Source organism: Saimiri boliviensis, chromosome 17, assembly GCF_048565385.1.
Source record: "Saimiri boliviensis isolate mSaiBol1 chromosome 17, mSaiBol1.pri, whole genome shotgun sequence".
Taxonomy (NCBI): domain Eukaryota; kingdom Metazoa; phylum Chordata; class Mammalia; order Primates; family Cebidae; genus Saimiri; species Saimiri boliviensis.
Genome location: NC_133465.1, coordinates 50,881,660 through 50,936,905, shown reverse-complemented (window position 1 = coordinate 50,936,905; position 55,246 = coordinate 50,881,660). Strand labels below are relative to the sequence as shown.

General features: G+C 43.1%; 1 protein-coding gene and 1 pseudogene across 1 annotated transcript; one reads left to right on the top strand and one right to left on the bottom strand.

Moving 5' to 3' along the window:
• The first annotated feature begins 640 nt into the window (after positions 1-640).
• LOC141581878 (leucine-rich repeat-containing protein 37A3-like) lies at positions 641-48,616 on the top strand. The gene is given in 14 exon segments (XM_074388783.1): positions 641-685; positions 687-4,534; positions 6,429-6,500; positions 12,011-12,082; positions 15,023-15,094; positions 16,052-16,132; positions 32,177-32,248; positions 32,845-32,919; positions 40,433-42,344; positions 42,873-42,980; positions 46,163-46,212; positions 48,071-48,125; positions 48,207-48,346; positions 48,452-48,616. Coding segments are annotated over 14 exon segments (6,708 nt in total). The 3' UTR covers positions 48,558-48,616.
• LOC101038757 (non-histone chromosomal protein HMG-17 pseudogene) lies at positions 28,619-28,891 on the bottom strand (annotated as a pseudogene).
• Positions 48,617-55,246: the final 6,630 nt, after the last annotated feature.

Sequence of the window (55,246 nt, the reverse complement as noted above, 5' to 3'; positions counted from 1 at the left end):
CCCCTACCCAATAGGGTCGTGAATCAATGATCAAACATGCAACAAAAGATATAGAAAGTTTAGCGAAAATGGCAACATTTTGGAATAAATGACTGTAATGTGCGTTCTGCCTGCCACCCTAACTGGCACACATTTTGCAGGTCAGTTTGCTCTCCCTGGAAGGAGGAGTATTCTCAGATTTCACCTTGGCGGAGGAAGAGTTCAGGCTGCCAGAACTGGGCTAGCACTTCTGAATATCCTGAGGCAAGGTCCTGTGACTTCCCTGGGAAGCTCTGCCGTGCCCCCACCCCACTCCACCCCACCCCACCCCACCCCACCCCACCCCACCAGGCTGCTGGAGTCCTGGGACCCACCCGGGTCTGCGGCCCAAATCCTTCCTAACTAAGGGGAGTGGAGGGGGTGTTCCAGCGTGGCGGGGTGGGAAGGGGGACTTGGGTGGGATTGTGACATAAGATCGCCCTGGTGACATGGAGCAGATCTAGACCCGAGCCTAATAAAGGTAGTGTAAATAAAGATGTCATAAAGGACGGGGCGGGGCGCGTGCTTGTCAGGGACGCCAGCCTCTAGGGGCTGCCAGAATGGTTCCCGCTCCATGCGCGGCGCCAGCGCTTATCATGTCCCGCTTATCTCTATGGGCCCTATGGCCCCTCCTCACGTGGCAACTATTGTGGCTACTAATCCAGGAGGCTCAGCCTCTGGAGAGGGTCAAGGACCCGCTCCAGCTGACCTCTAACCCCCTGGGGCCGACTGAGCCCCGGTCTTCCCGCTCCTCCGATCTCCCATGGAAATCTCTCCATGCGCGTACTCCCTCGGCAGACCCGGGGGGCTTTGATTACCTGGGGTCCTCTGCTTCCTCCCAGAGGTCAGCCCCGCCCCAGGAATCGACTGAGAATTTGGTTCCATTTCTGGACACAGATTCAGCTGGAGAGCTGCCCGCGGGGCCCGAGCACTTCCCGTCTGCACACCCGGATCTGAATGACAAGCTGACTCGGCAAGAAAGGTTCCCACAGGTGGGTCCAATGCCCGGCTGGGATCAGAAGCAGACCCTAGTTCAGCCTCGTTACCACGAAAGTAAGGTTCAAACTGCAGAGCTAGATCAGGCTGCAGATCATCAGGCAGATGAAATACTTGTTCCACCTCTAGACAGTCAGGATTCAAAAGCAACGGAGTTTATCGTTTCTCCCAAGGACCTGAAAAAAGATCCAGCTCAGCATTGGAGCCTTGCTAAGATTGTGGGAATTCCACATCGATTTGTATCAAAACCTCAGCATCAGAAACAAACATTGCAGGATGAGTATTTAGATTCAAGTATGGATATACTGTATCCCGGCAGCCTGCCGCCAGAACTCCAGGTGAACTCAGATGAGCCTCCAGGGCCCCCTGAGCAAGTTGGACTGTCTCAATTCCATCTAGAGCCTGAATCTCAAAATCCAGAGACCCTTGAAGAGATCCAGTCCTCTTCACGCCAGCAAGAAGCCTCAGCGCAGCTTCCACAGCTCCCTGAGGAGGTAGAACCTTCTTCAACCCAGCAGGAGCCCCCAACCCAGCCTCTAGAGGAGGTAGAACCTTCTGCAACCCAACAGGAGGCCCCAACTGAGCCTCCAGGTCTTCCTATGGAGCCTGAACTTTCCCTCAGTGAGCAGGAGCAGCCAGCTCAGCCTTCTGAATCTTATGGGGAGCTTGAACCTTCTCAGACCCAGGAGGAGACCCCAGCTCTGCCTCCAGAAGAGATGGAACCTGTAATCCAAGAGGAGACCCCAACTGAGCCTCCAGGTCCCCCTATGGAGCCTGAACTTTCCCCCAGTGAGCAGGAGCAGCCAGCTCAGCCTTCTGAGTCTTCTGGGGAGCTTGAATCTTCTCCAACCCAGCAGGAGACCCCAGCTCAGCCTCCAAAACATCACGAAGTAACAGTTTTACCTGCAGGTCACCATCAAGCTCAGCATTCAGATTTTCCCAGTGTCACTGTTAAGCCTCCAGACATGCAGCTTACCATAGCAACAGAGCCTACTGCAGAGATGGGAACTTCTCCAATCCACCAGGAGGCTATGGCTCAGCTCTCAGGGTCAGCTAAGGATGTAGAATCTTCTGCCACCCAGCACGGGACCCCACCTCTGCTTCCAGAGTCATTGGAAGAAGTTGGACCTTTACCAATTCAACAGGAGACCTCAGTTCAGTCTCCAGAACCTATTAAGGATGAGAACCCCTCTCCAACCCAGGAGGAGGCTGCAGCTGAGCATCCACAGACCCCTGAGGAGGTTGAGTCTCCTCTCATCCAGCACGAGGCCCCAGCTCAGACTCCACAGCTCCCTAATGAAGTTGTAGCTCAACCTCCAGAGCATCATGAGGTAGCAGTTTCTCCTCTAAGTCATGACCAAGTTCAGCCTCCAACATTGCACAATGTCACTGTTAAACCTGTGCATCACATGGTTACAGTGACTCCAGATCTCACTAATCACGTTGAAATTTTAACCCAACAGGGGACCCCAGCTCAGTCCTTAATGTCCCCTAAGCAGTTTCAACGTTTGAAAGATCAGCAAGAGATTATCATTCAGCAACTAAATACCCCTGGAAATGATGAACTTCCTCCAGTCCATCAAGAGCCCACAACTCAGCCTCCAACTCAGCTCAGTCCATTGAGTAATGAGATGGCATTTTCACCTCTAGATCTGTCTCCAGTAGTCAGAAGTAATTCACCTTTGCCTAATACCACAGTTAAAAATGTGGATCTGGAGCTTCCCATACCTACAGCAGTCACTGTAGATATAGAGATAAAACCAATTCCAGTCCAGCAGGACAACCTTCCTATTCCCACTGAGCAGGCAGACTTTTCTTTAGTCCAGCCTGATCTCCGTTCCTCACCTCTGCATTCTCCTGAAAAGATTGAATCTCCAGTCCAGCAGGAGGCCACAGCTCAGACTCCAGATTCCCCTAAGGAGATAGAACCTTCTGCAGTCTGGCAAGAGTTCCCAGCTGAGCCACCATTGCCCCTTAAGGAGGTTGAACCATCTGCAACCCAGCAGGAAGCCTCAGGTTATCCTCCGAAGTCCACGGAAGAGATCACTCCTCCTCCACGACAGGAGATACCAGCTCAGCCATCAGAGCCACCTGGGAAGGTTGAACCATATTCTGTCCTACAGCAGGCCCCAACTCAGCTTTTGGAGCCACCTAAAGAGGTAGGATCCTCTCCAGTCCAGCAAGCAGTCCCTGCTCAGTCTTCAGAGCCCCCTATGATTATAGAACCTTCTCTGACCCAGCAGATGGCCCCATCTTTGCCTCCAGAGTTCCCTCAAGAGGTGAAACCATCTCTAACTCAGCAGGATGTTCCAGCTCAGATTCCAGAGCCCCCTCTGAAGACAGAACCTTCTCCAATCCAGCAGGAAGCCACAGTTCAGGCTCTAGAGCCCCCTAAGGAGGTAGAACCTTCAAGCCAGCAGATGGTCCCAGCTCAGCTTCCAGAGCCATCTAAGGAGGTTGCAGCTCAACCTCCAGCTCATTATGAGGTGACATTTACACCAGGTCAGGATCAAAGTCAGCATTCAACATTGCCTAGTGTCACAGTTCAACCTTTGGACCTGGGGCTTACCATCACTCCAGAATCCACGACAGAGATTGAACTTTTTCCAACCATGCAGGAGACCACAACTCAGCCTCCTAAGAAAGTTGTACCCCAGCTTCCAGTGTATCAAGAGGTAACAGTTCCATCACCAGATCAGGATCAAGCTCAGCATTCAATGTCATCCAGTGTTACAGTTCAACCATTGGACCTGGGACTTACCCTAACTCCAGAACCCAGTACGGAAGTTGAACATTCTACACCCCTGAAGAAGACTATAGTTCCTTCAAAGCACCCTAAGGTGACACGTCCACATCCAGACCGTGTTCAGACTCAGCATTCAAACCTGACTCAAGCCACAGTTCAACATTTGGATCCGGGGCTTACCATCACTCCTGAATCCACTACAGAGGTTGAACCATCCACAGCCCTGACTACTACGGCTTCTCCTCCAAAACACCCTGAGGTAACACTTCCACCTTCAGACAAGGGTCAGACTCAGCATGCAAACCTGACTCAAGTCATAGTTCAGTCTCTGGACCTGGAGTTTACCATCATGACAGAACCTACTACAGAGGTAAAACTGTCTCCAACCATGGAGGAGACCTCAACTCAGCCTCCAGATCTGAGGCTTGCCATAACTCTAGAATCCACGACAGAGACTGGACATTCTGCAGCCCTGGAGAAGACTACAGCTCCTCGTCCAGACCAGGTTCAGACTCAGCGTCAAAACCTGACTGAAGTCACAGGTCCACCTACTGATCTAGAACCTACTCAGGATTCACTGGTGCAGTCTGAAACTTACGCCCAAAATAAGGCTTTAACTGCACCAGAAGAACAGGCCTCCGCAAGCACCAACATGTGTGACCTCTGTACCTGCAGAGATGAGACGCTGTCGTGTATTGATCTCAGCCCAAAGCAGAAGCTCCGCCACGTGCCTGTGCCAGAGCCGAACACCTACAACGGCACCTTTACTGTCTTGTAAGAATCACCTTTCCTCCATTGTCCTCTGTGTCCTGCCTGATGTGGCAGCCTTTTCCTGGAGGCCTTCCTGGGCCTTCTTTATCTCCCCAAGCCATACTGACAGCTGACTTTCTGCTTTCACCTTTGCTTGTCCACTCTTCCTTCTCCTCATTCTCCTTTACTGTTAGGCCCCTTCTCCAGTCTTTTACTTTTACTCTAGTCTTTTACCCTTACTCGTTTTCTTATGCATTTTTATTTAGCCTCATCACATCATTGCTTAACCGCTGCTCTCCTCCCATTTTCACTTCACCCTCTTTACAGGAGCCTGCCCCTCTCCCCATCTCGGTGATGATGCTCTAAGTGATTAAGAGTTGATTCTGGAGTCAGGCTGCCTGGATTTGAACCCAGGCCTGTCATTTATTAGCTTGGTGACCCAGAACAAGTTATTCTGTTCTGTGATTCAGTTTCCTCAACTTTATTTTTTTTTAATTTATTTTTTATTTTAAAGCCAGTGTTTCACCGTGTTGGTCAGACCCGTCTTGAACTCCCGACCTCAGGTGATCCGCCCCCCTTGGCCTCAGTGCTTGGATTACAGGCATGAGCCTGGCCCTTCCTCATCTTTAAACTGGAGATTATGCTAGTTACCATTTCACAGGATTGTTGTGAAATTTAGGTGAGGAATACATGAAATACTTGCATCGGTGCCTAGCATATGTAGGAGTGTGGGTTGTTAACATGATTACTCAGTCCTTTAGTTTTGTCCGGAACTCATCTTTGTCCCTGGTTTTCTATATGTAGCACTCGTTTTGTGTCCAGCCCAGGGCCAAGTATGCTACCATCTCCAGAACATGAAAGTGATAGGAAGGAAGAGAGAGAATAGGCATAAAAAGGGAAGTATATATAATTAAGTACTGAAAGATAATGCAGAACATCAGTGCTAGAATTTACCGGAATCTGTGATCCTTGAGGTGTGGAGGTCAGGGAAAGCTACATGGATAAGCTAAAACTTTACTTGGGTCTTAAAGAGTAGCTATAATTTGTTAAATAGAAAAAAAAAAAAATGGGAGTATAGTCTAGGCAAAGGCGTGGCTACAGGTATGGTTGAAATTCAGACCAATCTCGCTGCACAGAATCACATGAGGGAACAATGAAGATATGATTATGTAAAACCTTGATTATCAGCTACAGGAATTTGAAAGTTACACAGTGAGATATGGAGAGCCATTGAAAGTTTTCAAGCAAGAGAGATGAAATGATTAAAACAGGAAGATTATTTTATTTTGTTTTTTGCTTTATGTTCAAGTATAGACATGCAAAAGATTATTTTAGAATCCATATGTAGAGTGCCCTAGAGGAGAAACCTTAATTCAGGAAGACAAATAGAAAGGTCTAGCAAAACCTAGGAGTAAAGTGTGAAGGGGCTAAATCAGATCGGTTGTAATAGAAGTGGAAAGAAAAATCCTAGGATGTTTCGGCAGAGGACACTGGGCCAAAGCTTTGGTGTTACCTGGCATAGGGTTTCTTTCTTCTTCTTTGTTGATAATGATAGACTTTTGCCCATTTTCTGTTGAATTATTTACCATTTTTGTATTGATTTGTAGAAGGAGTTGTTTAGAACTTAAGTGCTTTTGGATAAAATACTTACATTCAAAGTAATTAACTGGCATCATCTGTCTAAGAGATTGGACGGATAGGAAGTTAAGCTTCAGGAGACACCTCATCATTTGTGCCAGTGGCCCTGCATTATTTCTTGATTAATTGTGCAAACTGGGAAGCTGATAGCTCTGGAAATTAGAAGGCAGGTGTTATTTTCTGTAACTGAATATCCCTGACAAGGTTGCCATGATTCTTTTTCTTATCCTGTTCATTCTTTTCCTACCTATTCAAGGATATAAACTGTGTTTCTTTACAGAAATTTCCAAGGAAACTATATTTCTTCCATTAATGGAAAGGTATGGAAGGCATACCATTGGACTGAGAAACTGTGAGTATATTCTCTCCAAAAATGACAAAAAAAAAAAAAAAAAAAAAAAAACTAACTGCATTGTAAGATCCTTCTTGGTCCAGAATTTTGAGGTCTGTACTTCTGAGAAAATGTATTTCCCCTCCATACCCCAAATCAACCTCTGTTGATTGCAATCCTATGGTTATTTTAGAATTAAATTTGGTGAACTCTCTTTAAAGTAAGAAGCAATTTAAATTTATTTTTTATCACACAAATAATACATGGTTATATTCCCTTTTTTTCCTGTCTCTCTCTCTCTCTTTTTTTTTTTTTTCCCCCAGAGACAGGGTCTTACTTTGTTCCCCAGGCTGGAATGCAGTGGCACAATCATGGCTCACTGCAGCCTGCACATCCCAGGTTCCAGAGATCCCCCACCTCAGCCTCCAAAGTATCTGGGACCACAGGTTCATCCTAGCACGCCCACCTAATTTTGTATTTTTTGTAGAGACAGGGTCTCCCTATGCTGCTTAGGCTGGTCTCGAACTCCTGGGCTCAAGTGATCCTCCCACCTTGGCCTCCCAAAGTGCTGGTATTACAGGCATGAGCCACCACCCCCAGCCCATGATTTTATTTCTAATGTATAAAAATGAAATATGCCGGGCGCGGTGGCTCAAACCTGTAATCCCAGCACTTTGGGAGGCCGGGGCGGGTGGATCACGAGGTCGAGAGATCGAGACCAACCTGGTCAACATGGTGAAACCCCGTCTCTACTAAAAATACAAAAAATTAGCTGGGCATGGGGGCGCGTGCCTGTAATCCCAGCTACTCAGGAGGCTGAGGCAGGAGAATTGCCTGAACCCAGGAGGCGGAGGTTGCGGTGAGCCGAGATCGTGCCATTGCACTCCAGCCTGGGTAACAAGAGCGAAACTCCGTCTCAAAAAAATAAAATAAATAAAATAAAAATAAAAATAAATAAAAAATAAAACTGAAATAACAGATATAACAAAAACCCTCCTTGTGCCCTACTCCCTCATCCCTGAGGTAATGCTACCCTGCATTTAGTATATATTCCTCGAGACTTTTTCCCATTGCCTACATACATATTTACATAAAGCAAAATAGATTTGTTGTGTGGTTTTTAAAATCTTTTTCTTTACATAGATGGTAACATCTTGTAACTTGATTCTTGCACTTCATGATATGCCTTAGATTTCTTTCCTTCCCAGTACTTAAAGGGTCACCCCATTCATTTAAACTCCTGCATAGTCCATAGTATGGATACGTCATAGTTTATTTAATAATTACCCCATTGATGAATGTTTAGATTACGTTTAGTTTTCTTGTTATGTGCATAGCTTCAATGAAATCCCTGCACATGCTTCTTGGTGAACATAGGAAATTATTCCTGTAGAATAAATATCTAGAAATGGAATTGTTGGGGTATGGGGTATTTATGACTATGTAGACATAAAATTGTAATTGCCCTCAAAAATGTTGGCCAACTTACTCTGTTGTCAATAGAATATGACAGCATTCATTTCCCTACACTTTTTCACCACTGGGTATTCTCCAACTTTCTGTTGATGTTGTAGGTGAATAAAAGGGATTCCATCTAAATTTGAATTTTTCTGATTACTAATGAATTTAATTAAATACCTTCATATGTTTATTGAACATTCCTGTTTCTTCTCTGAGCTTCCTGTCCTTTGTTCATTTTCCTGTTGAATTGTTTTATCATTTTTTTACTGATTTATAGAAGAAATTAGTTTAGATACATAAATGATTTTGGAAAAAATGCTTACATTAGAAGTAACTGGCATTTTTCACAAGAGTTTATGTGTCACATCATTAGTTCAACTTACGTTGAACTAATGTAATTATATTATATAGACAAGTCGTACGTGAGTTCTAAATTAAAAATAAAACACATGCTGGGCACAGTGGCTCACAACTATAATCCCAGCACCTTGGGTGGCCGAGGTGGGTGGATCACCTGAGGTCAGAAGTTTGTGACCAGCCTGGCCAATATGGTGAAACCTCATCTCTACTAAAGATACAAGAAGTAGCCAGGCATGGTGGTGGGTGCCTGTAATCCCAGATACTTGGGAAGCTGAGGCAGGAGAATCGCTTGAACCTGAGAGGTGGAGGTTGCAGTGAGCCAAGATGGCGCCACTGCACTCCAGCCTGGGCAACAGAGTAAGACTCTGTCTTAAAAACAAAACAAAACAAAAAAGGACAATCATAGTAATCTAAGAAGAGGAATTATGGTAACTTTAAAATAGTTTCCCCCACCCTTGTCTGATATCTTATTGATAGGAAAAAAAAAATGCTAGAACCAGACAATTCTGTTTTCTAGCCCTAGAGGAGAGGTGCGATTCTCTGGGGGTTGTGTTCCAGATGGAGTCTTCTGAGAATAAGGAAGGTGTGGGAGATGGCTAGTAAGGGAGTGTACACCCTTCCTCCAGGGTTCCAGGACGCTGCCCACTTTCAGACAATTGTTCCTGCCTGGAGGAAGACACTCTTTGCTGCCTGGCCCAAGGAAGAAGGATATGGGGTTGACGTGCCTCTGGCTTCTCCTACTGCCCTGTCCCAACCAATAACTGAGTATTTCTGATAAAGGAGCATTTGTAGAACTGCTTCCACATTTTGAGCTAAGGTTGTGGATTTAAAATTATTTCTGTTCTATAACTTTTAGGGATTTGGTAGCGGTTGGATGGGTACAGACCTGACATTTTCTCAATCTGCCACTTGAAATAGCACAACTTTTTAGGAAAGCAATTTTGTACCCTTATTATTACATTCTAAAGAAACTCAGGCAAAAATGTTATCAGTATACAAGTATAAGAATGTTCAAAGCAGCGTTGTTTGTAATAAGTAAAAATTAGAAAAATCTCAGCATTCATCCACAGTAGATGAATCAGTACATTGCAGTATAATGATTCAATGGAATACTCTACAGCAGCACTATTACCTAATGCAAGCCACATACATAATTTTAACTTTTCTGGTAGTCACTTAAAAAATAAAACTAAAAAGAAAACAGGTGAAACATTAATATATTTTATTTCACCCATGTATCCAAAATATTATCCTTTAAACATGTTATCATTATGCTATTAATGAGATAGTCTGTTTTCATACTAAGTCTTCAAAATATCCAAAGTACTATCATTTCTACATGTAATTAGCATAAAAATTAATTGTGGAGTTTACATTCTTTTTTCCATACTAACTTTTTTAAACCAAAGTCCAAATTTTGTTGCTAAATTTTTATCAAAAAAACTTAATCTGTTCTGCTGAGAAATCTAGGGAGAAAGTTAATAATAATAATAGTAATACTTAATCTGGCTGGATGTTAGGTAGCTCATGCCTGTAGTCCCAGCACTTTGGGAGGCTGAGGCAGTTGGATCACCTGAGGTCAGGAGTTTGAGGCCAGCCTGGCCAATATGGCAAAACCTCATCTCCTCTAAAAATACAAAAATTAACTGGGTGTGATGGCGGGCACCTCTAATCCCAGCTACTCGGGAGGTTGAGGTCTAAGAATTGCTTGAAACCAGGAGATGGAGGTTGCAATGAGCCAAGATCGCACCATTGGACTCCAGCCTGGCTGACGAAGGAAACTCCATCTCAAAAACAAAAAACACTCACACCTGTAATCCCAGCACTTTGGGAGGCTGAGGTGGGCTGATCACCTGAGGTCAGGAGCTCGAGACCAGCCTGACCAATATGGTGAAACCCCATCTTTAAAACAAAAAACAACAACAACAAAAACACCTTAATCTATATTTAGATTTCATAAAATTTGCAGTTGAAAAAGTAGCATCATATACCCAAATTGTTGCAAACATGCACTTTCTAACAACCGTATTGTCAGCTTTGAAATTTAAAAATAATTAAAATGATTGAAATTAAAGATTCAGTTCCTCAGTCGCATTAGCCACTATCACTAGCCAAATGTAGCTAGTGACTACCTTATTGGAAGCACAACACAGGTCTTGAACCAGCCTCAGCAACATACATCTTAAAAGTACAGATTATTGAGTGCAAGAAGTGATACAGAAAATAATATGTATAATATGATTTCATTTATATAATATTCAAGGGGCAAAACTAAACTATCTTGTTTATGACTGACACATAATAGGTAAAATTACATTTCATTTCATTTTATTTTATTGATTTTTGAGACAGGGTCTGCAGTGGTGCACACACGGCTCACTGCAGCCTGGACCTCCCATGCTTAAGTGATCCTCCCATCTGAACCTCTCTAGTAGCTGGGACTGCAGGTGATGCCAACTTGCCCAACTAATTTTTAAATTTTTCTAGAGAGGAGGTCCTGCTGTATTATTCAGACTTGTCTCGAACTCCTGAGCTCAAGCAATCCTCCGTTCTTGGCCTCCCAATGTGCTGGAATTACAAGTGTGAGCCACCATGCCCAGCCAGAACTACATTTTATTTCTTATTTATTTATTTATTTATTGAGATGGAATTTCATTCTTGTCACCCAGGCTGGAGTGCTATGGTGTGATCTCAGCTCACTCCAACCTCCACCTCCCAGGTTTAAGCAATTCTCCTGCCTCAGCCTCCTGGGTGGCTGGAATTACAGGTGCCCGCCACCACACCCGGCTAATTTTTGTATTTTTAGTAGAGACAGGGTTTCACCATGTTGGCCAGGCTGGTCTTGAACTCCTGACCTCAGGTGATTCACCCACCTTGACTTCCCTAAGTGCTGGAATGATAGGCGTGAGCCACCATGCTAGGCCAGAACTACATTTTAAAAGCAAGAAAATTATTACAAAAGTCAGGATAATGGTTACCTATAAGGATTAGAGAGAGGTTTATGATTGGAAAGGGGCACATTGGGGGCTTCTGGGATGCTAGTGGTGATCTAACGATGTTACATGGATATCTGCTTTATAATTATTAAACTGAATATTTGGCCAGGTAAGGTGGCTCACATCTGCAATTGCAACACTTTGGGAGGCTGAGACAGGAGGATTGCTTGAGCCAGGAGTTTGAGACTAGTCTGGGCAACAGAGTGAGACCCTGTCTCAGCAATTAAATTAAATATAAACAACATTTATATTATGTGCACTTTATGCATATTGTAGTTCTCAAATTTTTTTAATGGGGAAAAATGTTGAATGGCTTCACTTGCAGCCCTGACATAGTTCCATGTGGGGCTTTCATAATAAGGTTTGGGAAAAGAGAGGAGGAAATGGAGGTTCTGCTGATCTTGGTGTCACCCAGAGTTGGATTCTAACAGGGACTCGGTGATTTAGAGAGGAGGCACTGAATATTCAATTTGGTGGGAAGAGTGGGTAGGGTGTGCTTGTGTGTGTGTGCGTGCATGTGTGTATGTGTGGTGGTGGCGGTGGAGAGAGATGGACACAAAGATGAAAATGTAAGAAAAGAGTTTAATGAAAATAGAGCAAATACCATCTTGAAATTACCATTACCCAGCTTTCCTCCACATATAGGAGATAGTCCTGTGTAGCAAATAGTTGTAGTTTACATTTTAATCTAGAAATAACTTTTTCATTTTCCAGAATTCTCAGTGAAAATTATTTGACTGAATTACATAAGGATTCATTTGAAGGCCTGCTATCCCTCCAGTATTTGTAAGTTAGTTAGTTAATCCTATCTATGAGTTTTTAGTCATATTATCTGTAAAATGAATAAGGAGTTCAAATTAGATAATCTCTAAGATTTCTTCCAGGAATAAAATTCTTTAATTCTGTAAGTTTATATAGGGTCTTAGCGCATCTCTAGCATTAGTTACTTCCTATGCATTTTCAATTTTTAAATTATATAGACAAAATACAGACAAAAAAATTCACATGGTGAATCTGAGCAGTGATTGACACTCATATGAACCTTGTTTTATAACTGTTCACATACCATCTTCTTATATTCAGTCTACAACCAAGAGATCAAATCTAATCTAGGGTCTATTTTTAAATAGCCCATTAAGTTCATGGTTTTTGCACTTTTTTTTTTTTTTTTTTTTTTTGAGACGGAGTCCCACACTGTCGCCCAGGCTGTAGTGCAGTGGCTCGATCTCAGCTCACTGCAATCTCCACCTCCTGGTTTCAAGCAATTCTCCTGCCTCAGCCTCCCAAGTAGCTGGGACTACAGGTATGCACTGCCACGCCCAGCTAATTTTTTTGCATTTTTAGTAGAGTCCGGGTTTCACCATGTTGGCCCAGATGGTCTTGATCTCCTGACCTCATGATGATCGCCCACCTCAGCCTCCCAAAGTGCTGGGATTACAGGCGTAAGCCACTGAACCTGGCCGGTTTTTGCATTTTTAAAGGACTGTGAAAGAAACAGAAAATAAACAAAGAGAAATATGCAACAGAGATCATATGTGGCCCACAAAGCCTAAAATATTTACTACCTGACCTTTCCAAAAACAGACTTGAGAAAGTTGGTTTAGTAGAATGAAAGGAATTAAAGTTAACTTCACATTGTTGCCTGAAAGAGAAGAAAATGTAGACCACCTACATTCATTTGAACATCAATTCAGAATTTTTTGGTAATTTTATTTGAATTAAATTAACATTTAAATACTAAAAAATCAGCTTAATTATATAAATAATATTATCCAGAATATTAAGCTACCAAGAGAATAGACTGGTATTAAGGATTTCATTTTAGGAATTGTTATAATAAAACATGTTTAAAATGATGGTCAAGTGGTATAGCTACAAATGTTTACACTAAGTGAGTGTGTCAGAAATGCCCCTAAGTCTTCAATAATTACAACATAACTATCTCCTCAACCCTGTTTCCAAGGAAGGGATAACTGCACAGTATTTCTGTCTGTTTAGAGATAAGAAGATACTATGTTCATTGCTATGAAAGCTTGATTCTTATCCTCTGTCCATGGTCCAGAGGTGTGTATGTCATTAATCCTTATTAAGCTCATTAGTGATGCTCTTTTGCATCACTAATTCTTTCAAATGCAAAAGGCTTAAGGAAAGTGGGTATAAAGAACCTCAAGTGGATGCCAAAGTGCTACAGAGGCCACGAAGTAATAAAACATTTCCTTTAAAATAGTCATTTTCCTTCTACACACTACCCACTCCCCCAGGTATCCATTTATTTTGCAAATATTTGAGTTTGCTTCATTTCCATGTGTCAGTTTTAAACATGGTGGGCAATGCAGATGAGCAAGACCTAGTCCATGCTTTCAAGGAGTTTATGCCCAGAAGAAACAGGATGAAAAATAACTACATTAAAAAAGAAGAAATAAATGTGGGCACTAGGAGGGATAAATTGTTTCTGGAGCATAGACGAGGGGGAAAATGACTTCAATTTGGCCCCAGGAAGGTGTCACTAGAACAATGCCATTTGAATAGGACTTTGAAGGGACATTGTATAACATTGGACAGATATCTTGGGAAAATATTCTAAACTTGCAAAAGGAAAATGGGAGAAGGCCAAAACACAGGAGTGTTTTGAGGAATACCATGAGTACCTGTAGAATATAAGGAGGGAGAGTAGGAAATAGGAGCCAGATCTTCTAGGGCTTTGAATGCCAAGCTCAGGAGCCATCGTGGGGAACCTGTTATCACAGCAGTGCTGTAAGATAGAACTGCCTCACAATCACTGGGAGGGCATGTTAGAACTCAGTTCTGGACTCCACCCTCACAGTTACTGATTCAGTTCGTCTAGAGTGGGACCAAAAATTTGCATCTCAATAATTTCCCAGGAGATGCTGGTCTTTGCAAGCCACTTCTGGAGAGTTTATATGATGACTGTGTTTGGGTAGTTTAGGGAGGGAGAGACCAGAGATGGAGATATCAGTCAGACAACATTACACTATCCAGGTAAAGAGGGAGGGACAAGCTGACAAGTGGAATCAATAAAAATAAAAGAGCCAACTGTAGTCAAGAATGGGTGTTGACTATACCGGTTTTTATTTGAAAAGTGAAAATCCAGTTCCATGTTATTCTTGTTGCCCCATCACTATATAACTGAAGAAATTGCTTTCATGAAATATTAAAGCAATATAAAGCCAAAAATGAATTTCTATTACTATGATAGAAATTCTGTTAATATGATTTGAATTCATTCAAAGTTATGTGTTAAAGGGTTGACTTCCTTCCAAATGATGTGAAAGGATGTCTTTTATTTCTTCTGATATTGAACTGGCTTAGGAAAACAGACCTAAACTAGGAAGGTATATAAATGTGAGACTATTCCTCTTAATATTGGAAACTATATGTAGAGATAAAAACTTTGAGCTCATAATCTGGGATTTGATGAGACTACAAAAGGGCATCTAATCAAGTCTACTGCTTTCAGGAATAATAAATCCCAAAGTCTATCAAGATCTATAGTTGTATATTTTATTTTTTAAGACCATGAAGGTAAGACTCCAGGAGAGGTACAGGCAGGGTTAGGAGCTCTGGACAGTTTAAATACACGTCAAAACGTTTAGCGCTTAGATGAAAACTGTGTATTCAATACTATTCTAAACTCGTGCTGTTTATTCATACTAATTTGACATCTAATAACTAATCAAGGCAATATTTTCCTTTTACTTTTCCTAGAGATTTATCCTGCAATAAAATACAGTCTATTGAAAGATATACATTTGAATCACTACCATTTTTACAGTCTATGTAAGTAACAAATAAAACTTGATTATATTTGGAATTTTTATAAAACAATTATAAACATCTTTGCTATTCATTTTGAAATATGATTAAAATTTTACCAGTAGGAAGTTAACTAAAATTATGTAGCAAATCCTTTTTGTCTCTAGCAAAGATTAGTGTGAACATTATTACACAGATCATAGTGAATCATCAGAGAGCAGTGGTTCTCAAGTGGTGTGATTTTGAATTCAGGTGACATTTGGCAATGTCCGGAGACAGTTTTGGTTGACAAAACTGTGGTTGTGCTCCTGGCATGTGGTGGGCAGAGGCCAGAGATGCTACTAAACATCCTCCAGGGTACAAGATAAACCCCCACAGCAAAGAGCTTTGTTTTATTTTTTTTGAGACAAGAGTCTCACTTTGTCGCCCAGGCTGGAGTGCAGTGGCTCGCTCTCAGTTCACCGCAGCCTCTACCTCCCGGGTTCAAGCAATTCTCCTGCCTCAGCCTACCAAGTAGCTGGGATTACAGGTACCCACTACCATGCCCAGCTAATTTTTGTATGTTTAGTAGAAATGGAGTTTCACCATGTTGGTCAAGCTGGTCTCAAACTCCTGACCTCATGATCTGCCCGCCTTGGCCTCCCAAAGTGCTGGGATTAAGGCCTGAGCCAACGAGCCCGGTAGCAAAGAGTTATAGAGACCAAAATGTCAATGGCACTGAGGTTGTGAAATCCTGTTCTAGAGAAATAAAGATCACTAAACACAAGTATTTACTGAGCATTCACTGTTTTGTATCTAATGCACCACATGTGCAATGTTAAAGTATAAATCATAAGCTAGTATCGTCCACAGTGAGACTTCTTTAGTGCACAGAGAAAGGACTGAGGTTATTTTCCATCCCATATAAATTAGAATCATGGCAAATTATAAATGTTCTGAAATAATTTTTTTTTTCCCTTTGGCTTGTGTCTTTTTTTGTAGAAATCTTGGTTGCAATTTACTCACAGAACTGAGCTTTGGAACATTTCAGGCCTGGCATGGAATGCAGTTTTTACACAATTTGTAAGTGTAAACAACTATTTACATGTGAAAACCTCATACAATTATTGGTTAGCTGGGTATAGCCCATTACGAACTCAGAATAGTATGTCTTCAGATCCATTCATTTTTCTGAAATGGGGAAACTAAGGTACAAAGGCCAAGAGACTTACATAGCTTATATATGACTTGCTCTGCTTTTCCTACTTCTGACCTTTGACATGGGCAAGAAAAGGCATCAAACAAATGACCCTCAAATTAGCCTTGTTAACAGGCGTGGTGGTTCAGGCCTGTAATCCCTGCATTTTGGGAGGCAGAGGCAGGCAGATCACCTGAGGTCAGGAGTTCAAGACCAGCCTGGCCAACATAGTGAAACCCCATCCCTACTAAAAATACAAAAAAATCAGCTGGGCGTGGTGGTGCAGTTTTTTGCTCCTTGGAGGACTTTGTGTTAAGCTTCATTCCTTGTAGCTAAATGTTGCAGACATTTAAGCAGTTAGAAACGGTGCATATGAGCAGGAATCAAAGTTAAATCCAAAACGTAGGGCCAGGTATGGTGGCTGACACCTGCATTCCCAGCACTTTGGGAGGCCAAGGCGGCTGGATCACCTGAGGTTACAGGAGTTCAAGACCACCCTGACCAACATGGCCAAACCTGTCTCTACCAAAAATACAAAAAATTAGCAGGGTGTAGTGGCATGTTCCTGTGATCCCAGCTACTCAGGAGGCTGAGGTACGACAATGGCTTGAACCCAGGAGTCGTAAGTTGCAGTGAGCCAAGATTGTGCCACTGTCCTCCAACCTCCGCCAGGCTAGTCTTGAACTCCTGTGACCTCAGGTGATCCGCCCACCTCAGCCTCCCAAAGTGTTGGGATTACAGGTGTGAGCCACCACACCCGGCCAAGATGGTGTTTATGTTAATTTGCAGTGCAAAAAACAATATGTAAAGAAAATACAACACCATAGCTTATTTTTCCATATACTTTCCCGACAACTCTTTGACCATAAATACAAATTTTATTCCCTTGCAGCTCAAAAACTCTGTGATTTCTCTGTATAATATAACTGACAAATCAGAGTGGGTATGTTCAATGGCCTGAAGGGGGCTTTAGACTCAAGGTGAAGATTCTCCTTTACATCTGACTTTAGAAAGGACTTTCCACCTCTCTTGTATTTCAGAAATCTAGTTTCACACAGTTCATTTTGAGGTAGAGGGGGCGTTCAGGAAGTGTCTTGCCTAGAGCAGCAGTTTCTGCAGATGCTCCTCTCTGTCCTCCTGAATTTGCTGATGCCTAACTTAGGAAAAAGACACTGAGGATCTGTTTTTCTTTTGCCCTCACATCAGCGAACCGGCTCATGAGGTCCCTCCACCAAGAGGTGTAGGTAGCATTAATCAAATGTCTTAAATTCACCACCGTTACTAGGCACTTTATAACACTGAGAGTCCCTCATAAGAATCTGGTGGCTGGGAGCAGTGGCTCACGCCTGCAATCCCAGCACTTTGGTAGGCTGAGGTGGGTGGATCACCTGAGGTCAGGAGTTCAAGACCAGCCTGACCAACATGGTGAAAACCCATCTCTACTAAAAGTACAAAAATTAGGTGGGTGTGGTGGCAGGTGCCTGTAATCCCAGCTACTGAGGAAGCTGAGGCAGGAGAATGACTTGAACCCAGGAGGCAGAGGTTGCATTGAGCCGAGATCATGCCATCGAACTCCAGCCTGGGCAACAGAGTTCGACTCAGTCTCAGAAATAAATAATAATCTGGCCAGCTTCACTACAATTATGTAGGCAACACTGAGAAAACACTGGAATCACAGCTGATAAAAAGGAATGAATTCACTCAAAAACATTCACTCAGTGCCATGTCCATCTGTGCCAGGTACTGTATGAATGCTGGGGGTACAAAATCCATCTCAAAGACACACCAAGATGGGGACTTTCATACCTCAAGGAGGAAGCAGATGCTGAGGGGAAAACATAGGAGAGCCATGTTGGGATCTGTACAGCAGGGTGACAAGGGGAGGACAAAGTAGGACTGGGTGGTGGGTTAAGGAAGACTCGAGGAGACACCACCTTGCTTCTCTTGAGTTTCTGTGTTCATCTTAAACAACAGAAAAAGGCATTTGCTTCATGGTGATGAGAAAAATCAGAGCTAGCTGATATTGGAAATTAGTACTGATTTCATGTAAACAAGAGTAGAGCTGTACCCTTCAAACTAAGTCACAGTTACTTTCAAAGATTGACACAACGGTCTCAACACAGCAAGTGGATGTTGGGGGCTGGGCTCCTTTGTTTGGAGTCAAATTTTTCTAGTAAACAAAACTACATTGCAGAGACATATTTGGCATATGTGACATATAGCCCCATTGCATTTTGTTCCAAAGGCAAATTGCCAAGTAATTTTATGACCAATATGGCACCATTGTGTGGTGTTTTTAAGTTGAAAGAATGTATTTTCCTGCATTACGTAAGTTTGAAGAAAAAAAAAAGAGGCCCCAGCTGTGGGGGATTGATGGTGAATTGAAAAGAGCCTAAGCTTCAGGACTTCTCACTTGCACAGGCCCCTTCCAAGGTTCTGGGAGGGACCCTGGCAAATTTTGTATTCATGATTTTTTATGTTTTCACTAAATAAGGTTCAGACCCCACAGAATTCTGAAACTGCCCCTGGGTTCCAAAAGTTACAAGCCAGTAAATTTCTTGAATGAAGCATCTATGTTATTGACAAATACTGACTGGCCAAGTTAGTGTGGTAGGGTCAGTCTATTTTGAATCTGAAATCCATCTCAAAGGCATACCAAGAGCTTATTAGTGGACTTAACTGGGGTCTGCTGGCCCAAGCACAGTAAAGCCAAACAGCTATATCAAGGGTTTGTATTGGGGAAAGGAGGGCATTTATTTGCAAGGCATCCAAGCAAGAAGGATCAGGCAGCTATCAGAGTCCCCCTCTGAATGGTAGCAATAATCATATCTCTTACAGATGAAATCATGAATGAAATGGTTTATGGAAAACCAGCAATGGTTGATCATCCTAAATGTTAAGTGTGTTTATATTTTTTCCCTGACTTTAAAGTGCTTCTCCATTTCCATACACAGGTCTAGTCTGATGCCTTATCTTTAAAAATTCTTCATCATTTCATTGGTTCTAACAATACAAACTCAATAATTTTAGAAACTGGATGACTTTGCAATGTAGAAAGGCTATACTTTATTCAGATAGAGCACACTCACATGCTGGCTTGTCTGTGGCACATCAATATCGTGCCAAGAATGTAAGCACAAAGAGAGAATAAGAGGAAAATCCAGGCTTTATCCCACTATTAGAATATCAGTGATGTAGGTGTGGCCACACTGTGATGGCACAAACATGCCTTGCTGTTCCCCCCAGTCTGCTGACATCGGCTTCCTTTACATAGCGGTGGATGCACAAAAGTTTACACAGTTGAGGGTATTGTCATCACGTTTTGGTATGTACTGGAACAGAGAGGCATAAACATTAAAGACAAAAAGAACAACTCAGGTCTGTCCTTTGGGGTGATTTAGGGTGGCTGTTTAAATTTGTAATGGTTGAAAAGTCCTGAGATTGTCACACCTGGCAACTCTTAAACTTTTCTTCTCTCACTGCAGCTTACTCTTCTCCCCTGTATAACAAGCTGTCTTTTCCCAGAAGCTTAGCATTTCTTCCTCTGCCCCATAGCATTTTTTCAACACTTACATTTATTAGGTGCTGTTCATGTTCTAGACACCCAGGTGCTTATAGAAGTGAGATAACATGTCCGACGTTCTTAGAATAGTGCTTGGCATATGGTAAATGCTCACTACATGTTACCTCCTATGAGAGCTCATTTTCATTTTTCCAACAACTCTGTGATGTGGATATTGTCATCATTTCTATTTTGCAGATGAGGAAGTTGAAACTCAGAGATGCTGGGTAATTTACTTAGGTTTACATGGCTATTAAGTGGCAGAACCGCTTACAAGCTTTGCAAGTAATTTCCTATGCAGCCCTTAGTTCCTCTGTAATAGGAGCTGAATGATGACAATTTGGCTTTGTGTGCATCGTATCCTACTTTCTAACTTGAATAGGACCTTTAGAGCAGTGACCTCCACTTCCCTCTGAGAATCCCATGCTTCTGGAGCTGCTGACTGTACCACTTCTGGACATCCCCAGGGTTTATGCTCACTGACCAGTGCTGGTGTGACATCATGATGGCTGAGCACCATCATGTGCTGTGTCCAGCCCACTGCTAGGCGCTATACTCATTTATCCCTCAGACTGCCTTGGGCTGTAAATGCTACCCAGAAAGGTTCATGTTCGTTACTCAAGTCACTTCACCAGAAAGTGACAGAGCCAGAATTCAAACCCAGGTCTGCCTGATTCTTGGTTATTCGTCATTGCCAGGGAGTCTTCTTCAAGATTATTCTCAAGAGTTTTAAGATACAGGCTCAGGCCGGGCATGGTGGCTCACGCCTGTAATCCCAGCACTTTGGGAGGCCGAGGCGGGTGGATCATGAGGTCAAGAGATCGAGACCATCCTGGTCAACAAGGTGAAACCCCGTCTCTACTAAAAATACAAAAAGTTAGCTGGGCATGGTGGCGCGTGCCTGTAATCCCAGCTGCTCAGGAGGCTGAGGCAGGAGAATTGCCTGAACCCAGGGGGCGGAGGTTGCGATGAGCCGAGATCGCACCATTGCACTCCAGCCTCAGTAACAAGTGAAACTCCGTCTCAAAAAAAAAAAAAAAAAAGATACAGGCTCATGGCCAGGCATGGTGGCTTATCCCTGTAATCCCAATAATTTGGGAGGCTGAGGTGGGCAGATCACTCAAGCTCAGGAGTTCAAGACCAGCCTGGCCAACATGGTGAAACCCCATCTCTACTAAAAATACAAAAATTAGCGAGGTGTGGTGACAGACACCCATAATCCCCGCTACTCTGAAGGCTGAGGCAGGAGAATCACTTGAACCTGGGAGGTGGAGGTTGCCGTGAGCCAAGATCATGCCACTGCACTCCAGCCTGGGCAACAGAGTGAGTCTCCATCTCAAAAAAAAAAAAAAAAAAGGCTCACCATTTCAGATTCTCTAGACTTTGCCCCTGAAAAATGGTTTACATGATACAGTCAGAGGTCTTGTAATGAGGAGCTTGGTATGGAGAGATGTGTTTTCATGGTTCATGGACCTATGTAGATGAATAAAGGAAAGGGGTTACTTTCTCCCCAAGTACATCACACATATTGGATGAGGGTCTAGGTCATCTTATTTCTTTGACTACCTTCCTCCATGGAACCAGTTTTCCCTGACTGCCTTGGGATTCTAGCATAGATCATTTTGGAGTTTGTCATTTAAATTTATTTTCACGGCCTGCTTTGGACATTTTTTCAGCTAAAGCTGCTAGGATTTCAGTACATCTAGGACAGTGATGACATGTTCCAGTCCTTTCATCTCTGTCTCCTCAGTTAATAGAAAGGAAACATAACCCATCTGTCTGGGCCTATATAGAAGAATTTGGAGAGAAAAAAAAACAGCCAAGAAATATTCCCTTATTTTGTGAGCTACCTTTTTTTCTGTCCCATTGTCCTGTAGCAAAAGGCTGGTACAAAAATATTTGAGTTTTTCTCTTCTAATAAGGCATATTTTAAAAAATTTATTTGGAGCAATACTTCTTAAACTTTGAGACAGTCTTTGAGGCTAAAAGCTTGCCACATTTTATTCCCATAAAGATATCAAAAAGGCAGTGGACTGGGAGTCAGTGCACCTTAGTTTATGTATAAAATGAAGGACTTGAACCAGAAATGGAAATGGTCATCTACTGTGCAGGTAAAAACCCTTGAGGCCGGGCTCGGTGGCTAACGCCTATAATCCCACCACTTTAGGAGGCTGAGAGGGGTGGATCGATTGAGTTCCAGGAGTTCAAGATGAGCCTGGGTAACAAAGTGAGACCCTGATCTCTACAGAAAAACTTTTAAAAAGTAGAAACATAAATATAAATAAATAAAAACATTCGTATCATTTGGTTTGTGGAAAAGAGTTGCTATAGAGTCCTCAAAATTGAGCTGTTGAGTCAGTTCCCACCCAGTCTCTCCATGGTCCAGGCACAACCTTAGTCAAGAAAAGAATGCCCTAAAACAGAAGGAATATAGGATAATATTGTGTGACCCTATATTTTGATTTTATTGGAGACAAATGCAAAGATCTTTATGTCAGTTGGAAAAGAACTTCCTAGTTCAGAGAGAACGCTGAGCTCAAGGCTCACGGATGAGCTGTCAAGAGGGAAGGCAGGTTGGAGAGTGAGATAATTTTAGAGGAAAGATAACAAACTTTGCTAAGTTGATTTGGTTACATATTGCTATACAGTCATATTATTATTATTATTATTTTAAATAGAAACAAGGTATCACTATGTTACCCAGGCTGGTCTCAAACTCCTAGGCTCAGGCTATCCTTCTGCTTAGGCCTCCCAAACTGCTGAGATTATAGGCATAAGCTGCTGTGCCCAGCCTGTAGTCATTTTTAATAGCTGGCAGAAAAGTGGGCAGGGGAAGATATAGAAGCAGGGGGTAGCCTGCTTGCACAGAGCCCACCAATGATCTTACAGGTTTGTTTTTTTTTTTTTTTGAGATGGAGTTTCACTCTTGTTACCCAGGCTGGAGTGCAATGGCACGATCTCGGCTCACCGCAACCTCCACCTCCTGGGCTCAGGCAATTCTCCTGCCTCAGCTTCCTAAGTAGCTGGGATTACAGGCATGCGCCACCACGCCCAGCTAGTTTTTTGTATTTTTAGTAGAGACGGGGTTTCACCATGTTGACCAGGATGGTCTCGATCTCTTGACCTCGTGATCCACCCGCCTCGGCCTCCCAAAGTGCTGGGATTACAGGCTTGAGCCACCGCGCCCGGCCTAATCTTACAGGTTTTAATGACAAAAAAAGCACAAAGGATATTTAAAGCCCTAGTTCGAGAAACCATGCTTAACCAGTCATGTGGCACTCACATTCTTTCATTCTCTGTGTTGCATTATCTTGTTGAATATAAGTGTTACAAAACAGGTTAATGGCACTGAAAAACCATCTGGAATAGGAAGAAGAGGTTGATCACAAGGCAGGACAAGCTGTGTGGCTCCCAGCCTCGCCACTGACTCACTCTGACCTTGGTCAAGGGAGAGTGAATCTTCACTCCTCTTTTTTCCATCTGCCAGCATGTTTGGTCTTCACACCTGGTGTTTCGTTTAGTACACCATGCTTATTTATGTTAAATTGAGATATAATCCACATACCATACAATGCGGTATTATAATGGATACAATTTAGTAGTGATTAGTATATTCACAGGGTTACATAGCAAACAATCACCATTATCTAACCCCAGAACGTTTTCATCACCCCAAAGAGAAACATGGTACCCATTAGCCATCACTCTCCATTGCTGTCTCCCCTCAGGCCCAGATAACTACTAATCTATTTTGAGTCCCTATGGATTTGCCTACTCCAGATCTTTCATATAAACGAATCATACAGTATGTGGTCTTTTGTTTCTGGTTTCTTTTCACAAAGCATGTTGTTTTTAAGGTCCACACATGCTGTAGCATGTATCATTCCTTCGCAAGGCTGAGTGATATTCCATTGTATGGAGACTTCACTATGTCAGTTCATCTATTCATCACTTAGTGGACATTTGGGTTGTTTCCACTTTATTTTGGCTTTTATGACTAATGTTTCTATGGACATGCATGTACTAGTTCTTGTGTGGACATGTTTTTAATTCTAGGGTGCATCCCTAGCAGTAGAATTGCTAGATCATATGGCATCTCTTATATTTAACTTTCTGAGGAACTGTCAAACTGTTTTCCACAGTGGCTGCACCATTATACTCTTCCACCAGCAATGTATGAGGGTTCCAATTTCTCCGTGTCTTTGTCAGCACTGTCATTGTCTTTCTTCTCATTACAGCCGTCCCAGTGAGTGTGAGTAGTATCTCACTGTGGTTTTTGATGGACATTTCCCTAATGAGTTAAGACATTGAGCATTTTATATGTGCATATGGGCCATTTATATATCTTACTTGAAGAAATGTTTTTTTTCAAATCCTCTCCCCATTTAAAACATTGAGTTGTCTTTTTATTGAATTTTAAGAATTCTGTGTATCTTCTGGATACTCTGCATATTAGACCTAATCAGATAATTCACCAATATTTTCTCTTATCCAGTGACTTTTGTGATTTTCATGAGAGTATTCTTTGATGTGCAAAAGTTTTTAATTTTGATTAAAATCTAATTATTTTTCCTTTGGTTGTTTGTACTTTTGGTGTCATTTTTGTGTATAAAATGTTTTATTCTTCTTTAAAAGGGTTCAGGGTTTGGTTTTAAATCAGGCTGCATACATCTCATCAGTCTGACATTCCTTTCACCATGTCAGCCTGGCTTCAGCTAGCAATACTTCATTAAGTTCAAAAGAAAAAATTGTTTTAAAAGAAAAAAAAATCCAGTTTGGAGAAGAAAAAACTGTTGCCTGAGTTAAGGTCATGAGATTTACTCCCATGTTTTCTTCTAAGAATCTTATCATTTTGGCTCTTATATTTAAGTATTTGACATATTTTGCATTAATTTTTATAATGGTATGAGGTATGGGGGTCTACCTTCTTTATTTTGCATATAGATGTCCAGTTGTTCCAGCACCATTAAAAAAAAAAAACAACATTATTTCCACATTGAATTGTTTTAGCACCCCTGTCAAAAACCAATTTGCTATAAATATGAGGGTTTATTTCTGGGTTGTCTATTCTATTGATTTATCAGTCTGTCTGCATTCTGGTATCACACTGTTACTGCTGTAGATTTGATTTGGGTTTTGAAATTGGAACATTTGAGTCATACTACTTTGTAATTTTTTAAGATTATTTTTGCTATTTTGGGTGCCTCAAATTGCCGTATAATTTTAGAATTAGCTTGTCACTTTCTGGAAAGAAGGTAGCTTGGATTTTTATAAGAATTGTGCTGACAATAGCAAGGACATGAAAAATGCCCATAGCTGGTAGACTGGATAAAGACAATGTGCTACATATACACCATGGAATTCCATGGAGCCACAAAAAAACAAAAAAGGAGATCATGTTTTTTGCAGCAACGCAGATGCAGCTAGAGGCCATTATCCTAAGCAAACTATCACAGGAACAGAAAACCAAATACTGCATGTTCTCACTTATAAGTAGAAGCTAAACATTCAGTACATGTGGACCAAAAAAAGAACAACAGACACCGGGGCCTACTAGAGGGTGAAGGGTGGGAGGAGGGTGAGGATCAAAAACTACCTATTGTGTACTGTGCTTATTACCTGGGTGACAAAATAATCTGTACACCAAACCCCCTGGCATACAATTTACCTATATGACAAACCTGCACATGTACCCCTAAACCTAAAATAAAAGTTAAAAAATAGATGGAGGCTGGGTGCGGTGGTTCACACCTGTAATCCCAGCACTTTGGGAAGCCAAGGTGGATGGATCACATGAGGTCAGGTGTTCGAGACCTGCCTGACCAACATGGTGAAACCCCATCTCTACTAAAAATACAAAAATTAGCCGGGCATGGTGGCAGGCGCCTCTAATCCCAGCTACTTGGGGGGCTGAGGCAGGATAATCACTTGAACCTGGGAGGTGAAGATTGCAGTGAGCCTAGGTCACACCATTGCACTCAATCCTGGGTGACAGAACAAGACTCCAAAGGAGATGGGGTTTCACCACATTGGTCAGGCTGGTTTTGAACTCCTGACCTCAGATGATCTGCCCACCTCGGCCTCCCAAAGTGCTGGGATTACAGGTGTGAGCCACCACACCCATCCAATAAATGGGAACTTTAACTAAAAAAAAAAAAATTGTGGTAAAAGAATTGGTGTTAATTCTTCTTTAAATATTTGGTAGATTCACTAGTGAATCTGTCTGGTCTTCAGCTTTGCTTTGAGGGAAGTTTTTTGATTACTACCTCAATCTCTTTACTTGACATAGGTCTATTCAGATTTTCTGTTTTTTTCTCAAGTCAGTTTCAGCAGTTTGTATATTTCTGGTAATGTGTCTATTTCATCCAGGTTACCTAATTATTAGCATATATTTTAATCCTTTTATTAATATTATAATCCTTTTTATGTCTGTAAGAACAGTAGTAGTGTCTCCTCTTTCATTCCTAATTTTAATAATTTGGTCTTCTCAGCCTGGGCAACATACTGAGACCTCATCCCTACAAAAAAATTTAAAAATTAGCTGAATGTGGTGGCACACGCCTATAGTCAGTTACTCAGGTGGCTAAGGCAGGATGATCACTTGAGCCTGGGAGGTTGAGGCTGCAGTAAGCCATGATTGTGCCACTGCACTCCAGTCTGGGAAACAGTGAAACCCTGTCTCAAAAAATGAAAACTAAAAAAACAAAATATTTGTGGCTAGTTGCAGTGGTGTGTACCTATAATCCCAGCACTTTGGGAGGCTAAGGCTGAGGCCAGGAGTTCAAGACCAGCTTGGGCAACTTAGCAAGAACCCACCTCTACCAAAAAAAAAAAAAATATATATATATATATATATATATATATATTTGTCTAGTAAGTCTAACATCTGGGCTTCCTCAGGGACAATTTCTGTTTCTTTCTTTTTTTTTCTCCCTGTATATGGACCATACTTTGTTTCCTTGTATCTTTCATAAATTTTTTTTGAAAATTGAATATTTTAAATAATATAATGTAGCAATTCTGAAAATCAGATCCATGCTCCCAGGATTTGGTGTTACTGCTGCTCGTTAGAGTAGTTGCTATTTATTATTTAGTGCCTTTTTTAAACTTATTCTGTAAAGTCTTACATTATTTGTCATGTGTGCTCACTGAAGTCTCTCCTTGGTTAGCTTACTGATCAGCTAATGATTAAATGGAGATTTACTTAAATTCTTGGAACTGATAAGTCTCTCCTAGTTTTTGCCAAGGGGCTCTGTGTACATGTTGGGGCATACCTTCAGCACTCAGCCAAACAGTTAACAGCTATACCTTACCTTTCACTTCTTGCTAGTGCAGAAGCTCAAGATCAGCCAGGTGTGAGAGTTTCTGGACTTTGCAGGTCTTTTGTGACCGTGCTCACAGCCTGACCTATGCATGTGCATGACATTCCAGATTCCCAGGAATATGTCTTATGGTCTTCTAGTTTCCCAGGGATATATCAGAGTGTTTCAGAATTCCTGCGGACATGTCATTCCTCAGCATTTCCTGTTAAGCTTTTTGATTAGGATTTTTCCCCCCAACTATTATCCATTGCCTCGTACAGTTACCATGTTAAAACACTTGTCCGTAATTGTTTTCCAAAAACACTCTCTGTGGAGAGGCTTTGCACTATACAGTTTTCAGTCTGGTCAAATAAAGACAAACCTTTCTAATGAGGTCTTCTAATGAACCACCAGACAGATGACATAATGACAGTTCACTGAGAGTAAGGCTTTGAAGGAGCTCCAGCTCCGTTCTGCTTTCCCTGGTTGGGGATGGGGGCTATTTTTCAAGGCAACTACTGAGCTAGAGAGTGAGGAATGGTCTAAGGAAAGTTAACACAAATCTTGCTGTTCTTACAGAAATTATTCTTGAATAAATGCTCCTTGAGTTGCTGCAAGACTTTGGTTACATTTCTAGAGTTCTGAGAAAGTTCATTCTGGTCCTTTTTTTTTTTTTTTTTGCCATTTTTTTTCCAAGCCAAACTGTATCCAGCTTTATTAAAGATACTTTCCATAAACAATCATGTTATTTCAGGCAGGACATGGGAAGACAATCATTAACAGTATACAATAATTTTCAAACTCCCTTCTTTGATGGACCACCAAAAATCAGAAAGCCACTATAAAACTCAATGAAGTCTTCATCTGATGCTGCGAACAGGGAAAGTTTAGAGTGAGGATTGACATTTCACATTTAGCATGTTGTTTAACAACTTTTCAGAAGCCGACCCTGCCTTTCAGGAAGTGAAATGAAAATGGCAGAATTTATCTGAAGATCCACAATCTAGAAATGGAACCACTGCTCTTTTGACAGCTGCCATCTCAGTGGCATCACTGGCAAGTCCAGATTGCCTGACACACTGGTAACCAATGGCTGGGGGTCAGGTCCCAACAGATGTCTGGGCTTAAGGGAGTTAAGTCTGTGCTGAAAGACGGAAAGGGAGAAGTGGACGTAAAAATGAATTTGTTTTTCTATACCACAGGCTTTTGTGTGCCAAGGGGTCCATGCGTGTCAAAGTCAGGGAATCCCTCCTCCTGGGAGCTAAGAGGAAGTCTCTCAAAACTAGGAGGGAAAGGTGTTTTCCCCACATCGATCCAGCTTTGGAGACATTCTATTAATGACATATGCCCCTTCCCCCAAAACAACAATGAAGTGTTCTGTGTGCTAACAACATAGCTTAAAAAAAAAAAGTAAAACAAAATTCTGCATTTTCATAAGACCTGATAAAAAGTAGTGTTTCAAATTGTGCAGTCAACAGAAGTACACAGTTATCAAAAATGCCCACACTTCACTTGGCATCTCTAGCACCTTTGGCTTTCTGTGCCCGGTCTGTTTTGGCATCTCCATTTTCTGCAAGGTTATTCCCTTCCTTGCCAGCATCAGCTTTTCCCTTTTTCCCTTTGGGTACCTTCTTTCCCTTTTTTGCAGGGGCCTTTTTAGGCTTGGGCTCTGGCTTTGGAAGAGCAGGTTTAGCAGACAACCTCGCGGATCTTCTCTGTGGTTCGTCCTTCACCTTGGCTTTATCTCCTTTAGCATCCCCTTCAGACTGTCTCTTGGGCATGGTGGAGACAGACTGTCTCTTGGGCATGGTAGGCCCTGGGCGCGGGATGCAGCGGCGCATGGGCTTTGGCCGGTCCAGGGGTCGCTCTCGCCTATTCTTCTTCGCACTGCTCCTTTATAGCCATTTTTTGGGTTGTTGTTGCTTTCATGAAGGGATGAATTTTCGAGTGTCTTTATTCTACCATTTTCACGGATGTCACCTACAACACGGTTTTTAATTTCTAAAGTCTCACCGGCCACAAGTCTGTAGCCCCAGATACTTGAGAGGCAAAGGAAGAGGGATCCCTTGAGTCCAGGAGTTCTGGGCTGTAGTGTGCTATGCTGATTGGGTGTCTGCACTAAGTTCAGCATCAGTATGGTGACCTCCTGGAAACAGGAGACCGCCAGGTTGCCTAAGAAGGGATGTCGCAGTCCAGTTCAGAAATGGAGCAGGTCAGAACTCCCATGCTGATCAGTATCGGGCTTGTGAATAGCCACTGCTCGCCAGCCTGGGCAACATAGTGAGTGAGAACGTGTTTCTTAAAAAAAAAAGTCTCAATGACCGTAGACTAATTAAATATTTAATCATGGGAAATGATTAGGGAAAATAAATAAAAAGTGAAACTAAAATTTTTTTTTTTTTTTTTTTTTGGGGGGCTCTGTCGCCCAGGCTGGAGTATGGAGTACAGTGGATCAATCTGGGCTCACTGCAACCTCTGCCTCCGGGTTAAGCAATTCTCCTGCCTCAGCCTCCTGAATAGCTAGGACTACAGTCACGCACCACCACACCCTGCTAGTGAGAAACTGTAATTCTCACAGAGGCCTTCCCAGAGTGGATGAAGATTTAAAGGCATTTCTGTATTTAGTCTTCTCAAAATTGAGGCTGGGCCCCGTGGCTCACACCAGCGCTTTAGGAGGCCAAGGCAGGCAGATCACCTGATATCAGGAGTTCAAGATCAGCCTGGCCAACATGATAAAACTCCCATCTCTACTAAAAATGTAAAAATAAGCCAGGTGTGGTGATATGTACCCCTAGTCCCAGCTACTTGGGAGACAGAGGAAGGAGGATTACCTGAGCTTGGGAGGTAGAGGTTGTAGTGAGCCAAGATCACACCACTCCAGCCTGGGCAGCAGAGCAAGACCCTGTTAGAAAGAGGAGAGGGAGAGGGGAATGGGCGAGGGAGATGGAGGGGAGGGAGGGAGGAAGGGAAAGGGGGAGGGGAGAGAAAGGAAGGGAGGGAAGAAGGGGAGAGAAAAGAGAGAAAGAGAAGAAAAGGGGAGGGAAGGAAAGAAGGGAAGAAGGGAAAGGAAAGAAAAAAGAAACAGGGAGGGAGAGAAGGAAGGAAGGAAAGAGAAAGAAGAAAGGAAGAAAGAAAGGAAAGGAAAGAAGAGAAAAGGAGGAAGGGGAGGAAGGAAGGAAAGGAAAGGAGGGAGGGAGAGAAGAAGGGAGGGGAGAGAAGGAGAGAAGGAAGAATGAAAAGAAAGAAGGAGGGAGGGAAATGAAAGAAGGAAGGAAAGAAAGAAAAAAGGGAAGGAAGGAGGGAGGGAAATGAAGAAAAGAAAGAGGAAGAAAAAAAGAAGGGGGAGAGGGAAGAAAGAAGGGAGGGAGGAAAGGAGGGAAGGAAGAAAGGGAAAGGAGGAAGGGAAATGAAGGAAAGAAGGAACAAAGAAGGAAAGAAAGAAGAAATAAAAGGAGGGATGGAAGGAAGAAAGTGAAAGAAGGAGGGTGGGGAATGAAGGGAAGAAAGAAATAATGAAAGAGAAAGAAAAAGAAAGAGAGGGAGGGAGGGAAGGAAGAAAGGGAAAGAAGGAGGAGGGCGGATGAGAAATGAAGAAAGAAGAAAGAATTAAAAAACCCATAAGGTTAAAGTAAACTCTTTTTCTTCATACAGACTAAACACATGAGTTCAAATTACAGCTTTGCTTCTTAATAGCTTGGTAACCTGGGACAAATTATGCAATCTCTCTGTTCCTCAGTTTCCTCATTTATAAAATAGGGCAATAGTAATATCTACCACATAAGGTTATTGTGAGGATTAAATGTGAAGTGCCGATCACAAATACCTGGCAGCCCAATAGATACTCCCTGTAATAATTATTATTTTTATAATTTCTGCAAAAGTATGGTGATGATTCCTGGGTTAAACTAAAGGCAGATTTACTTTTATTTCTTCCTGTTTCTTTTCTTTTTTTCATTCGCTTTAAAGAATTAAAAAGAAAATAGATTCCAGCATTTTGGAATAAAAATTTGCATCAAAATGAGTTTATTCTTTTTATTGACATATAAACAAAATGTCGTTTATTTATTCAATAAACATTTATTAAATGCTTAGTAAATTTCAGACATCATGCCCAGCACAGGGATCACAATGACAATAAAATGTGGTGTCTTCCCTTAAGGAGCTGATAGTCCAGGAGACTGACAGGTAGACAGGTGATTACATGCAGTGTAGCAAAGGCTGTGATGTGATACAAGAATACAAGTGGGAGTATGTGATAGCAGTATGGTTTTGACCAGTTCCTCCTCTTAGATTTATCCCTTTTTCTTTGGCTATAAAGCAAAAGAATTGGTCCTATTTTTTTTTTCTTAACTGGGCAAATTAAACTATGAATTTTAACTTTATAAAGATAAGACAAGTGACCAGGTGCAGTAGCACACACCTGTAATCCTAACACTTTGGAAGGCTGAGGTGTGTGGATTACCTGAGGTCAGGAGTTCGAGACTAGCCTGGTCCACATGGTGAAACCCTGACTCTACTAAAAATACAAAAATTAGCTGGGCATGGTGACAGATGCCTGTAATCCCAGCTACTCAGGAGGCTGAGGCAGGAGGCAGGAGGATCACTTGAACGTGGGAGGCGGAGGTTGCAGTGGGCTGAGATCCAGCCATTGCTCTCCAGCTGGGATGACAGAGCAAGATTCCATCTCAAAAAAAAAAAAAAAAAAAAAGACAAGCAACTTGAATTATGGAGGACACTAGAAGCAGCGTTTCCTACAGAGTCGGCTTTCTACCAGTATAATCACTTCTGGGTTTTTTGACCTGAAAGTTCTGTGGCATATTTTTTCTTTGTTTTCCACTTTTTGTTTTTTCTATTTTTTCCCCCTCTTTCTCTCCTCTGCTTTATCTTCTAGACCTAGGTAGTTCCCAGAGGAATAGTGCTTTATGGAGTCTAATGGTGATTTATTGGGTGAAAACAGAAAATGATTTTTTTAACCTACAAGTTCCATACCAAAAAATGAATATAAACTTTTCATGCAGTTTCACACATTGAAAATGCAGGTAATTTTAATTCCTTGCTCTTTTCAGAATTCTGAATCGCAATCCTCTGACAACTGTTGAAGATCCATATTTGTTTAAATTGCCAGCATTAAAATATCTGTAAGTATTACAGTACTCTCATGAGTCACGAAATGATTTATGCTCTTTTTAAGTTTTTCATCAATGATTAAGTATTTTGCATTTAGGCTAAAAAGTCATAATTTAAATTTAACTGGGTTATTGAAAAAAAGTTATTGGCAAAGAAAAGTATTAAGAAAGGATGTATAATGGTCAAGACAGCCAGCAGGGGAAGAGGACAGTGTTGAAGAACCCATATAGATTTGGAACATGCAGACACATGGAGGAATATTACTTAACTAAGAAAGGAAGGAGGAATAGTGTTCATTATTCTAAAAAGGAAGAAAAGAGTAAATAATCAAGATGAGTGAATCCAATATGAAAATGAGAAGTAAGATAATGGTTAAAAAAACAAAAAGGACAAGTTCTATCTTGAATATCATTAATTTGATGATGCAAATCAACTTAAATTTCTTTAATAAGAGCTCTCTGGAATTCTGCAGCAGACAAACTCTTGAGTTGGCTTGTTTTATAGAAAAGCCAAAATTGAGTAATCACATGTCCTTGAAATATCTTTTTTAAGTACAGAATTTTTGTGTTGGCATTTATATCACGAATGTTTCGGTTTTCCTCTTCAGAGACATGGGAACAACACAAGTCCCACTTACAACAGTTAAGAACATCCTCATGATGACTCTTGAATTGGAAAAACTGTAAGTTATTTTTTTCTTAGATTTATTTTCACTTAATTGGTTCTTTAGGTTTGTTTTAGTATTCTCTTAGTGAGATGTAATTTTGTTATTTTCATATAACAAAATTCACCCTTTCTAAGTGTACAGTTCGATGAGTTTTGACAAATGTATATTGACATAACCACCACCACATTCCCAATATAAAGCATTTCTGTCACCTCAAAAACGCCCCTGGTGTCCCTTTGTAGTCAATCCCCTCCTCCCATCATCAGCCCCTGTTAGCTACTAATCTGATTTCTGTTCCTATAGTTTTGCCTTTTCCAGAATGTCTTATAAATGAACTCATATAGCATGTAGCCTCTTGTATCTGGCTTCTTTTACTTAGCATAATTTTTTTTTGAGACAGTTTCACTCCGTCACCCAGGCTGCAGTGCAGCCACATGACCTCAGCTCACTGCAACCTCCACCTCCCAGGTTCAAGCAATTCTCCTGCTTCAGCCTCCCGAGTAGCTGGCTGAGATTACAGGCACCTGCCACCATGCCTGGCTAATTTTTCATATTTTTAGTAGAGACAAGGTTTCACCATGTTGGCCAGGCTGGTTTCGAACTCCTGACCTCAAGTGATCCACCCACCTCGGCCTTCGAAACTGCTGGGATTACAGGCATGAGGCACCATGCCTGGCCTCACTTAGCATAATTTTTTTTGAGATTATGCTACCATCCATGTTCTTGCACCTATCAGTACAGCTGGCCCTCCATATCTGCAGGTTTCTCATCCGTGAATTCAACTAACCATGGATGGAGAGTATTTGGAAAAAGTAAAATATATGAAATAATAAAAGCAGTAGAAAATTTAAAACACACTATAATTATTTACATACCACTTATACTGTATTAGGTATTTAAAGTACACTAAAGGCTATATACAAATACTATGTTATTTCATGTAAAAGACTTCAGCCTCTGTGGACTTTGGTATCTATCTGCAGGGGGTCCTGGAGCCAATCCCTTGCAGACACCGAGGGACAACTGTTCACTCCTTTTCATTGCTCAGTAGTATTCCAGTTGTGTGGATGTATCCATTTGTTTATCCACTCATCAGTGTATGGACATTTGGGTTGTTTTCAATTTTTTGGCAATTATGAATAAAACTGCTAAAAACACTCATATACAGGTCTTTGTGTGTGAACCTATGTTTTCATTTCTTTTGGGTAAATACCTAAGAGTTGGATTGTTCACATGCTAAGTACATATTTAACTTTGTAAGAAACTGGTAAACTTTTTCCTAAAGTGTCTGTGCCATTTTACATTTCCACCAGCGTTGTGTGAGTGTTGCAGTTGTTCCATAACTTTAGCAGATTCTTTTTTTTTTTTCTTCAACACAGTCTTGCCCTATCCCCAGGCTAGAGTGCAGTGGCACTATGTTGGCTCACTGCAACCTCCACCTCCTGAGTTCAAACAATTCTCCGGCCTCAGCCCCTCAAGTGGCTGTAGGCACCCGCCACCACACCCAGCTAATTTTTGTATTTTTTTAGTAGAGATGTGGTTTCACCATATTGGCCAGGCTGGTCTTGAACTTCTAACTTCAAGTGATAGACCCGCCTTGGCCTCCCAAAGTGCTGGGAGGTGTGAGCCACCGTGCCCAGCCCAGCCGATTCTTATTTTTATTTTTATTTTTTTTTTAATTTTTTAATTGCCAAAGCAGGAGTGCAGCTTCACGATCTCAGCTCACTGCAATGTCTGCCTCCCAGGTTCAAAGGATTCTCCTTCCTCGGCCTCCTGAGTAACTGGGATTATAGGCGCCCACCACCATGCCCAGCTAATATTTGTATTTTCAGTGGAGACAGGGTTTCAGCTTGTTGGCCAGGCTGGTCTCAAACTCCTGGCCTCACATGATCCACCCACCTTGTCCTCCCAAAGTGCTGGGATTACAGGCGTGAGCCACCACGCCTGGCCCAGCCCAGCAGATTCTTATATTTCAGTTTTTAAAGAAATGTTTGCCTTTCTACTGCTAGATGTGTAGTGGAATCTCATTGTGGTTTATTTTGCATTTCTTTAATAGCTATGATGTTGAATGTCTGTTCATGTGCAAATATCTTCTATACTAAATTGTTCGAATCTATTCCCATATTTTAATTGAATATTAATCTTTTTATTAGTGAGGGTTTTCCCCTGTAATCCCATGAGAGATTATTTATTATTGAGTTGTAAGAGTGCTTTATAGACTCTAGATACAAGTCCTTTCAGGGACCAGGTGCAGTGGCTCATGCCTATAATCCCAGCACATTGGGAGGCTGAGGCAGGAGGATTGCTTGAGGCCAGGTGTTTGAGACCACCTGAGCAATATGGTGAAATCTCGTCTCTATAAAAACAATATAAACTATAAAAACTATAGTTTTATAAAAACTGTAAAAACAATCCAGGTGTGGTGGTACATACCTGTGGTCCCAGCACTTTGGGATTGCTTGAGCCTGGGAGGTCGAGGCTGCAGTGAGCCATGATCACCACTGCACACCAGCCTGGATCACAGAGTGAGATGCTATATCAACAACTAAATAAGTAAATAAATTTTTTTTAAAAAGGCCCTTTAGATATGTGTTTAGTAAATATCTTTTCTCAGATTGCGGTTTGTCTTTTCATTCTGTTAAAAGTGTTTTCTGGCTGGGCACAGTGACTCACGCCTGTAATCCCAGAACTTTGGGAGGCCAAGGCGGGGGGATCACCTGAGGTCAGGAGTTTGAGACCAGCCTGGCCAACGTGGCAAAATCCCATCTCTACTAAAAATACACAAATTAGTGGTGGCTGGCACCTGTTATCCCAGTTACTCAGGAGACTGAGGCACGAGAAATGCTTGAACCTGGCAGGTGGAGGTTGCAGTGAGCCGAGATTGCACCACTGCATTCCAGCCTGGGCAACAGAGTGAGACTGTCTCAAAATAAAAAATAAACAATAAAAGTAAAAGTGTTTTCTGAAGAGCAGAAGTTTTTAATTTTTATAAGCTTTAAGTTAGCAATTTTTTTCTTGTATGGCTTGTGCTTTTTTGTTTCTTAAGAAATCTTTAAGAACCTGTTGTCTAATCCAAAGTCAAAAAGGTTTTCTTTTATGTCTTCTCCCAGAAATTGTATAGTTACATTTAGGTCTATGATCCATTTTGAGTTAATTTGCATATATGGTGTGAGGTATCTATTTTTTTTTCAATTTTATTTTTTATTTTTAGTAGAAACGAGGTCTCACTATGTTGCCCAAGCTGGTCTCAAACTCCTGGCCTCAAGTGATCCTCCTGCCTCACCCTCCTAGAATGCTGGGATTACAGGCATGAGGCACTGTGCCTGGCTTTCTTTGCAGTTAAAATTATATATACATATATATGTATACATATACATATACATACACACACACACACACACACACACACACATACATATCAGCTAGGTGTGGTGACATACACCTGTAAGTCCCAGCTACTAGGAAGGCTGAGGCAGAAAGATCATTTGAACCCAGAAGGTGGAGGTTGCAGTGAGCCAAGATGGCACCACTCCAGCCTGGGTGACAGAGCAAGACCCTATATATATATCTGCAGGGCCCTACTGTGAGTTTGTTACACAACTTACTGCAACTTAAATTGTGCCACCCGCCCCCCAACACACAATATGGCAAGCTAAATAGAAACTCAGATATGCTAAGGCTAGTTGAGGGCATTATACAAGATTAGCATGGAATGGGCCCTTCATTTAGCACTCTGCCGAATTCATTTTTGTCAGGTCACTTTCTTTTTTTTTTTTTTTTTGAGACGGAGTTTCGCTCTTGTTACCCAGGCTGGAGTGCAATGGCGCAATCTCGGCTCACCACAACCTCCGCCTCCTGGGTCAAGCAATTCTCCTGCCTCAGCCTCCTGAGTAGCTGGGATTACAGGCACGCGCCACCATGCCCAGCTAATTTTTTTGTATCTTTAGTAGAGACGGGGTTTCACCATGTTGACCAGGATGGTCTCGATCTCTTGACCTCGTGATCCACCTGCCTCAGCCTCCCAAAGTGCTGGGGTTACAGGCTTGAGCCACTGCGCCCGGCCTTGTCAGGTCATTTTCTTATCTTCACCACATTGTCAATTCTGTTTTGTTGATCTAGCCTCGTTTTCCTCAGCCTCCTGCAGCATCTTCCATGTCAGCTAGATCCCTTCCTCTCTGGATGAAGTCCTCTTCCTCAACCAGCTTTCTCACTTAGTTCTCTAACATAGTGAGGCTCTGTCTGCTTTTTTCTTTACCACTAGTGGATAGAAAAAATGCTCCTATTCTCTGTAACCATTTGTCATCAAGACCTGAAAGACATTAAACTAACTGCCCTATTGGAGTTCATTATTTGAAGTCATCAGGAGTTTATACATTTATATACAAAGAAAGTAGGCCAGCTCATTTGAGTCTTGGCTCATGTTTAATGACCTTTAATGTGTATTGGAAAATTACTATTCTCAAGTAAGGATAATCTATACCGCAAGTCATTTACAGTCTCAAAGATTTGTCAGTATACTTTAAAACAGTTCTGGGAACGGTTAAGGAGACTAAAGAATCATGAAAACTAAATGCAATGTCTGATATTTGATTGGATTCTGAATTTTTTTAAGCCATAATATGATTGAGACAATTGTGAAAATTTGTATATGGACTACATAGTAGGCAATGATAATATTAAGTTTCACTGGGTGATAATAGTATTCTGGATATGGAGGAGAATGCCTTGGTTCTTAGGGGCTGCACACTGAATTATTTAGTGGTGAAGGCTCATTATATCTGCAACTAACTCTCAGATGGTTTGTCCAGAAAAATGTGTAGACAGACATACGTGGAAAGCAAATGTGGCAAAGTATTAGCAACTGTTGGGGTTAGGTGGGAAATTTTTAAAAAGCAGCTGTTGATTCTAGATGGAAGTTATACAGGTGTTCATTATACCATTTGAAAATGTTTCCCAGCCATCCTAAGGCTTAAAGGAAAAAAGGAAAATATTTAAAATAAGAAGTTGAAAGCACAAAAATAATAACAAAAACTTTGGGTTCATTCCTGTAATTCCAGCACTTTGGGAGGCCAAGGAGAGAGGGTTGCTTGAGCTTAGGAGTTCAAGACCAGCCTGGGCAACATGGTGAAACCCCATCTCTAGAAGAAATACAAAAATTAGCCAGGCATGGTGGCACACACCTGTAGTTCTAGCTAGTCAGGTGGCTCAGGTGGGACAATCACTTGAGCCCAGGAGGCAGAGGCTGCAGTGAGCTGAGATTGCACCACTGCACTCAGCCTGTGTAACAGAGCCAAACCCTGCCTCAAAACAAATAAAGAAACACCTTTGTGTTAGAGTTAAGGTTGCTATATAAGTAAAATGCTAGGTTATGGTTCTGGGTCCATTCGTTCTATGTGAAGATCAAAGGCTTCCACTGGACCCCAAGGAACACTACTAGTCACTAGTGGTTATTTCACTATAGGTTTGAAAGCTGTGTCAGGCCAACTTACTGGATGCAGTTTTAATATAAAACTCTATACGTTTGCTTATACCCATTACAGGAGATAGTTAAAAAAAAAAAAAAAAAAAAAAAAAAAAAAACCTCTATTCATTGTACTCCCAACTCATAGACTTCATATATCCATGAAACACTCTTCTGTTTTCACAGTTTTAATGAGGTCCTGATAAAGTCATCCTTTTGAAGGACCCAGAAAAGGCCCCCACAGCCTCTGCAACGTAATAATTATAGTAGTTAACATTTGTTGAGCACTCACTGTGTGCCAGATATTTTTCAGGTATTGATTCATTGAATCCTCAAAACTCATTAGAGGTAGGTACTATTGTAATGACAAGGCCAAGGAACAGAGATTAAGCAGTTTGCCCAAATTCGCATTAGTGGAGTTGGGATTTAAGCCTAGTCTGGCTGTGGAATCTGTATTCTTAATGACCATGCTATAATGCTTAAGATTAACCTTGAGATTTACTCCAGATAACAGAGGTTGTTTTTAATTTCTCTAAAATGACCCCAATAAGCCATGGCAATAATCAATTATCTTGGTATCTCTTTGCCCAAATTTATATTTTGAAAAAAACTCAAACATACCCTAAAGATGAAAGAATAGTACAGAATCCAGTCAAAGGTCAGGCACTGCATGTCAAGTCTTCATTTTCTTTAATCAAAAACATTCCTCTACTTTTTTTTTTATCTTTCATGATACTGGCATTTTTTAAGAGTCAAAGATAGCTGTCTTGTAATTGTCCCACAATCTGGATTTGTCTGTTTCCTCATGATGAGATTCAAGTTAAGCATTTTAAAGAAGAATACTGCATAGGTGATACATCCTTCCTGCCTCGTGACCACAGGTGGCTCATAATGCTAAGTTTGATCACTTGATTACGGTGATCTTCCAGATCTCTCCACTGTCGTTATTTTGCTGGGTGCAGTGGCTAACGCTTGTAATCCCAGCACTTTGGAAGGCTGAGGTGGGCAGATCACTTGAGTCCAGGAGTTCTAGACCAGCCTGAGCAACAAGGTAAAACCCTGTCTCTACTAAAAATACAAAAAACAAAAGAAAATTAGCTGGGCATGGTGGTGCAAGCCTATAGTCCCAGCTATTTGGGGGACTGAATTTGGAGGATCACTTGAGCCCGGTTGAGGCTGCAATGAGCTATGATTTTGCCACTGTATTTCAGCCTGAGTGACAGAGTGAAACCTTGTCTCATAAAAAAATAAAAATAAAAAATAATTTTGCCCTTGGTAATTAATAAATAATCTGCGGGGTGGTACTTTGAAATCAGTGAAGATCCTGTTCTCAAGTGTCTTTTTACCCAACTGTGTATCAGTAATAATCCTTGTCTGAATCAATTTTTATTACATTGGTGGTGCAAAGTGACACTTTTTAAAATTTTGTCATTCCTTCTGCATTTACTAGCTGGCATTATTTCATTAAAGACGAACACCCACTCTTTCTTTTTGAATATCATTCTTCATGGATTCTTATTTATATTAATTATGTTGTAACTTATTATTATTGTTATTCTTTTGAATGCTCAAATGTCCATCCAGATTTGGCCAATGAAATCTCTGTTATTTTTTTACCCCACAATACATGTTAAACTAAGCTGTTTTTAAGGCCCAGAGAATGTCTAATATTTCCCACTCCCAACAGGAATTGAGAAAGGGACTACAGAAGTTGGGGGCTTATTCAGACTCTTCTTAGAAGTCTACCTTCTTCCTGCGTACTTTCAGCCCAAAGTGAGACTTTTGAGTTGGGAAGAGATACTTCTGAATTAAACTACTGATCAGTGTCACCCAATTCTAATCCCAATCACGTTTATTCTAGGCATACCATACTCCCTGCCATGCATACCCTTCTGTTGTGCACCTCCGTCCTCCTTCCTGTGGCCTCTGGTTCTTACCCAACTGTCCAGTCCACAGGCCTCAATAACACCTTTTTGCCCAGCCCTGTGGTAGCATTGGTCTGCCTCCATTACCTACTCAAGAAACCCCTTCATCATTAATTTATTGTTCTGTGTTTTTAATCTATAGGATCTTACCTAGCCATATGGCCTGCTGCCTCTGCCAATTTAAAAATAGCATTGAGGTTGTCTGCAAGACAGTCAAGCTGCATTGCAACAGTGCATGTCTGACAAACACCACACATTGTCTTGAAGAAGCAGCTATAGGGAATCCCAAAGGAGAGTTCATGAAGGTGTTACAAGCCCGGAAGAAGCACACGAGCACTGAGCTGACTATTGAGCCGGAGATGCCCTCAGGCAGCAACAGGCTCAACTTGTTAGGCTTTGGGAGTGAGCAGCTAGACATCAGTGATGAAAGTGATGTTATCAGTGCATTTAATTATATCTTGCCTTATTTCTCAGAGGGAAATGTAGAAGATGCGGAGGCAACATTGTTACCATTCATTAAACTGCTTTTTTCAGATTCACAAGATGGTGACAGGCCCCTGGGTATTTTGAAAAACAATGCAAAGAGCCCCTCTCTTCAACCTGCATCCAACAACTCAACTTACGAAAATAAATTGAGAAAGCTGTATTTTCTGGAAAATATGTTACATGCAGAAATTCAAGAAAAAATCGACGAAGTTAAAAGGGAAGAAAAAACTGCCATGCTTGTACAGTCCAGTGTTTTAGGTCCCAAATTTAAACGGCAAATTTTTCGGACAGAATTAGAAACTTCCCAACCACCGGAAAACGGCCTGGCAAAGATTCAAAGTGTAGGAAAAAGCCTGCAGAGAGCAAACAGAGTCCTCATGGGCCCAAGGAGCATCCAGAAAAGGCATTTCAAAGAGGTGGGAAAGCAGAGCATCAGGAGGGAACAGAGTGCCCAGGCATTTGTGGAAAACACTGTTAAAGGAAAAGGGCCCGGGAGTGCAGCCGCAAGGGAGCTGGAACAGCCTCACGTGGTGCAGAGGCCCGAGAAGTTAGTAGGAAACACCATCTACACCAAGCCTTCGTTCACCCAAGAGCATAAGACAGCGGTCTCCTCTTCGCTGAAACCCTTCTCCATGGGTGGGCCTTCCGCCTCCACATCTGCAAAAGCCCAACGTGAGGTCAGAAATATACAAAAAGACTTAACCTACGCCATTTTCATTTTAGAAAACGCAAAGGCTAGAGTTAAAAATATGAAGGCTGCTAAACCAACTATAAATTCCAGAAAAAAATACCGCTTTCGTAAAACTCGCTTCCGTGTGGTCCACAGAACACCCAAGGCCAAAAAGAGTCGAAAGTTCAGAAAGAAAAGTTCTCTCAACAGACTGATGCTGGCGAAGAAGCCTCCGTTCTCTGCAGCAAAGAGCCTCATAAATTCCCCTTCAGAAGGGGCTTTTTTATCTTTAGGAGACAGTATTCAAAAAAATTCTTTTCCAGAGGTATTTGCTCCTTCAGAAGATTTTATGGAAACCACGACTGCAGGAAATGCCTTTGAAGAAAACATTTTTATGGGAAACACTGCTATGCCAGAAGGCACCATCTCTGAAAGCACAACCTACAATAATCCTCCTGAGGCAGATTCCGATGGGACTGCATTCAATTTAGAGCCAACTGTTAAACAAACCAATGGAGCACAATGGGAATACAATGACCTGGGCAGTGACCTGTTCCCCAAACCCAAAAACTTCAATTACCCATTGCTCTCATCCTTAGGTGATCAGTTTGAAATTCAGCTAAACCAGCAGCTACAGTCCCTCATCCCTGACAACAATGTGAGAAGGCTCATATCTCATGTTATCCGGACCTTGAAGATGGACTGCTCTGAGACCCAAGTGCAATTAGCCTGTGCTAAGCTCCTCTCCGGGACAGGCCTGCTGATGAAACTTCTCAGTGAACAGCAAGAAAAAAAGGTGTCCAAGGCAGAATGGGATACGGACCAGTGGAAAACTGAGAACTATATCAACGAGAGCATGGAAGCCCAGAGTGAACAGAAAGAGCAGAAGTCAAGTGAGGTGAGGACCACACAGAAAGGTGAGACCCAGACTTTCCCATCATTTAGCATGTGTCGGGAAAGTGCCAACACAAGAGAACCTGGGACTCGTGGCCATAGCTTGTCTTGACCATGTAACTTTGGCCAGGTGGCTCATGCCTGTAATCCCAGCACTTTGGGAGGTTAAGGTGGGTGGATCACTTGAGGTCAGGAGTTTGAGACCAGCTTGGCAACATAGTGAAACCCTGTCTCCACAAAAAACACAAAAATTAGCTAGGTGTGTGACACATGCCTGTAGTCCCAGCTACTCAGGAGGCTAGCTAAGGTGGGAGGATCACCTGAGCCCAGGGAGGACAAGTATACAGGGAACCATGATTGTACCACTGTACTCCAGCCTGAGCAACAGAATGGGATCCTGTCTCAAAAAAATAAAAAAGAACCTGTAAGCTACTCACTTGGAGTACTGGGGTTTTTAATAGTTAGCTTTCATTCTATCTCTTTGTTTTTTTAAAAAAATTGTTCTTTTTTTTTTTTTTTTTTTTTTTTTTAGCTCACTAGAGTTTTTCCAGGATATGGCTACAACAAACTCATCTTGGCAATATCTGTAATTGTGACTGTAATTGTGACAATGTTCATCCTAATTTTCTGTGTCATCTTGGTAAGTACAATAATTAATTCAGGTTTTCAGAATGCAATCCTGTCTTTGTGTAAATTCAGAGCCCACAAACTGAAAATCAAAACCACTTTCCCACCTACTACTACTTGACATTCTTCTTCAGTTGTTTAAGGCCGAGGTATGCTTTGTTCTTTTACTATAATGTATATTCCAGGATTTTTAAAGGATCGTCACTTCCAGGAAATTTCTGTCAATTGAAATTAAGTTAATCCCACTAGACTATTTTAAGAAATTAAGTTGATATAATAGCAAAATTTCTCCCACCCAAAACTATGTCAACAATTGAATGTACTCTGCCACTAATTTATTTCCTTGTTGTTGAAATGAAGAGAAAAGTATAGTCTCCACCCTCACAGAGCTGTCATCACCATGGAGAGGAAGGACGAGGCAGAAGAGAGAAGTCTCGTCTTGTAGACTTGCTAGACTCACATAGTGTCTTCCTTCTCCAGCGTGTAGGGCGTTGTCTAAATAGGTCCAGTTAGAGCACTACAGGGTAGCCATCTTTTAAAAAAGTAGTTGGCCACTTATTTAAGTTCACAGGGGAGGGGGAATGTCTCATACTCCAGCCCTCCTGAGCCCAGGCCCTCTGTGAGATGTGTCACCATTTCTCGGACACCATATAAGACATTCCTCCTCGGATTAGGGATGCTCAATCTGCATTACATATCTAAAGCCTACATCTGGCTACTCTGGGGCGAGTCCTGTTTATAGCGCCCATTCCCAGAGCTTGCCTCTGTTTGCCTTTTGTTCCATTACATGATGTATTACTTTTCCCAACAGGCCAGTGCTAGCATATTGGAAGAGTGAGTTAATAAGCTGGCAACCTTGACGGTATGCTGCCAATCCAACCTTATTCCCCTCACTCACCATTTCCATTATTGTGGCAGCCCTCCATTCCAGCCAGAGCAGCCCTCACTATACCCTGGTCACACGATGCCCGTTTCTGCTTTTGTCTGTGCCTTTGTCCATCTAAAATGCCCTTATTTCACTCTGCCTGAGGAATCCTATGAATCTCTCAAAAGCCATCTCAAGTTGGTCTTTCTTTTTGACACCTTCCCTGAATACTCCAGCCCTTCTGAGCCTACTCCCTTTGTGAGATTTGTCACCATTTCTTAGATACCATATGAGAGACTTCAGAGGCTGAAGTGGGAGGATTGCTTGAGCCTGGGAGGTCGAGGATGCAGTGAGCTGTGCTCATACCACTGCATTCTTGCCTGGGCAACAGAGCAAGACCGTGTCTCAAAAATAGCCACCACCAAAAACTGTCTTGGGATTTGAATACGATCACGTTAAATTTGCAGATTAATTTGAGAAATAACATCTGTACAACATTCTAGGAACGTGATACCTCTTGTCATGTGTTCATTTTTTTGCATGTCTTTCCGAAGAGTCTGTTTCCATCATATAGATCTTACACATCTTTTGTTAGATAAAAGATCTTTGTATTTTTGTTCTAAATACTTCATACATTTTTATTGCCATTGTAAATGGGATCTTTCTTCCATTTTCTAATTAGTTATTGGTAGTACATGGGAAAAGTATTTGAGGTAGCCATCTTTTAAAAAAAAATTTTCTGGCCGGGCGTGGTGGCTCAAGCCTGTAATCCCAGCACTTTGGGAGGCTGAGGCGGGTGGATCACGAGGTCAAGAGATCGAGACCATCCTGGTCCACATGGTGAAACCCTGTCTCTACTAAAAATACAAAAAAATTAGCTGGGCATGGTGGCACGTGCCTGTAATCCCAGCTACTCAGGAGGCTGAGGCAGAATTGCCTGAACCCAGGAGGTGGAGGTTGCGGTGAGCCGAGATCGCGCCATTGCACTCCAGCCTGGGTAACAAGAGTGAAACTCCGTCTCAAAAAAAAAAAAATTCCTATGCTGATCTCTTCATTTTGTATATAGCCACTGTACTGAGTTCTTACATTACTTCCAGTAAAATGTTAGTTGATTCTCTTAGGCTTCTTTGGCTGTCTAATATTTATCATTTCATATGCAAATAAAGATAGTTTTGTCTCTTCCTTTCCAATTGTTATACTCTACTTTCTCCCCCCCCCCCCCGCTTCCCTTCCCTTCCTTCCTTCCTTCTTTCCTTCCCTCCTTCCTTCCTTCCTTTTCAGAGCCTGTTTTTACCCAGGCTGGAGAGCAGTCACTATAACCTCACAGTCGGGGCTTAAGGGATCCTCCTGCCTCAGCTTCCTGAGTGGCTGGGACTACAGGCCAGCAGCTAATTTAAAAAATTTTTTTGTAGAGACAAGGTCTTGCTATGTTGCCCAGGCTGGTTTTCCTGCCATTTTAGAGGAAGGACTCAGGTTTCCTTTTTTCCCTACTTTTAAGAGTTTTTGTTAGGAATTGTCTGTTGAATTTTATGTAAAACAGTCAATAAAATATATTAAGTGCCAGCTGCATGCAAGACCCTAAGTTAGATACAGTCAGCCCTCTGCATCAGCAGGTCCACATCTTCAGATTCAACTAGATGAGGCTGAATATTTGAAAAAAACACTATAAAAATACAAATAGAAAGTACAGCATAACAACTGTCACCATTGTACAATATCTACACATTTTATTAGTGATGACTTAAAGTACATGGGGCCAGGCATGATGGTTCACACCTGTAATCCCAACACTTTGGGAAGCCAAGGTGGGAGGATCACTTGATCAGCCTGGGCAGCATAGTGAGATGAGGTCTTTCCTAAAAATAAAAAATAGCCAGGTATGGTGGTGTGCACCTGTAGTCCCAGCTACTGAAGAGACTGACTTAGGCAGATCACTGGAGCCCAGGAGCCTGAGGCTGCAGTGAGCTGTGATTGTGCCACTGTACTCCAGCCTCAGCAACAGAGAGTGATCCTGTCTCTAAATAAATAAAGTATATGGGGGATGTGTGCTGGTCTTATGCAAATGCTGCACCATAACATATAAGGGATTGAGCATCCACAGATTCTGGTATGGTGTGGGGGCAGTATTCTAGAACCAATCCCCTGCAAGATATCAAGGATGAGTGTACTGTGGAAGAATCAAAGCACTGTAAAACAGCATACAATTCCCGTCTCCAAAAAGTTCTGTCCTCAGGTGGATGAGACTTCTAATGAATAAAAGGAATAAATACAGATTTGGAGATAGTGGTTTTTGTGATGGGTAATCTTAATTGTGTTTTCTTCCAAAATAGATGTATTGTCATAGAAGGGCACCCAAGGAAGATGAAGAAGCATTCCCAAGGTAAATATTAGTCTGGTGTTTTTTGTTTTTTGTTTTAAATTCAGAGTCTCGCCCTGTCACCCAGGCTGGAGTGCAAGGGCACAATCTCAGCTCACAGCAACCTCCACCTTCCAGGTTCAAGCAATTCTCCTGCCTCAGCCTCCTGAGTAGCTGGGATTACAGGCACGTACCACCATGCCCAGCTAATTTTTTGTGTCTTTAGTAGAGACAAGGTTTCACCATGTTGGCCAGGCTGGTCTCGGACTCCTGACCTCGTGATCCACCTGCCTCAGCCTCTCAAAGTGCTCGGATTACAGGTGTGAGCCACTGCACTCAGCCAGTCCAGCAATTTTTAAATTATAATTTAAGAAATAGAGGAAAGCTTAGAACTCTGTCCTTGTTTTTCAGGGAGGAAATTACCCAAGACAGGAAGAATACTTACTTGCCCTAATGCTTAGCCTGGCTCCCCTGAAATTAGCTCCCCAGCCAAAGCTGAGCTGGGTGGAACTAACAAGGACACATCTGATGTCCCCAGCCCTTTGGGGAGGTGGGAAGGGACAGGAAGGGGAAAGGTTTTGGTGTCTGTTCCTGCTGGTGGTGGCAGGCTAGGGGCCTTCTTGGAGGCTCTGGGGAAGGGGTAGGGAAGGCCACCTGGTGTTGGAGTGAGGGCGCTAGTCTCCTTCAAGGCTGATGGAAGGAAGAATATGTGAGTCCTTCCTCTAAAGTGGCAGGAAACACTACTTTCTCTCTTTTTTTTTTCTTTCTTTTTTCCCTGGATCCGAGAACTGAGGAAACACTACTTTTTCATCTTACTGGTTTTTGGGCTCCCACTCTATTCCTTTTATACAAACCTCACAGAATTTTAACTAGGAAGGCGAAGGCAGGTGGCTCACACCTGTAATCCCAGCACTTTGGGAGACCGAAGCAGGTGGATCAATTAAGGTCGGGAGTTGGAGACTAACCTCACCATATGATGAAACCCCATCTCTAATAAAAATACAAAAGTAGCCAGGCATGGTGTCAGACACCTATAATCCCAGCTACCTGGGAGGCTGAGGCAGGAGAATCGCTTGAACCCAGAAGGGGGAGGTTGCAGTGAGCCAAGGTCACCCCATTTGCACTCCAGCCTAGGCAAAAAGAGCGAAACTGATCTCAAAAAGAAAGAAAGAAAGAAAGAAAGAAAGAAAGAAAGAAAGAAATAGGAGAGACTTTAGACAGTAGTTTGTCCTTTATGATAGGAAACCTGAGAAAGAGAAAGGGACAGTGTCTTGCCCCATGGTCACACAATGCACTCTGGCTTTTTCTGTTTTATTCACATTCAAAAGAATATGTTTTCCTTTAAGCTGATGTCACAGCTCACTCACTCACCAGCAACAGCCTGCTGCATGAAAATCTGTGAGATAGACAACTTGGCTAGTTGCACTCAGGTATAGAATAAAGCAAATAAAGCATCTAGGAAAAAAAAAAAAACACCTCATCCTCCACCCCCCATCAAATGATGCCCGTGAGACTAAGTCTGAAGGGGACTGATGTAAAATGTGTCTACCTAGAATGGTTGTGCCATTTGTTCACTGCACAAGGGCGCTTGGCCAAGGGGGTGAGTGCGACTGAACATCCTCCCTGTGCTCCATGCTGAGCCACACACAAAGTCCCTCCAGCTGTATTGTGGGGCCCTTCTGGACAGACAGGGAGAGCTTCTGAAAGCCCCACCTGCATGGAATTATTTTCAAGACCCCAGGTATGTGGTTTGCAGTGGTTCTGCTCACTGTGATTTTGGACTGAGGTACTCATTTAGTCCTAATTAAGACCAGAGAAGTACAATGTGAGAGACGTGGGAAACGGCAGCATCACTCACTGTCTTGTGCCTGTGTCTCCCCAGGGGCGTTTCCAGACGTCTGCCACACAGGACATGCTCATCGAAAAGTGTGACTCAGGTACACTGGAGCAGGATTCATTGCTGTGGCCAGAGAGAGCAGAAGACATGCAAAATTAATATTTCCCTTTCTATCTTCTAGGGTGGCTTTTCCTTAAGATGGCCACTCTGGCTTAGGGATACGTACAAACCTCTCAGTGTCACACGCGTGAAAAACATGACACGGAAGCTGCATGACAAGGAGTCTTCCAATGAGGACGAGGCCTTCAACAGGGACACTGGGTAAATGATGGGCCCTCACAGTTCCCGTCTAAAGTGAGGAGGGGGTGAGGAGCTTAATTGCTCCTTTCAAGAATTAAAACCTTGCCATCGTTATTCATATCCCAGGGACAGCAAAGCCCCAGCAGAAGCTCCAACAGAGAAGACAACCGGAGAGTCCACTGCTGAAGGGGAGGAGAGTGAGGCCCTGCTGCTGGAAGAGAACACAGAGTGACCGCAGCCCACCTCAGGCCTTCTGAAAAATACTTGTGTTTCTTACAATATATAGTTAATTCTAGCAATGCAGTAAGACATTTGAATGTGTAGTTAAATATTTATGCAGAAATAACAGGGGCCATCAGAAAGAAAAACAGTTCTGAAGCCAGCGGCCCATGCATCCACCAGAGGCAGCGGGCAGGGGAAGCACAGCCACCAGAGGCAGCGGGCAGGGGAAGCACAGCCACCAGAGGCAGCGGGCAGGGGAAGCACAGGGCCATCTTGCCCTCCCTTGTTTCCCAGTCTAATTAGTCACCCAGACCTGAAAACACACCCTCAGGGGTGGAGGTTTGACAATTACATACCGTTGTTCTTGGTGCCCTCGCCCCTGGTTCATCAAGCACCAGTCATACAACACAACACACTTGACCTCCTGCCCACAGGGGACCTCCTCCACCTCCTGGCCCCTCTCATAGGATTCCTGGGCCTACCTGCACTGTGGGGGCCAAGCCCTGTCTTTTTCCCAGGCCCTCAAACCCATGCACGAATGTTCATCTGGATGTGGGAGGGGGCTTTTCACCCTTATAAGATGGTGGAAAATTCACATTGTTTTTTGGTTTTGTTGTTGTTATTGTTTTTCTTTTTAAAAATCCCAACCCTTGGATAGCAGAGAGATGCTGGAGGGGTAGGGTCAAGAAGAGTGTGTGAGAGCAGTAATTTCCCAAAACTGCCCTCGCCAAGACTGCATTTGAGAAGACACACTGGTGGGGCTAGCTCTCCATTCACATGTACTCCCCCAGCCTCTCCCATCCCTCACTGATGCACATCCATAGCCGCGCTGTTCCATAACAGCAGTAGAATACTGCAGAAGGCGCAAGGATTCCTCCACTCCGTCTTCAAAGAAAAAGTCACTAATAAGCCACATTTGGTAAGTTAGTGAACGTTAAGCACATCAGTGAGCAAAAGAAAACCTGAATGAACAAGAATTGGTAATCTACCTAACAGAGCACAAGTGAACGCTGGCAGTTCGGTAATAGGAGGTAAAGAATGGCGCCAGCTGCAGAACAGCAGTGCCCGTCCCAGGAGCAGTACGACTGGGAAGCAGCCCCACGTGTGTGCTGGTGGGGGTTCTAAGCAAAGCGAGTCGCCCGTCAGTCCCAATGAGTTTGCGGAAGCCGGACAAAAGACACCTGTTCTCGGGCCAGGTGCGGTGGCTCATGCCTGTAATCCCAGCACTTTGGGAGGCTGAGGTGGGTGGATCATGAGGTCAGGAGGTTGAGACCAACCTGGCTAAGATGGTGAAACTCCATCTCTAATAAAAATACAAAAAATTAATTGGGCGTGGTGGCATGCACCTATAGTCCCAGCTACTCGGAGGCTGAGGCAGGAAAATCACTTGAACCCAGGAGGTGGAGGTTGCAGTGAGGTGAGATTGCACCATGGCACTCCAGCCTGGGTGATAGAGTGAGACTCTGTCTCAAAAAAAAGGAAAAGACACCTGTTCTCTTGCTGCCTGCCCCAGTCACCTCCCCAAGTTCCTTACTGAGACTGAAAGTGTCTTTCTGTGTAATGACTTCAGTGAGCAAACAAATATTTGAGTTTAAAGCACAGGACTAAAATTTACAATTTGCTTACTTGATGCCAAACCCTGGGTTAGGCATTTTACAGTCTTATAGCATTTAGCCCAGCAATCCATGGAAGCATAGTTTTTTAAATCATCATCTGACAGATAAGGAAACAGGGCTCGAAGAACATAGGTGACCTGCCCAAGTGTCCAAGGCCACACATCCAAAACGACAAGTTAGCATTTTACATCATTCCACTGCCCTGCTGTAGGGCATAGGAGATAGAGGGGGATGAGCTGTGGTTGCCATCAAAGAGTCAGTAACAATAACACACCGATGGTGAGGCTGATGACAGCTGCTGTTTATTGGGCACCAGCTGTGGTCCGGGTACAGTGCTAAGCACTTTAGTTACACTGTTAAGTCACCAGGACAGAAACTCCCACACCAGCTCTGTAATGAGGTGAGTGTTAGACATAAGCAGGGAGCTGACAAGAAGCCAAGACTAGGCTGGGCATGGTGGCTCACACCTGTAACCCCAGCACTTTGGGAGGCTGAGGTAGGTGGACCACCTGAGGTCCAGAATTCAAGACCAGCCTGGCCAACATGGCGAAACCCCATCTCTACTAAAAAATGCAAAAATTAGCTGGGGTGGTGATGTGTGCCTGTAATCCCAGCTACTCAGGAGGCTCAGGCAGGGAGAACTGCTTGAACCCAGGAGGCAGAAGTTGCAGTGAGCCGAGATCGCGCCACTGCACACCAGCATGGGTGACAGAGCAAGACTCCATCTCAAAAAAGAAGCCAAGACTAAAGATCCTTGCACTGCTAGGCTCCCAAAGTCGATTCCAAGCATCTCCAGGTTCCTATTTTGGCATATTTATATAATTTTTATGCTTAATTTTAAAATATATTTTATGTATCTCAAATGTGTACATTTTTTTTGGAGACAGGATCTTGATTTGTCACCCAGGCTGGAGTGCAGTGGTGCATTCATAGCTCACTGTAGTCTCAAGCTCTTGGGCTCAAAAGATCCTCCTGCTTCAGCCTCCAGAGTAGCTGGGGGGCTACAGGCATGCACCACCATGCCCAGCTACAAATCTTATGATTCCCAAATGCTACCCTACCATATTTCTAAAAACTCCCAAGAGTAATATTCTACGTTGCCCAGTTTGTCCTCAATTGAGCAGTTTTGGCTGAGCCCAGAGTTTCTGCTTGGCCAGCCTGTGGGTGAGCTGTCTCTCCCAGGCTGGTACCTATCCCTGCCTGTCGCCTGGGAGGGGGAGGAGCGCCCAGGGTCAGGTGGAACAAAACATGACTGCCTAGGACTGCCCCTGTCTCCATCTCACTGACGGCAAACCACGGCTCAGAGGCCAGCTCTTAAGTGAGACCTGAGTGCCAGAGAGAGGTGGACACAAGGCCAACAGCTACCAAATGAATGAAAATTCCAATTCCACTGAAACCTGCCAGAGAAATAAAGCATTTGTAAAAGGATAATGAAATAAGGTGATGTCTGATTATGGCAAACACGATGCAGACAAGAAATGCAGCGGTTCAGAGGAGGGAAGGTCAGGCCGCCTGGGAAGGGTCCTTGAAAAAGATAGAATGTGCCAGATGCTGTGCCTGGTGCTGGGAAAGAGTTGACTAGGACAGCATCCCTCTCCTCAAAGGGCTCCCAGACTAGGGGGAGGAACGGACATCTGAATACATCCTGAGGAGACAGCATGGGACGGCATAGTGGCAGTGGAGCCAGGCGTGGTTCTGCTCTGGGTCAGCTGGAAAGGAGTAGATGTAAGGGTTAGCTTAGAAGAAGGGAAGTGGAAGACAAGTTTTCTGAGCTGACAAGAGGAAGGAGAGGCCTTCTAGACAGGACACTACAAAGGCAGAGAACCCCTAAGCAGAGTGAGCAGCAACCTCCACAGGTTGAGGGCTCAGTCACACAGGACCACCCACACGTCAGATCCCAGCTGCAAGGCCAGGCATCACCTATGCATCTGACCAACTGGCTATAAACTGGAGGTTCCCACAACTCCCTCCTCAAGTTCGACCATTTGCTAGAGCAGCTCACAGAACCCAGGAAAACAGTTTATCTGCTATTACTGATTTATTACCAAGGCTACATTAAAGGATACAAATGAACAGCCAGATGAAGAATAACACAGGGTGAGGTCTGGAAGGGTCCTTGTGGAGTTGGGGTGCACCCCCCTCCTGGCACTTTACCCACTTTTTGGTAGGCGTTTGGGTGTCCGAGGCTTTGCAAAAGAAGGTGGGGGTCCACAGTGGAGTCACATGGTGAAGACCTAGTTAAGTCAGAGGCCTGGAGAGGTGTCATTCTAGTTGGGCAGCAGTTGACACACAACCATCCTCTGAGCTGACTGGAGAAGCACTTGGGATTGACCCAAAATTTGTTCTGGAATGTTCTCACTGGAATGAAAGCTGAGTGGTCTGCAGGCCATGTAGTATTGAAGACAACATAGCCATCATTGAAAAAGGCTGCCAGAGTAAAGATGTCTACAGGGAAATTTAGGGGTTTGTTTCGTTGTTTTTTTCTTGAGATGGAGTTTCACTCTTATTGCCCAGTCTAGAGTGTAATGGCATGATCCTGGCTCACTGCATCCTCTGCCTCCTGGGTTCAAGCAATTCTCCTGCCTCAGCCTCCCTAGTTTATAGGCATGCGCCACCACCTCAGCTAATTTTTAGTATAGATGGGATTTCACCATGTTGCTCAGCCTGGTCTGGAACTCCTGGCCTCAGGTGATCCACCTGCCCCAGCCTGTTTTGGGGTATATGTGTGTGTGTGTGTGTGTGTGTGTGTGTGTGTGTGTGTGTTTGGAGACAGTCTCACTCTGTCGCCCAGGCTGGAGTGCAGTAGCGTGATCTTGGCTCACTGCAACCTCTGCCTCCCAGGTTGAAGTGATTCTCCTGCCTCAACCTCTTGAATAGCTGGGATTACAGGCACCCACCACTACCACCACACCCGAATAATTTATATATATATTTTTTGTAAAAACAGAGTTTCACCATGTTGGCCAGGCTGGTCTTGAACTCTGGACCTCAAGTGATCCACCCACCTTGGCCTCTCAAAGTGCTGGGATTACAGGCGTGAGCCACTGTACCCTGCCAGAAAATTCCGTTTCTGAAAATACACCTGTGGATCTCTAACCTTGAATATCCTTGGAGGCTGCTTTAAATGGCTGATCCTCAATGCCTCCCTTCTAACTCACATGCCCACTCTCCTATATCAACCTCCCAGAAGAAGGGACCTCTTTTACTCCTTTATTTAATTTTTTTAAAAGATGGTTCTCACTTTGTTGCCCAGGCTGGTTTTGAACTCCCGGCCTCAAGTGATCCTCCCGCCTTGGTATCCCAAAGTACTGGGATTACAGACGGGAGCTCCGCGCCCAGCAAGGCCTCTATGAAGCCCTTGTATGCTCACTCTACGGTACTGCAGAGAGGGCGGGAAGGGAGCAGAGGTGCGCAGGCGTCTTCAGCTGGAGGTGAGCAGGGCGCCGAGGGTGGGAGAGGCCGGGCGCCTGGGGATGACAGGAAGGACCGCATCTTCACAGGGATGCCACCGTGACCCTGGAGGTCAGGACCTCTCGCCTAGCTCTGGCTCTGAGGTCCTGGAGGAAAGACATGCTGTTTCGACTCAGAAGATCGGGGGAGAGCCACCCCCCGTTTGAGAAGAGTGAAAATCCCGAGCCTGAAGCAGAGTGGAACTGGTTGAAGCCAAGGCTTTGGGTCTTGAAGTCTTTCACTATGAAGACTCCACCCCTGTCGCCATCAGGTCAGGGACCCTGACAAGGCAAGAAACGCATCTTCCTCTGCACACAGCCCTGCTCCCTTCCCCCACCCCATGCCTAACACCAAGCCTGGCCCTCAGGGATGACTCAGGAATATGAATAAGAGCATTTTAGGCCGTTCCTTCATTACCCCCATGTGACTTGTTATGAAATATAGACTGACTTCCTAAAGATCAGCACATAGCGCCAAGTATTTGCCCTGTAAGCTGTAAAGAGACTCTGCCATTTGGAGCTGGGATCTGTCCCCAGATCTGTCAGACACCAAATCCCATATCCACTACCACCCAAAGGGACCTCCGGAAGAAAGGGGTTATACAGGGTCGACACCAAGGCAGGTTAGTGAAATTTCTCTAGAGGCCATTTAAAGCTGGAAAGCGTCTCACTACCTGAAATAACCTCAGAGGAAGTCTGTCTAGGGCACAAACCTAGTCAGAGATCCACATAGACCTGAGGACGATTTTTGTTTTTAGAGATAGTCTCATTCTGTCATCCAAGCTGGAGTGCAGTGGTGTGAACTCGGCTCACTGCAAACCTCAACCTCCTGGGCTCAGGTGATTCTCCCACCTCAGCCTCCCGAGTAGCTGGGGCCATAGGTGTCTGCCACCATGCCCGATTAATTTTCTTTTAAATTTCTTGTAGAGATGGGATCTCCCTGAGTTGCTCAGTCTAATCTTGAACTCCCGGACTCAAACAGTCCTTCTGTCTCTGCTTCTCAAAGTCCTGGGACTACAGGTGTGAGCCAATGCACCTGGCCTCTTAAGAACAATTTTAAGGGCCGGGCGCGGTGGCTCAAGCCTGTAATCCCAGCACTTTGGGAGGCCGAGGCGGGTGGATCACGAGGTCAAGAGATCGAGACCATCCTGGTCAACATGGTGAAGCCCCGTCTCTACTAAAAAATACAAAAAATTAGCTGGGCATGGTGGCGCGTGCCTGTTATCCCAGCTACTCAGGAGGCTGAGGCAGGAGAATTGCCTGAACCCAGGAGGCAGAGGTTGCAGTGAGCCGAGATCGAGTCATTGCACTCCAGCCTGGGTAACAAGAGCGAAACTCTGTCTCAAAAAAAAAAAAGAACAATTTTAAAAACAGTAAGGTTCACCGTCAGAGCCTCTGCTGCTCTACAGAGCCCCTTGGCCCCTCTCATCAGGGCAAAAGCAAGATCAGCCCCAGATGTTCTGCTTAATGGCCACCTTTCACAGGAGACTTTGCTCTTTAAAGGAGAACCACTTAGAGCTATGATCAACCCTAAAGAATGCCACCAGCACTATTGAATGCCAGGCATGGGTCATGTGGCTGGGGGGTATATTTTAGGGCAGTTATTCATGGTAAATTATTTCTCTCAGCCCCCG